At 55.0% G+C, this 68725-nt stretch overlaps 3 protein-coding genes across 3 annotated transcripts in view; 2 read left to right on the top strand and 1 right to left on the bottom strand.

Moving 5' to 3' along the window:
* Window positions 1-1059, top strand: part of PRSS50 (serine protease 50) — a 5261-nt gene extending 4202 nt beyond the window's left edge. The window contains exons 5-6 of the mRNA XM_055135161.1: window positions 338-501; window positions 829-1059. Coding sequence (XP_054991136.1) covers window positions 338-501; window positions 829-1059 — 395 coding nt within the window. The remainder of the gene's footprint in view (window positions 1-337; window positions 502-828) is intronic.
* Window positions 1060-26465: 25406 nt separating this feature from the next.
* TMIE (transmembrane inner ear) lies at window positions 26466-36023 on the bottom strand. Its single transcript, XM_004614590.2, has 4 exons — window positions 35735-36023; window positions 31968-32085; window positions 28719-28868; window positions 26466-28444 (listed from the first exon to the last, which is right to left on the bottom strand). Exons 1-4 carry the CDS (start codon window positions 35825-35827, stop codon window positions 28341-28343), a joined length of 465 nt encoding a protein of 154 aa, XP_004614647.1. The 5' UTR covers window positions 35828-36023; the 3' UTR covers window positions 26466-28340.
* Window positions 36024-41398: 5375 nt separating this feature from the next.
* Window positions 41399-60781, top strand: ALS2CL (ALS2 C-terminal like). Its single transcript, XM_004614515.2, has 26 exons — window positions 41399-41467; window positions 44630-44749; window positions 45581-45779; window positions 46054-46119; window positions 46361-46526; window positions 46942-47073; window positions 48035-48154; window positions 48623-48681; window positions 48789-48855; window positions 49217-49413; window positions 50365-50430; window positions 50535-50633; window positions 50715-50876; window positions 51414-51525; window positions 52363-52440; window positions 53048-53178; window positions 54989-55162; window positions 55356-55452; window positions 55590-55747; window positions 56427-56492; window positions 57290-57463; window positions 58143-58185; window positions 58887-58948; window positions 59028-59177; window positions 60013-60109; window positions 60294-60781. The coding sequence occupies exons 2-26, from the start codon at window positions 44647-44649 to the stop codon at window positions 60372-60374; spliced, it is 2859 nt and encodes a 952-aa protein (XP_004614572.2). The 5' UTR covers window positions 41399-41467; window positions 44630-44646; the 3' UTR covers window positions 60375-60781.
* Window positions 60782-68725: the final 7944 nt, after the last annotated feature.

The following is a 68725-nucleotide window of genomic DNA, read 5'->3' as shown; positions in this document are numbered from 1 at the left end:
ACCTATCTGCAAGGAATATGCAACTGAGTTGCACAAGGGTACAGGGAGTGTGGGGGCCTGATAGGGTCAGGATAAAACTCAGTCTGGAGAGAAATAGGGTGTGGTTGGGGGGAGACTCAGTTTGTAAGTGATTACAAGTCTGTGCTTGGTTCCCAGAGGAAGCGATCCTGAAATAGTGCTCTAGAGGAAAGGGTGAGGGACTTGCCAAATAAGGTCTGCTTGCAGGAGGGTATGAAGTGGGCTACAGGTTTCAGGTCTCAAGAATGGAGGGATGGGGTGAGGGGTGTGAGGAGTTGGTTCTTATCCCCCACCCCTGCTTCCACCCTTTTCTCCACAGCCAACTCCACCCTGTCTCCAGACCTACAGGCGGCTGAGGTGTTTATCATGAACAATAAGAAGTGTGACCAGATTTACCGCAAGGAGCACATCATACCCCAAATTGTCCCTCTTGTTCTGGGGAACATGGTCTGTGCCACCAATTATGGAGAAAACTTGTGCCTTGTGAGTTTCTGGGAGATTCTGGAAATTCTCCTTCTGTCGGGACACTCTGGGGAAAGAGTGCATTTCCTAGGGAAGGGGTTTCCTTGGCCTCCCTCTACCACCATCCCCAAGCAATGCTCTGCTATCATCTTCCTCATCCTATTAGTTTGAGTTTGGCTGATATTCTGGGATGGAAACCTACCCTGGCAACTGTAGGAGGACCCCAGGTAGTAAGATCCTCAGTGAGTGACAGTCATTGAAGCAAAACCCAAAGGGCAGGCATTCTGGATCCCCGGGTCCCCTAGTTGCCAGCTGGGTCCTGAACCTTCATCATTTCTCTTTACCCAGGGAGATTCTGGGGGCCCATTGGCTTGTGAACTTGAGGACAAATGGATCCTGGCTGGTGTGTTGTCCTGGGAAAAGGCCTGCTCCAAAACCCAGAATCCAGATGTGTACACACGTGTCACTGAATACAGCAAATGGATCAAGAGTCAAATAGGCAGTAGAGCTCTCTCAGGCCTCCATCCCTCCACCTGGCTCCTCCTGTGCTGGCTGCTGCATCCTCTGATGGGGTCCTGAGCTTCCCACTCCACTTTCCTGCTTAATGGAACCAGATCAAGGTTTGACCAAGGTCATGAGTCTCATCCAACAAGAGTCAAGGAGCAGAAAGAGTGGTCCCTGGGAGAGTTGGCCCTGCATGGGCTTTCCCACGGGGAATGATGTGAGGGGTACCTCAGTGTTGGGTTGTCAGGAGAGGGGAGGTATGGCCTAGAAGGGTTCTGAAATTAGGGAGCAGGGCAGCAGGGATTAAATTTGTACAAATGTGAACTGGTTCTATTTTTTCCTGCGTGACCCTGAGTATTGGGGTTAATGGGAGGGCACGGTGTCTTGGAGTTATGCCAGGTGGCTCCCCAGAGTAGATACTGATGAGTTTTCTGTATCATTAATGCTAAGGCACAGAGAAAGGGCCTGGGACCTCAATTTCCACATGGGTAGAGGAGGCAGGAGCAGGTAAAGGATCTGGTGAAACCTGCTCTGTGGACTGGCAGTAGGAAGCACCCACATACAGTGATTAGGAAACAGCTCTCTCTCTCTCTCTCTCTCTCTCTCTCTCTTCATGACCTAAAAAAAACCAAAATACTGCTTACAAAAATATTACAAGTTTGGGCTGGAACAATAGTACACCAGGTAGGGTCTTGCACACAGCCGACCTGGGTTCAATCCCCAGCATCCCATGTGGTCCCCCAAGCACTGCCATGAGTAATTCCTGAGTACAGAGCCAGGAGTAACCCTTGAACATTGCTGGGTATGACCCAAAAAGCAAAAACAAAATATTACAAGTTTATGTACTTTATTTTTTAAGTTAAAAAAAAACCCTAAATATATTCTTGTGATCTAAAATAAGTCAGAAATAGATAAAATATATATAAATAGATACATAATATAAGATTATGTATAATATAAGATAAGATAATAAGATAAATTATAAAAGATACAAAGATATAATAATAATGCATATATAAAATGAATATATATAATGAAGATCCATGACAACTGCCACCATCTAAACTCATCAGTCCACCTCCACAGCTTCTCTACTAATCTCTGAAGAGAGCAAGTCCAGCTGCTCAAATTTATGGGGACACTGTTCTTTCTTCCAGTTGAAAACTCTGGGATGCTCTTGGGAGGAGAGTGAAATCTCTGCCCGACTGAACGCCCCCCCCCCCTCACCCCCAGAGTCACACCCACATCCCACAGCTACGTAAACTTAACAGCCCAGTTTTATAGATCCTGGAGTTTCTGGAGCGAGAACAAACAAGGCAGCACGACCCCTCTCATTCCACAATACTCACAGCCCAGTAGCAGCACAGCAAATTAGGTGGGAAAGTAGCATAGAAGCCAACTAAGCTCAATAAACAAAAACAATAGCACAGAAGGTTCAACTAGCAACAAACAGCTTAATAAACCTTCAGATAAGGACCTAATGTCCCCCTGGTGAGATATAACAATTTTCATAAATTTTCTTTTACTGATGTATTTTTTTAATAATTCCACTACCTATTTAATTATAAAAAGCGTTAAAAAACCCAAGCAATAAATTATTTTATGCCTGCGTGGAAATATGGGGACAAAGGACTGTGTGGGAAACGGGACAATGGTGGTGAGAAAGTCACACCGGTGGTAGGATTGGTGTTGGAACACTGAATGCCCATAATAACTGTATTATGAACAAATTTGTAGACCACAGTGTTTTAATCAAGTTAGAAAAAAGAGATCCCCCTCTCACGCCAGTGGTGCCCCCCTCTCTAGAAGTTAATTTCTGCTAATATCCTTAAATGAAATAACTTTATGATTTTTACAAATAAATGACGTCTACATATTCATAACTGACATTTAGAAAAATCACATGCCTGAAAGCCTCTCTTAGTACCTAGAGCTGTTCCGGAGCTTTCATTAGTGCATTGTTCCTGGGGGGATGTGACATGTGTGTAGCATCTGTTTTGAGGCTGTTTCTGACTTGTCAGCACTGGCATGCACAAAGTCCTGCATGCAAGGGCGGATGGGGGAAGACACAGAAGCATTTTGTCAGCTGTCTTTCTGGGAGTGGGCTGAGAAGGAGGGTCCAGTGAAACACAGACAAGCCGTTTTTGATGGGTGCTATTAATTCAGCCCTCCCAAAAGCCGCATCAGTTTATATTCACTCCTACGGTGGACAACAGTGAATGTTTCCTCTTCTGCTGAAATTTATTCATCTTTAAAAAATTTGCCTATCTAATGGTTTAAAAATTATATCATAGTTTTATGTTTTTTTTTCCTTTGGGTGGGCGTCACTTAGGAATTGAACCCAGAGCCTCACAAATGCCAGTATTCTATTGCTGAGCCACATCCTCAGCATTAATTCAGTTTTTTCTTTGCCTTTTGGTTTTTGGGCCACATCCTGCTGTGCTCAGGGTTGACTCCTGGCTCTGTGCTCATGAGTGACACTCAGGTTCAGGGGACCATATGTGGTGCTGGAGAATGAAAAAGGGTTGGTCATGTGTAGCTGGGGTTAGCCACTATACTACCTCTCTGATCCTTACTTTGCTTTTTTTTTTTTTTTTTTTTGCTTTTGGGTCACACCTGGGTTTGAGCCTGCTTATTGCTATTAAAAAGATAAAGAGGGGTATGGTGTGACAGCACGTCAACTGTACCTGTAGGGTGAGTGCATCAGCAGCCTGGTTGTGCCTTCAGACTTCCTGATACCCCAATATTGCCGCTGTGCCTTTGGCCAGACCCAAACAACTTGGGGCCAAGTTTACCAAGAAATTAAACGGCAAAAAGTTAGGTATGTGAGAGCCACACCCACAAACCACCTCCGGCGCAGCTATATAAGCTCATTTATTAGCCTTATTTCAGAGGCCCATAAATCTCAAAGAGATCAAAAGCTGCAATTAGGGCTGGCATACTGCGGCCAGGCAAGCAGATGCACCCTGCAGGGCATATGCCAATGGTATATTTCTCTGGAAAAGATAGAAACAAGGCTGGAGTGATAGCACAGTGGGTAGGGCATTTATCTTGCATGCAGCCAACCCGGGTTCGATTCCCAGCATCCCATATGGTCCCCCAAGCACTGCCAGGAGTAATTCCCTGAGTGCATAAGCCAGGAGTAACCCCTGTGCATTGCTGGGTGTGACCCGAAAAGAAAAAAATATTTAAGTTTATTTTTTAAAATCCTTTGGTGGCTCGCTGCCGAGATGTGATCCCGGGGGCCACACGTGTGCGGCCTCCCCGCAGCTGCATGAGCATGACTCCAGAGGCCAGCTAAACTACTTTTGGTATGGGCAGCTCCTTGCAGAATGTCTCCAGACTGAGAACTAAGCCGAGGCCCCATGCCTGCCCAGGAGGGGAAAGGTATTTCTCTCTCTCGCCTTTTTCCTTGCTGGGGGTGAAGGGCGTGGCAACCGCCATATTATGAGGACCACAGATGAGAGTTACAAGCTTGCAATGATCCAATATCTGGAAGAAATTTCCCTGGACTTAGTTGCTAAAATACAGAAATCCAAAACCACACGTCCGCGATAGACCTCATATCTCTTCACAACAGGTCTGACTCTAGTGGGGAACTCCAAACAATAATAGTGAGGTTTTTGTTGAAATATTGAATGTAACCAAAGTAAAGAAAAAGTGAAATTTATCAGTTGTGGGGGCTGCCAGGATGGGAGATATACTGGGCTTTTGGTGGTTTTTTTTTTTTTTTTTGTGGACTATGGGCACCGGTGAAGGGATGGTTGTTTCAGCATTGTATAACTGAGACTTAAACCTGAATTTTCCATATGGTGATTCAATAAAATAAAAAAAAAATAAAATAAATCCTTTGGTTTAGGAACTGGGAGAGATAGTACAGCAAGGAAAGTTCTTACCTGTACATAGCCCACCTGGATTTGATCCCTGGCATTCCATATGGTTCCCAGAGCACTGCCAGGAGTGATTTCTGAGTTCAGTATATACCATCCTGTGACTCAACAGTATGTTCCAGAGAGTCAGTGAGTTGTAGTGTCACAGAGGTGTGTTGATGCTGTTGCTGGGCTTGATGCCTCCATTCTACCTCTGATGGCTGTGGGCTTGTTTCCAGCCAGGGTTCTGCCCCCAGGTGCTGTCGTCGCCGCTGACCCGCATATGCCCGCATGACCATTCTAGGGCTTGCCATGCTGCAGGTGGCCTCTTCTGAGTTTACTGAACCATCTCGGACTGTTTCCCACAATGGGGGCCCCTGGTAGAGCCTGAGCCACACTTTCCCCATGTCCACGACAACACTGGCATCAGAGTGGAGCAAGATCGAGTTGACCCCGTGGGCCGTGTGAAGACCGTGGTGTCTTTGCTTGAGGGAGCATCAGCAAATGGTAGGAAGCGGAGAGGGGGTGTCCCAGAATTCATTTATTTGCTGCATCTTGATGGCCTAGTCCTGTGTGATGCTTCCTCTCAGGAGACTCCCTGCACAGGCCAAAAATGCCTGGCTGGCCTCTCTCCCCCGCAGCTGTTTTCTTAAAAATACAGACCCTATGGGAAAGAGGAAAAGCTGCAAGTCTGGTTCACTCACTGACCACAGGACCTAACCCGCTGCTCTCCTATTCCCAGAGGGCCTGGGTCCACGTGAGGGGCTTTGCGAAGGAGCTTGGATTGATACCTGGTGCTGTCACGAGTTGGGCTTGGGACAGAGGACACTCTTAAGGCCTAGGCAGCCCAGCCATGGGCCAGATACCAGTGTTCTCACAGGCTCAGGGCTTGGCACAGGAAAGCCAGGCCTGGGAGGTGCCTGGCAGTGATGCCCCATTTGTGACCTAGTGTGGCCTCACTGTGACCACACAACCTCCTTCTCTACATCCTGCTGCTGCCCTAGCTGGACCAATCCTCACTCCTGGGTCTGAGGCCCACCCTTTTCTGAATAAGCAAGTCATGGGTTCTAGAATCCTCACAGAGCAGTGACACCTGGCCCCCACTCTGCCCCCCACATTTTATTATGAGCACCCTTGAGGCTGGACTTCTGTTCGCCATGGCATGTGGGACACAAGATCTTCAAGGCCCATCACTATTTTCATCTGCAAGATTTAGGGATCACCTCGATGTCCACGGTAGGACAGAAACATGGCAGGAGAGGTCACTTTAGCCAGAAGACTTCTGTCAGCTGTCCTCAGCTCCAAGGTCCCCCATCTGCCCATATCCGGATGAACACATCCACTCCAGGTGACCTGGTGCACGAAGCTGGGAGTGCTGTGTCCAGGTCGTTTCAACATGCAGGGCAACCTTGAATGCGAGCAGAGAGTCACGCCAGGTTGGGGAACACTCTTCCCCAGAGGAGATGTTTGTGAGGCCCACACCAGAGAACCAGGATAGTGATGGTGATGGAGGCGCTGCTCAGCCCGTGTGAGGCTCTGCCCGGACTGGAGCTTGGTGCCAGGAGCTGGGCTCTCCCATGGCCTCTCCCTAGCTCTCAGTGGGAGACAGAGGCCAGACCACTTCAGTTTGTGGGATCAAGCTTCAGCGCATTCTTCTGGAAAGTGAAAAAAGAAAAATTGTGGACCCCATGAAACAGGACGTCTCTGGGCTCCCACTCAGACCCATCACATGTTCTCTTGTGCTGGCTGCTGTCTCCATGGGTTGAGTGGCCGAAAATGTGTGGACATGGTGGGTAGTGACATCCTCTGAGTGGAGACTGGTGTCTCCCACAGGTAAGGGTGTGTGCACTCTCCTCCTCTCCTCTGCACTCCCTGCTGGCACGTGTGCTGATTTGGGGCACTGCTGTGCCCAGGAGGATGTGTGGGCAGGGCTTGACCTTAGAGACACAGAGGTCATGAGCTGATACTCATCTTCCGCGCCCACATGTGGCTTTAGAGGAGGGTTTGAGGAGCGGGTGCCCTCTGTCTTTGGAACTCCAAGAGTGTGGGTCAAGGCATGTGCAGGGCAATCCTTTAAGCCAGGTGCTGTGAAATGATGCCCCCGAGTCTACAACACGGTTGGTCTGCAGCACCTCACACACCAAGTCACCCACTTGAGCACCTTCCAAATTTATCTCCTGGACGTGGTGCTGACATCAGCAGGCTGAGTCTGGGAAACTCTGACTTGGGTTTTGCAGAAGGAGGTTGGAGTCCATTGTCCTGGATGTGAGTTCCAGGGAGTGCTGGTCTCTGAGACCCAGGGAACATAGAGGCAAAGTCATACCCGTAACCCCCACCCCTGCACCCCAGAGCTGTCACTCTTCTGGGGGAGTGGGAGTGCCAGGGATTGAATGCAGAGCCTCAGACACAAAGAACTAGAGCTAGCATTTTTTTGTGCATGTGGGGGGGTTCATGGGGGCTCCCAAGTAGTGGTCAGGGAGCCTGGGGGGCTACTCTTGTTTTTGTTTTATTTTGAAAATTTTTATTAATTGAGTCACAGTGAGATACACAGTTACAAACCTGTTCATGACCAGGTTTCAGTCATACAATGATCCATCACCCCTCCTTCCACCAGTGTCTCTTTCCCACTACCAATGACCCCAGTTCCCCTCCCTCTACCCCCACCTCCCCCAGCCTCTGTGGCTCTATGGCAGGTACTCTCCCTTTCTCTCTCTGTTTTCCTCTTTCTCTCTCTCTCTCCCTTCCCCCAACCCTGCTATGGTCTGCAGCACAGATACTGAGAGGTTATCATGTTTGTTCCTTTACCTACTTTCAGCACGCAGCTCCTGTCAAGGGTGATGGGGGCGACTCTTGGTCATGCCTGGCCAATTTGTCCAGGAGTTCAGGGCTAGAGTCTGAGGTTTCAGTGCTGCTCAGGCCCTGAGGTACCATGGACCACCAGGGCCACCCTGGTAGTGCCTAGGAGCCTCCAGGGCTACACAGAGCATGCAGGTCCGAGGATTGAGCATGGGTGGTTTCCCACCTTCCCTAACTCCTGGACCATCTCTTCAGACCCTAGAGCTGTCACTTTTGAAAGTAGTGAAATTAGGGATACTGGGAACATTGGTGGTGGAGAATGGGCACTGGTGGAGGGATGGGTACTCGATCATTGTATGACTGAAATGTAATCATGAAAGTTTGTAAGTCTGTAACTGTATCTCATGGTGATTCATTAAAAAAAATAATAAAGAGGGGGCTGGAGAGATAGCACAGCGGGTAGGGCGTTTGCCTTGCACGCGGCCGACCCGGGTTCAAATCCCAGCATCCCATATGGTCCCCTGAGCACCGCCAGGGGTAATTCCTGAGTACAGAGCCAGGAGTAACCCCTGTGCATCGCCAGGTGTGACCCAAAAAGCAAAAAAAAAAAAAAATAATAATAATAATAATAAAGAAAATGAAAAAGAAAATGAAGTGGTGAAATTCTGAGCCTTGGCTCAGGGCCTCAGTGTTGTGTGAGAAAGAAACGTTTCTGGGTGCCCAAGAATAGTAGAGATAAGTACCAAGAGGAATACTCTGCAGCTTGGAAGCTGACCTCACATGCTAGGTAAAGAAGCAGCTCTGATAGAGAAGGGATCACCAAGCAAAGGGTGCTAGGCGGGCCCACTAGGGATGGGAGATACGGGCTGAAAATAGACTATAGACTGAACATGATGCCTACTTAAAACCTCTGTAGTAAACCACAACACCCAAAAAGAGAGAGCGAGCAAATGGGAATACCCTGCCACAGAGGCAGGGTGCGGTGAAGGGAACAGAGTGGGGGTAGTGGGAGGGATTCTGGGACCATTGGTGTTGGAAAATGGGCACTGGTGGAGAGATGGGCACTCGATCATTGTATGACTGAAATGTAAGCATGAAAACGTGTCAGTCTGTAACTTTGTCTCATGGTGATTCACTAATAATAAAATAAAATAAAATAAAAATTTTCTGGGAACCCTCCTTTCTTCCCAATGTGGGGCAGTCCTGAAGGGGACTGGATGTTGCTGACCAGCCTCTTTTCCAACTCCTCTTCTGGTCAGATGGGCCCCTTGGGGGCCTGCAGAAGGCCATGCACATCACTATCTGTTGTTTTCTGGCCACAACTGAAGGGCCCCTCCCCTCACGTCCCCTGCTTGATTGATAACTCACCCCTCTGATGATTTTCTCTTTGCTTCACTGCTCTAAACCGTTGGCTGTGTGAACAGGGTTAGGGCAGGTTTGTATTCTGTGTGATAGTCTGTAACAAACCTCAGAAAAGTTGGCTTCTGCTCCTCATTATTTGGCAGCTCTTTTGGGAGGGGGGCTCCTCAGCTCAGAAGGTCAGAGGGCACTTCTGGCAATTCTTGGTCAAACAGGCTAAAGGTTCAATGCAACGGCCTGGGGACTCGATGCTGCTCAGACTCTAGGACACCAGTGACGCCCAGGGCCATGCTGGTGGTGCTCAGGTGCCTCTAGGGCTGCACCAGCAATAGTAAGGGGACCAGGTAGGGTGGAGGATTGAGCGGGGTAGTTGCCTGCCTTCCCTAACCCCTGTACCATCTCTTCAGCTCCTAGAGCTGTCACTCATTAAGAGGTGAAATTCTGATGAACCATATAGTACTGGGATACAGCAGTGCTGGGGTCCTCTAGGACACAAGCCATGATGCTCAGGGGACCATGTGGTGCTGGGAGTTGAATTAGGATTGGGTGCTTGCTAGGCATATACCCCAGCCTCCTAGCTCCCTGGTGGGTTTCTTGGTAATGTGGGGCACCTGCTGCCTTGGGGCCTTTGATTGGGTTTGGTGCCAGTGGGGAGGCCACATGTGCCTGATCAATTGTACCTGGTCAGTTGTGATGGCTGGACAATGACTCTCTCTCTGCCTCCATGATTTGCTGTGTGTGGGGTCTGAGAGCTGCTCTTGACTCGAATGGGGTGATGCAGCTGGAGTTAAAGTTTTAACTGGATGGTGACTTTAGGTGCTCCATATGACTCAGCCTGGTGCAGAGTCCAGAGGCATCTCTATAACTTGTTGATTTCTTTTGATATTTATTTATGAGTCTCCGATCATGGCTGGTTACTGATCATGGGCATGACTGCCAGGCTGCTGGAAGTACAAGGAGATGGGGAGAGGTTGCCCATCCCTGACTGAATGAGAGCCTGGACACTTCAGTCACAAAACCCACATACTGGCTGTGAGGATAGCGGGGATTGTGGAGTGTGGAGGTTCTCAACTGCTGGGCTCTATTTGGGTGGGTGAGCCCACCACTGTTATCATCCACACACTGCTATTTTATTTTTCATTACTTTTATTATTATAACACCATGACATAAAGTTGTTCCTAATACATTTGTTTCAGGCCATGTTTTGACACTAATCCCCGCCCTAGTGTGACCTTCCCTCCACAGTGTGCCCAGTTTCCCACCTACCCCTCAAGACTCTACCCTTAGCAGGCACAAAATAATTTATTTTATATTTCTTGTTAAAACAAAATGGTAAATGGAATGATCAAAAGATAGTCCAGGAAAAGAAAATTTGTGAAAATTGTTATATCTGACCATGGAATTAAAAATAATATTAATCACTGTGAGCACTGGTCCCAATAACCAGAATCTGGAAATAGCTCAAGTGTCGGAGAACAGATAACTGGTTAAGAAACTATGGCACAAAATAGAACAATCTTCACACTGTTTTCTATATGAACACTCTTTCGTAAGCATGTTCAGCAGTTCTTCATAACAGACAATACAAAATATATTCTTTCATTTGTGTTTTGGGACAGGGATTGGGGTTTGGGATGGAAACATCCCAAATTTGGTGGTGGGAAGCTGTAATGGTGGTGGGATTGGTGTTTGAATATTAAATTTAATCAAATATTGTGAAAAAATTTTAAAAAAAATTTTAAAAAAGAGAAAAAAAGGAAACTATGGCACATCTACACAATGGAATACTATACATCTGTTAGAAAAAAACGAAGTCATGAAACTCGCTTATAAATGGATGGACATGGAGAATGTCATGCGGAGTGAAATAAGTCAGAAGGAGAAGTTCAGACAGAATGATGGCACTCATTTTAGGGATATAAAAAATCCCAATGGGATTATTAAAGTCTTTGTCTGAGGATTTACTGAGCTGTTTGTTGCTAGTTGAGCCTTCTGTGTTATTGTTTTGCTTATTGAGCCTAGTGGGCTTCTGTGCTACCTTCCATCTTACTTGCTGTGCTCCGACTGGGCTGTAAGTATTGTGGAATTGGGAGGTGTCGTGCGCACTCCAGGAGCTATAGGACTGGGACTCTGGCATTGGGCTTGGAGCCTTGGCTTAGAGCCTCTTGAGATTAGTTGGGAAGCTGTGAAGCTGTGAAGCTGGGCAGTGAATATGCTGGACGCTGTGGAGTATGGAGTGGCTGCTGGGGCTTGGCTTTCCCACCCAGCCCACTCTCCTCCTGAGAAGGCCCCGGAGTTTTCAGCCTGAAGACCAGCGCACCTGGAAGTTTCATCAGCTTAGGATCTCTTCCAAGATTAGTTGGGAAGTTGTACTGTCTTTTGCTAAACAGCAATATTATTTATTTATTTATTTGTTTGTTTATTTATTTATTTATTTATTTATTTATTTATTTATTTATTTATGTGTGTTTTGGGCCACACCAGGGGATGCTCAGGACTTATTCTAGGCTCTGTGGTCAGGGATCACTCACTCTTGGTGGTGCTCAAGACCATAGGAGGTGCCAGGGATCAAACCCAGGTAGGCTATGTGTAAGGCAAGTGCCTTAACCCCTGTGCTATCTCTTCAGCCCCCTGAATTGACAATTTAGGTTTTATTTTGCTAAGCATAGGCCCACATTTTATTTTCTTATTAATTTTTTGTGACTTTTTAATGAAATCCTTCCTTTTTGCTGAGGATTGAGGATTAAGGATACATTCCTATTTTCTTTTATAAAAGTTTGAAAAATATGATTTTTATTTTGTAAAAGTGTGAAATAATAACCTTAAAGTATATTTTTATTTACTTTCCCCTGTGCAGTACCATTAGTACCAATGCCCTTTATAAAAACAACACAAAACAACCCACCAAAAATATTTCTCATACTGATTGTCTCCAGTGCTCCTATAAACCAAAACCCCATATGTATGGGGCTGACTTCCGAGTTAGACAATCATTTTAGTCTTTTTTCTTTTCTAACACAAGTATTTTATAGTCTACGCATTTCCCTCTAGATATTGATTCAAGTTAATGCCACATCTTCTGATTGATAACATTTTTATTGTTATCCGCTTCTAAATATTTTATGTAATTACCATTTTTATTTCCTTTTGAATCATGACTTATTTAGAAGGATTTATTTTTCACATTTCCAAATACATGTTTGTCTCTTTTGGTTATTGATTCCCAGCTCTATTTCCCTATAGTCATAAAATTAGTTCCAGTGTAACACCATTTATGTGCAACTGTTCTGATGCTAAATTGTTTAATGTTTATTTAATTACTTTCTGTTTCCATTACATTTTCTCTTGCTTCTCTTGGACTTGCTTTTCTTTTTCTTTCTTTCTTTTTTTTATGGTGGGGGTACACACACTCAGCAATGTTCACTGGCTACTCCTTGCACAGTTTCGGGGGTCAGTTCTAGAGGTGCTTGGTGGACCATGTGGTGGTGGGGACTGAACCTGGGCCTCCGGCACTCAAAACATGTGCTCAGCCTGTTGAGCTAAATCCCTAGACTCTTGATTTTATTTTCTTTTTCTGCCCTTTTGAGCAAAAGAGTTGTGTTCATTCTAGTTTTGTCTTAAGTTTTAACCCTTTGTAAAAAGCTTTATACTTTTTACCCTTTTGTTCCCTTTAAAAAAATTTATTTTTTAATAAAGTTGTTTAAGATGATTTGTTACATTCAATATTCCAACACCAATCCTACCACTATTACACCTCCCCACCACCTTTACTTCCAATTTTCCCAACCACCCTTCAAGTCTGCCCCTATAGTAGGCCCCTGAAAACTTTATTTTATATTGCTTGTTATAACTAATTTGCTAAAAATGATTAAAACATGTTTTCTTGGAAGAAAGTGTGTGGATTTTTGTTTCTCCCCATGGAGCCATTAAGCCTTTGTAGAAAAATTATTAACATGTTGTTACAGGTTAAACCTTGTGTATTTATATTTTCTTAATTAAGACTGGTCGCCTTCTAGGGGCTGGAGCAATAGCACAGTGGGTAGGGCGTTTGCCTTGCACGCGACCGACCAGGGTTCGATTCCCAGCATCCCATATGGTCCCCTGAGCCTTGGGGTGATTCCAGGAATTGCCAGGGATGATTTCTGAGTGCAGAGCCAGGAGTTACCCCTGTGCATCACCGGGTGTGACCCAGAAAGGAAAAAAAAAAGATTGGTTGCTTTCTACTTTACATTCCATCCAATGTGGTGTGCTACTCCTCATACATCAGTGATGTAGAGTTTGAGATGTTGCACGACCATGAATGCAGTCGTGTGTTTCAGGAATCCAAAAATTTTGAATGGGATGAAAAAAAACTGATCAAAGTTTTAACTGAATGGTGACTTTGGGTGCCCCAGATGACTCAGTCTGGTGAAGGTCTGGAAGCATCTCTGCAACTTCTTGATCTCTTGTGAGATTTATGTATGAGTCTCTGGATCATGGTTGGTTAATGAGCAGATAGTGAGTTTATTTGGCGCCAGAGGCAGTTCATGGGTATGAATGCCAGGCTTCTGGATGAACAGGGAGATGGAGAGGTCCCCATCCCGACTCCACGAAAGCCTGGAGATTTCAGTCACAAAAACTGCATACCTGTGTTTTCCCACAGATTAATTTCTGAATGAGGCTCATCCAAGCAGTGGGATCTGGCCATGTGCAAGGTGGTGACTATGGAATGTGGAGTTTTCAGCTGCTGGGGCTCTTTTGGGCAGGTGCTGGGCTCACCTGCCCCTCTCTGGGGTGCCCCAACAACTCAGAATTGTGTGAGGTCTGTAACCATTTCTCCTCTTTTACCCTTTTACCTTATTTATCATCATTTACTTTTCTTGGTTTGAATTTTTCCCCTATTGAATTTTGTGAAACTTTGATGTGCTCACATTATCATTATTTTTCTTGATCTTCGTAATGTTTGTGTTGGGTCTAAAGGCATCTTCTCCGTACTGTAGATATAGCACAACAGATAGGGTGTTTGCCTTGCACACAGTTAACCCGGGTTTGATTCTCGGCATTCCATATGGTCCCCTGAGCACTTTCAGGAGTAATTTCTGAGTGCAGAGCTAGGAGTAACCCCTGAGTATCACGAGGTATGACCCAAAAGTAAAGAAAAATAATAAAGTATCTTTTTCTCCCTAAAGCTATAAATTGTTTCTTGTTCATGTTCTTAATTATTTACTTTCAATATTTAAATTTTGATTCATCTAGAATTTCATGTTGAGAGAGGGAATCCATTTTATTTTTTCCCAAATGTATCCAGTTATGTAAAATATCTTTATTAAATACTTACGCTCTTTTTGGCAATGGATGAGAAATGCCCTCCTAATTATATTCTACATTCCCATTTTATTTTGGTCTGTCTCTGCTCTTACATTTCATCCCTTGCCACTACCATTGTTTTTAAGACTAGTGTAGCTTTATAATTTATTTTTGTATGTTGTAAAGCAAATTTGTCTCCATTATTCAGTTTCTTTTAAGGGATTTACCTGACTCTTCTTCCATTTTGAGTTTAATTGATCAATCAGTTTTTTGTTTTGTTTTGTTTTAGGCTACACCTGGATGTGCTCATGGCATACTCCTGGCTCTATGCTCAGGGATTACTCGTGGCACGGCTTGGAGAGGGACCATATGAGATGCTGGGGATTGAACCAGGTCAGTGGCCTGCAAGGCAAATGCCTTAACCGCTGTATTATCTTTCTGGTCCTAATTGATTAATATTAATAAAACAGCAAAAGTAAAATTGTGGCAATTTTTATGGATATTAATAGAATTTAGGGAAATAAGCTCTTAGGATTTTCTGTGTTTCAGGAGTATTTAGAATAGATATGTGTGGCTTTCTTCATGTCCATTCGACATTTGACTTCTAAAGTTGATTCCTAAGTGTCTTATTTTGCATCTCTTATAAGTAGTATGTTTTCTTTAATTAGATTTTCTTTTTTCTTTTTGGGGTGGGGGTGGGAAGGGGCAAACATGGTGGTGTTCAGGGATTACTCCTGGCTCTGTGCTCAGGATCAGTCTTGGTAGGGCTTGGGGGCCCATGTGGCGTCCCAGGGATTGATCTTGGTTGTATTTTCAGTTTGTACAATATATTGATTTTTGGTCAATTGGCTTTGTAATGATGAAACTTCCAGGATTTGGTTATTTTCTTCAACTCAGTGAGCCCAGAGACAATATCTGCAAGCCAAGACATTTACCTCCTCTTCAAGGTTATGCCTCATATATATTTTCTTTTTTTTTCCTTTAATTTTTTAAAAATTGAATCACTGTGAAATACACAGTTACAGAGTTGTTCATGATTGGGTTTCAGTCATAAAATGTTCCAACACCCATCCCTCCTTCAGCAGTGCACATTTCCCACCAGCAGTATCTCCACTTTTCCTCCCCCACTCCCTACCCTCACCTGCCTCTATGGCAGACACTTTTCTTCTCTCTCTCTCTCTCTCTCTCTCTCTCTCTCTCTCTCTCTCTCTCACTCTCACTCTCTTCATTTGGGCACTATGGTTTGCAATACAGATGCTGAAAGGTTATCATGTATATCTCTTTATAAACTTTCAACATTAAATTCTTGTCCAGAGTGATCATTTCTAATATTACTGTCATGCTGGTCCCTTCACCCTCCACACACTTGTGGGAAGCTTCGAACCATTGACCAGTCCGCTTGGCCCCTGTTTCCCCTCGCCTTGGATATTAGTCTCATACTATGTTTTTTTAACCCACAAATGAATGCAGTCGTTCTATGTCTCTCCCTCTCCTTATGACTCATTTTACTCAGCATGATACTCTCCATGTCCATCCATTTATAGGCAAAATTTCATGACTTCATGTTTTCCTAAAACTGTGTAGTATTCCAGTGTGTACATGTACCATAGTTTCTGTATCTAGTCGTCTGTTCTCAGGTTCTTGGGTTGTTTCCAGATTCTGGCTAAAGTAGACTGCAATGGACATAGGATGCATATGGTGTTTCTTTTCTTTTTTTGGCCCCCAGGGTATATTCCCAGAAGCGATATTGCTGGGTCAAATGGGAGCTCAATTTATATTTGTTTTTCTTTACCTTTGGCAAGAAAAGGATTCTATCCTCAGCACCTCATATAATCCCCTGAATCCTCTGGAAGTGATCCCTTAGTGCAGAGCCAGGAGTAAGCCCCGAGTACCTCAGGGTGTGGCCCAAAAACAAACAAACATTTTTCTTTTGTTCACCCATTTTATGTGTTGATTTGATTTCTTTCCACTTCATTTCTCCTCTGTGGTAGCTTACAAGTTCTAGTTTGTTTTCGTTCTGCCATTGTTTTTTTCACTCACATGTTAAAACTTGAACGCCTTGAGTAAATCTATCTGCACCTTCCCCCTGAGTGGGAATAGATCCTTCTTCTTCCACTGTTGCTTTTATCATCCCCCTTGCTTATTCTCTCATTGAAAATATCTGGAAGCTTATGAAATGTTACTATTATGTCTAAGAACTTTCAGGGCGTTCTCTGGGGCTCTTTGGGCCCGTATTCAAAGGAGCTGCAATTAGTAACCATTTCACTACTTCACTGTCCCTGATTTTTATTGATTTCATTATTGTAGCTATGCTTCTTTCTCTTTCCTTACCTTCAGGGAAGGACTGCTTCCCTTTCACTCTGAAACGTGGTGCTAATTTGGCATGCCAAGCTGTTTCTGACTATCTCGTGTGGCATTTTATTTCAGGAATGAGTACAGGGCTTCATAAATCGTGCTTCTATAAGCTAATAGGGTGTCTCCATGCTCCAGCCTGACATCCTCCTGATCTTGGTGTATTTTCATTTCATTCATCACTTGACTTCAGATTTGTAATATTATTTTTTTTTCAGAACATGTTTAATTAATTTATTCATCTCACAGACCCCCTGTGCTGGGCCCGGAGCCAGGCATGTGACAATGCTGGTGCATGGCCCAGGCTAAGTGTAAGCCCAGACGTGAGTGGGCCTCTGCGGCGTCATGCATGCAGCCAAGCCCACCCAGCCTTTGGACTTAGTTGTTGAGTTCCTCCAGCGAGGCTGGGCTCCATTGTAAAGTCTCCTGGGGAAAAGAATTTCCTCTGCCAAATAACAGAGCTAAGATTGTGCTTCACTTGAAGTATACTGGTCCATGTTCGGAAACATCTGACAGGACATAGATGATTTGCTCCTCAAACATTTGGTAGAAGTTGCCTATGAAACCAGACCAGTCCGTTTTGCTTAGAGAGGGGTCTTGGGCAATAGTTTGAGTTCTTTTGACCATGATTATTGGATTTACATAGTTTGCATTTTCTTAGAAATGATTAATTTCAGGAGACCAAGAGATAATGCACTGGGTAGGGTTCTTGCTTCACATGCAGCAAACCTGGCTGTGATCCCTGACACTCCATGTAGTCCTTGGAGTCCTCCAGGAGTGATCTCTGAGTGCAGAGACAGGAGAAAGTGTGGCCAGCCCCCTCCCCGCCCCCATCATTCATTTTATCCAGAATATAACTCCATCAAGGAAGTTGAAACGGGCTGGAGCAATAGCACAGCGAGTAGGGCGTTTGCCTTGCACGCGGCTGACCCGGGTTCGATTCCCAGCATATTATATGGTCCCCTGAGCACCACCATGGATGATTCTGGAGCGCAGAGCCAGGAGTAATCCCTGTGCACTGCCAGGTGTGACCCAAAAAGAAAAAAAATTAAAAGGAAGTTGAAACAGTCCATTTTTCTTGCATGTCAGTTTCAGTGACTCTTCTGCTTGTACCACCAACCCTGCACTTTCCCTCTTTCCCTTTTCCTTGGTAGTGCCTAACCCAAACTATTTTTCCCCTTTCTTTGGGGGTCAGTGGGACTCTCAGGATGGCCTTCACACATGCAATGGCACTGGGGCTTGAGCTCTGGGCCTCACATGTGCCTGGCAGGTGCTTTAAGTCACTGATCATCTTCCAGGTCCCTGATATTTTTGAAGAACCAGCCATTGATTTTATTTTCTAGTTCTATGATTTTATACTTTCTAATGCATGAATTATCCATTTTTGTCTTTATTGATTCCTTTTCAAGAGTTTTAAATTTAATGTGCAGTAATGATAGTAACGAATCATTTATTTTCATTGGCTGGAGTAATAGTACAACAGGCAGGGAGCTTGCCTTGCATGCAACCAACCTGGGTTCAATCCCCAGCATCCCATAGGGTCCCCCAAGGACCACAAGTAGTGATTCTTGAGTGCAAAGCCAAGAATACCCCTGAGCATTGCCGGGTGTGGCCCAAAACCCAAAAAACAAACCAAACTAAAAAATTATTCAGACAAGTCCCTTTGGTGTGTAGTTCAGGCCTATATCTTTGCTCGCCTGTAGTGTTTTTATCTTCCTATATTGTATTAATTGTAGATTTATATTTTTGTTTAATATTTTTGCAAGTCAATTTTTCAATGTTTAATGGGGTCATTCACACATTATTATTGGAGTCTGGTTTTGTTTCACTGTGGTAAGAGAATTTCCACATACAAGCTCTCTCATTCAGTGTCTTTCCCCTCTTTTTTTCTGGGTCCCAGAGTCCAGTTAATCTTCTCTGAGGCCAAGGTCGCTTATGTTCTCATAGTGCTAATTTGAGCATCACTGACTTGATCTTCTCTTTCAAATTTACCATTCATTTTCTTTCCCTGCAAAAATGTTATGTACACAAGTATATGCATCTTTAAAAATGTCTTTTTTTGGGCCAGAGTGGGTAGGGCACTTGCCCTGTATGTAACCAACTTGGGTTCAATCTCTGTTATCCCATATGGTCTCCTGAACCCAGAAGTTATTCCTGAGTGCAGAGCCAGGAGTAAGTCCTGAGTACTGCTGGGTGTGGCCCCAACCCGTCTCCTCCCCCAGAAAAAAGTCTGTATCTTTGGAAAATTCAGAGCTTCTGTATGTGCATTTTAATTTATCTAGGAGATATTATGTCATATATACTAACATCCTGTCTTTGTTGAGGAGTTTAAATTTGTCTGCATACCCTATGTCAAGTTCTCCAACCTCTTCCAAACATGATCTGGGGGCAAGTTATGAAATGTTCTATCTCACTCTAACAATCAAGTTGGTCGGTGCTAGCTGGCAGGGGATACCCTCTAAGTGAACACCCCTGGAAACTCTTCAATTCTCTCTCTCTCTTTATCTCTCTCTCTCTTAATATCTCAGGGTTTCGTTGGATGTGTTAGTGACCTTCAGATGCTCTTAGACACAGCAAATGCACTCTTAATTCATCCTCTATCTTCCATGAGATTTAAGGTCCTTCTTTGAACAGATAGTTCCAACTTTAATGTAATAGCCTAACAGACCTATTGCCATTGCAGGTTTGTAGATTTGAAATTTTATCTTAAAACATATACTTCATCTTCATCCCTGCTCCAAGTAGAGCCTTGACAGTTGAAGACCTCCGGAACCCAGCCACAGCCATGTTCAAGGCCACTCTCCACATGTTCGGACGATCCTCACACATGAAGGAACCAGCAGAGGAATCCAGGTGTGCAGGACCTGGAGCCAAGATCTCTAAAGCTGCTTGGATTGGGACTGGGCCTCTTCGACCCAGATCCTCCATTTTCTAGTAGCTAGGTGGTCACACCCAGAAACTGCCCCTGGCACTGTGTAATCCCATCAATGGCCAACATCCAGAGACTATGAAACCAAGCTTGAGAAGCGTGGCTGTGAGACATCTTATAGCCTAGTTCTCCCTCTTGGAGAACCTGACAAGATACAGAGAGTTTACTGCCCACTCGGAAGAGCCTGGCAAGCTCCCTGTGGCATATTCATACCCCAAATATAGTAACAGATACATACATACCTCTTGGAGAGCCTGGCAAACTACCAAGAATATCCCTTCCGCATGGCAGAGCCTGGCAAGCAACCCATGGTATTTTTGGTATGCCAAAAACAGTAGCGATAGGTCTCATTCTCCTGACCCTGAAAGAACCTCCAATTGTTGGGAAAGACTAGTAAGGAGAGGCTGCTGAAATCTCAGGGCTGAGTGTAATAGAGATGTTACCTGTGCCTGCTCGAAAAAATCAACGAACAATGGGATGAGAGTGATACAGTGATACTTCATCTCAAGTCATAAAATTGTAGTTCTACATTTTTTTACTTGCTCCTATTGTCTGTATTTGGTGGGGAAGCAGGGGTTGAGGCTGCACTTGGCAGGGTGCACCAGGCTCGGGGCTTACTCCTGGCTCTGAACTCAGGGATCACTCATGCCAGGGGCAGAACATATGTAAGTGATGGGGAATCAAACCCAGGTTGGCTGTGTGCAAGGCACGCTCCCTATCTTGCTGGACTATCTCTGGCCTCTGCTTCTATCTTTTTTAATTCTTTACATTCAGTTTGAATTCCTGCAGAGATTTGTTATGATAGGAGTTAACTTTATCATGTTTCCATTCTTGCAGACACGACATTTTCTGGAGAAGAGGCCAAGCTTCCTTTCATGCAGGCAAGAGGCTGGTTCTCCACCTTCCCTGTTTCTCTTCCCAGGCCAGTGCTACCATGTCTGTAATTAAAGTTTTGAACTATTCTGCTCTCTGCACAACTCTCTTGTTTGCTCTTTCTGTCATGGACTTTTACCAACCATTCATTGTATTCCAAAAATTCATGGTACTCCAAGAATTCATGGACTATTACCTATCCTTCAGTCTAAATTTTAAAATCAAATCATCAAGGTCCTGAAAAAAACCTAGCCAGCACTTTATTTTGCATAGCCTGAACTTTGGAGATCACTGTAAAGATAGTGGACATTATTACCATTTTTGCTTTTACTCTCTGTTGCATGAACACAAGGGAATCTTTTAAAAATATGTACTGAGAATAAAGAAAAATATAAGCAACACCTTTGTCCTTATCACTGAGTTCACACACTAATTCCTTATTAACAACTTTGAAGCTTCCCTGTGTGAGTTCTTCTATGCTTGGATTCTGTTCTGATATATTTTTGTTGCTGGCTGGCGTTGACTTGTGGGACATCATCTTCCCTTATACTGGGGTGATGTTATAGGAGTAAGGACTTCACAGAATTTTCTTATGTTTTGAGGGAGGATGCATCCAGCAATGCTCAGAAGTTACACCTGGTAGTGCTCAAGAACCTTAGAGGATGCTGGGGAGTGAACCTGGGTCAGCTGCATGCAAGGCACGTGTTCTAACCACTATACTTATCTCTCCAGCCCCTTCTTCACAGCATTTTCTATGAGAAACTTCTGTAGCATGGCTCAAGGGATTAGACAGAATCCACCCTTGCTTCTTTCTGGGGTTTAAGCCTCTGACCACCTCAGGATCCCTTTCAATACCAGTCATGGCGGCCCAGGGGTCTTGGCCCCATGAAGTCCCATAGGATGGGGTTCCCCAGTTCAGATGGGATAAGCTCTTTTGCAGGAGTTTCCCTTTTAGGGTCCCTATCCTGGACAGGTCCTGGTTTTTGTCCTTTGCTTTCTGTTCCCATGAGCGAGACTGGAAATCAAAGCTCAGTTCACTTTGTGGTAAGTGCCATCTGTGGGCTTTGCCAGCTCCCTCTTGAGAAGCCCATTTTCTTGCCATGTCATGTACACTGTCAGAACAATCCTTTAAAAGTCTCACAGAGTGATCATCAGTGAGGTGGAAATGACTTCTTCCCTATTGCAAAGAACCAAATACTGCTGGTGGACACACATTTAAACCTTGCTTTAAATCGCCTCTTTACCAGCAGTGACATTGCTGTTCTACACTCATATGACATATGAACATTAATATGTAATAAGTCTTTACTTATGCTCTTCATATAAATGAACTCCCCCCGCCTTAAATGTCCTACGTCCTCTCCATGAAATGACATTTTCCTCAAAATAAGCAAAAAACAAAAAAAGCCCAAAAGTAGACACAAAAAAATGAGATTGTGTGTGTGAACTGTTTTTCTGACTTAGAACACTTTCCAATAATATGGACACGCTGAGAGAGAATTCTAAAAGATAGAAGAAACCCACCGTCAACAGAAATAAGAGCTCTAGTAGTTTGATGTCTGCGGTTGTAAACATTCTCATACTGCTGCTCTTTGCACAGTACAGAAGAGGGGGGGAGCTTGGTATTTCAAATAGTTCTCTCTGCAAGCAGGGTTGCAGGAAAGGAGGGAAGAGCATCCTCTGGGGACCCACCAGGATTTGGGGAGGGGGTGCAGTCAGGGGAGGGCACAAGGAGTAAGGGAAGAGATGTAGCAGGAGAATGAAGAGAGACAGGTGTGGTGCTGGAGCTGGGCCAGGTTCAGATCCTCTGTGACTCGAAATACTCCAAGTCACCCTCGATGCTGGGGACAGAACCAGACCTAACACAGCTCCTGCTAGGGGGTGGTCCCAGCGAGGTCAGTCTGCCCCTTCCCTCACGCCCCCTTCTCTCCACAGGTTAACCCTGGCAGCCCCCTTGTCTGCCAGATGAATAAGACCTGGGTTAAAATGGGGGTGGTGAGCTGGAGCTTTAGCTGCCCCCAGAGTGCCTTGCCAGGCGTCTACACCAGCACCTCCTACTTCACCCAGTGGATCAGGAAGCTGATCGGTGGCCTGGGGTTCATCGGCTCTTCCTTCCTGTGCTGTCTTCCTGTGCTGTCTTCCTCACGGGCTACATCCTTCTGGTCTCTTTGGGCTTCCTGTGGCTCCTATGAGAGGTGTTTCTAGGGAACACGGCATTTTCCTCTTTCTCGTGTGCCTCAGAGTAGAGTTCAGAGCCATGGGAACATAGTTTTTCTTAGGGGAGGGTCCCAGAACCACTCATTCTTTCCTTTCAGTTCAACAAAAACACCTTTAAACTAAGCTCCACTGAAAGCATCACTTTTTTTTTTTTTTGGTCACACACGGCAATGCACAGGGGTTACTCCTGGCTCTGCACTCAGGAATTACTCCTGGCAGTGCTCAGGGGACCATATGGGATGCTGGGAATCGAACCTGGGTCGACCGCGTGCAAGGCAAATGCCCTCCCCGCTGTGCTATTGCTCCAGCCCCCTGAAAGCATCACTTTTCTTCTTTTGGTTTTGTTTTGGTTTTGGGGGGGGGTCATACCCGCAGGGCTCATGGCTTACTCCTGATTCTGTGCTCAGGGATCACTCGGGCAGGGCTCCAGGACCATATGGGGTGCCGGGGTTGAATTTGGATCAGCCACAGGCAAGGCAAGTGCCCTACTGCTGTACTATTGCTCCAGCCCAAATCATTTCTTCCTTGACTCTGCCCAGAGCCTGTCAGAGGCTCCCTGGCATCTCAAAGCCCAGCTGTTCTCTCAGACGGAGCCTCCTGACAGTCTTCCTGAGCTTGTTGTGTTCCACTCCCCGAACTCCACTGTCCTCCTTTGCCAAATGTCACCCTAGTCCCTGCTTGGGACTGTCCCAGCACTCTGGTTGGTTCAGCCCCTCATGCTGCTCCCTTCAGACCTTCGAGTGAGAGTTGGCCTCTTCCCAAGAAACTCTGTGACCAGGCCCTGTTCCAGGACACGAGGATCTCTGCCAACCTTTCAATCTCCCTAAAGGGGCTTCAGATCCTAGCCAGTTGTTTCCCTCTTCTCCGCTGGAGCTGGGAGGTGTGGGGGGCTGACAGGGAAGAGTGCCAACTAGGAGGGGTTGTGCGAAATAACTGCTCCCCACCCTCTTTGCTCCTGAGGTCCCGGTAGACTCAAGGCTGAGCTGTATCCCTGAGTGGAGCTGATGTGGGCCCTCTCAGGGGCTGGGCCTCAGGCTCAGAGTGGCCGTTACCTGCCCTTTCTCTGGGCAATAGGTGGTAGCAGATGTGATTCACGAGCTTTCTGGAGACTGTGACCCCGAGGGTTTCCCAGGACAGCAAGTTAGTGTCCTGGCTGCGTCACGCGTCCCCTCAACGGTTCTTAGGCTAGAACTTTTCAACAATGTTGAGAAAAAACTTCTCAGGGATTCTCCCCACATGGTTTTTTCAGTGTCCAGAGTCATTCCAGTGTCCCCCGTTTCAACATAGAAGGTAGCCTCTGGCCTTTGGAGAAGCCTGGAGCTTGCCCCAGTCACCGCAAGGCAGGATGGCTCCTCTGCAGCATGGTGGCTGAGGGTGACAGTTCAGAGAGGACTGGGGCGGTGAAGCCACCCTCCCCTGGGAGCCTGCAGTTTCCAGCTCTGCCTGTCAGGTCCTTAGCAACCAGAGTTCCTGTCTCTCCAGGGCCTCAGCCACGGCTGGGAGCACAGGTTACTCTTGAGCCCTCAGGCCTAGAGTAGGGCCTGTGGCGGGATTCTTTTGAGCAGACAAGCTTGGAATGTGACTGTGGGCTCCAGGCCCACCCCGCCACTTCGGGCCTTCCCTGCCTCAGACAAGCTGAGGGGAGCTGGGACTGTGCCTGAAAACGGTCTCAGAAGACCCCACAAGGCAGGCTCAGGGCCATTTGCACACAAGGCCTGGACTCACTTGGGGGCCCTTCATGCCTCCTCCCTGCCCCTTACAGTGCCCGCAGTCCTTGTCATCTCGATTTAACAGCAAACCCCAAGAGCAGGAGGGTTGTCCAAGACCCCTCTCTGGCTCCATGGCCCTGAGTCCCAGGAGCCCCTTCAGGGACACCCCAATCCTTTTCCCACAAGAGAGCTGCCGTTCCCTGTGCCCACATGGAGTCAATTGGCCTAAAAACACCCCCAGGATCTCCAGCTCAAGTGTGAGTGTGAGTGTGCATGTGTATAAGTGTGTATGTGTGTCTAAGAGTGTGTGAGAGCATGAGTGTGTGACTGTGAATGTGTGTGAGTGCTTGTATGTGAGAGTGAGTGAGTGTGTGTATGAGTGTGTATGTGAGTGTAAGTGTGTGTGAGCATGCGTATGTGACTGTATGTGAGTGTGAGTATTGTGCTTGTGTGTGAGAGAATATGTGTGTGAGTATGAGTGTTGTGTGTGTGTGTGAGTGTGCGTGAGCATGCATTTGTGAGCATGGGCATGTGAGTGTGAGTCCCACCGCCCTATGGGAGCACTGTGGTGACCCCTGTGTATTTTGTAGATGTGTCGGGGACCTGGTGGGACGCATGAGCATGAGGGTTCCACGTCTTCCTGTGTCTCTGATCCAGAGTGGGTCTGTATGAGTGTGTGTGTGTGTGAGAGAGAGAGAGAGAGAGAGGGAGAGAGAGATGGAGAGAGAGAGAAAGTGTATGTGACTGTATGTGTGTGGAGGGTGAATTTTGGTTATCTCTGCTGTGACAGTCTCCTGTCCTGACCCCAAAGTTTCAGGCTAGGGCTAGGGACCACAGGTGAAGGGGGGATTTGAGAGTAGGCGGGGAGAAAGGAGAGTCCTGGCCTTGAGAGTCACAGGAAAGGAGGCGTCTGGGAGAGAAGGGGCTGCCGACGCCGTGGTGCTGAGGTGACAAGGCTCTCTGGGAAGAAGGCCTTTGTGGCTGTCAGTGCCCAGGATTCCAGAGTGGGGCTTTTGGGGAGATCAATGGGAGTGGCCAGTGGGCAGGACCTGGACACTCCCCAGGGCTGCCGGGTGGATGACTAGAGAGGAGCAGAGTGAAAACAAAGACCAGGCTGGTGGCAGCAGGCATGGGAGCCTGGACCGTGCTGGGCACAGTGCCCAGTCCCAGCCCAGCGTGAGAAGGTGGGCACCAGCCACAAGAGTGAGAAATGTGACAGCTTCTATCACAGGGCCTTCAAAGTGCCCTCTCAGATACGGACCCCCACACCCCGGGGGATCTGTGGGGGCGGGAGTGAGGTCTGCTGTGTCCACACCTCTTCTCCTTGCTCACTCACCCCAAGGGCACCTGGTCAAAGTGAGGAGAGGGGCCCCCAGGATAGGGATATGATGGCAGGGTTGCAGGAATAGGGAGGGGGAGATGGGGAGGCTGGGGAAAGTGAGAGGGAGCCAGGGAGGAAGGACACAGGGGCTGGGGGAGGCAGGAATGGGGAGGGAGGATTGAGAGGAGGAAGGCGAGGGTCACTGTCCGAGGGGCAGAGGAAGGCCTGGAGGGTCCCTTTCTGTGATGTGACAGGCTGGGCTGTGATGGGGTGGGAGATGTTTGCAGTGTCTGAACTGGGCCGTGTCTCCTCTGGCCTCCCTGTCCCTTCCGCCCCACCCTGCCCCATGGGAGCACTGTAGTGACTGTAGGCTATTCTGTGGATGTGTCGGGAACATGGTGGGATGTGCGAGCAGGGTCTCAACCCTCCAGGGGGGCAGAGTCCTGCGTCTTCCTAAGTCTCTGATCCACTCCGGGTCCAAAACAGCTTCAGTGTTGGGGGTGCTGTTTGCCCTGTCCAGAGCCTGCTCCTGCACCCTCTGCTGCCCCTCTGGTGTGCTTGGACCCTGACCTGTGTACTAGAGTCTCTGGGTGTGCCTGTCCTTGCCAGGACCCCTGGGTGCTCTGGCCGCGGCTCCCACAGCTCCCTCACCCCAGGCGGTACCCAGTGAATCATGCCTCTTTCCCGTACCCTCTCATACCTGGGCCTGTGGAGCGGAAATGAGTCGGTCAGAGGCAGAGCAGGGAACAGGGGTGTTCCAGGAAGTTTATTTTGTAAAGCGCGAACCCCTGGATCTGCCTTTGCAAGGGCCATGGCCCTAGGGGAAGATGGAAGGACCGTGATGGGACAGTTCTGAGGCCAGATGATAGGTCTAGAATGTTCCAGCGAGGCTGACCCTGGACCAGCCAGGATGCGGCGGGAGGTGAAGGTGAGGGGATGGTGCTGTGTCTGGGCTGGGACCCGAGCGCGTCCTTTGGGGGATACTCTAGAGGGCCAGGCTCTCCTTGACTTTGGCCAGTGACCAGAGGGATTTGCCCAAAGTGCTGAAGACATGAGTGTGGGCCCTCTAGCGCTGAGCCAGGCACAGACAGCATTGGCATGGGACAGTGCCCGCACTCGGCAGCCCTCTCTCGGGGGGACAGCTGGCAGGGTGGGGAAGCCTGGACCTGGCAGTGACAAGTGGCTTTAAGTGGCTCCCTCCACCCCGCCAGGGTGTCTCTCCTTTGAATGACAAGCCCAGGGGTTGGGCTCACTGTGCCCATCTTGGGGCCGAGTCCTCAGCTCTGTGCTGAAGGTCGGGGCCTGGTCCCCACTCCTTGGACCAGAACGACCTTCAAGAAGCAGAGGAACGAGAAGCCTAGGATGGGTCTCTGGGACCAGGTGCCCAGCACTGGGCTGAGGCCACTGAAGGCCAATGAAGAGTCTTGGGGGGAGGTGGGGAGGTGGAGTGGCCACTCCTTCCCTGGTCCTCAGCCCTCCCCACCGCTGGCCGCAGCTGCTTGGCCACTGGCTTGCTTTCCAACTCATCCCCACTCCGACTGGGAGGACAAGCCCAAGAGGAACTCAGCCGGGTTGGTGCCACCGGGCACCAATGGCTGTTAGGAAAACCCTGGGGATGCCTCCTGTCTCTGGTGCAGGCCTGAGAGGCCCTCAGCTTTGCTGACATGCCACACCAGGGCAGTGCCACCATGTCAGCAGCCCCTGGATGGGAGCCCCGGGACCCATCCCGGGAGCCCCGAGCATCTCCCCTGCCCCAGGACCCCGCCTCAGGGGTCTGTGTGTGTGCTGCCCCCGACCCTGGCAGAAGACGGTTGCCGGTGCTGGGACCGTCTCCAGAGGAAGGCTGGTTGCTGCCTCTCCTGCTTCGAGCCCCCCTGCTGATCCCCTAGGGTCCAGGTACTCCCCACCACAGCCCCGTGTGCCTCTGGAGGTCCAAGAAGGGGCCCAGGTCCCAATTTCCTTTTTTTCTCCCTCTGGCCTGCTGGCCTCAGCCCTCGGCACCCCGAGCCTCCCTCCCTACCCGACTCTAGCCTCCAGCCCGGAGGCCTCTGCGGAGTCTCCCTGCAGGCCCAGCTCCAAATCCATCTCCCAAACTAATGCTCTGCATTGCCTGGAACTGGTTCTGCTGGGCCGTGGGGCCTCCTGCCTAGGGGGTCTCTTTTGCACACATTGCTGGATCTGTGCCAGGCTCAGTTGGCCACGTCCGAGCAGCCCCTGCTACCCCCTCCACAGTGCCCAGTGCCTCTCTCCCCGTCATGGCCCGCCCCCGTCCCCGCCAGGACGAGCCTCGCCCTGTGCCCCTCTAGAGCTAAGGCTGTTCCTCGAAGAAAGGTGGGGCAGAGGCAGGTCTGGGTGGGCAGGGGTATGCTGGCAGGCCACAGAGGGACAGTGGCCAGGGGCCAGCCTTGCTGGGTGGCCACGAGGACGGGGGGAAAGGAGGGGCATCTAGGCTGGGAGGTAGGACTCGGGATGCAGCAGTCTTGTCTCTGACGTGACCGTGGGCCTCACTCCCCCTCGAGCAGGAAGAGGGTGTAGCACCACCTCTGTTGTGATCCAGGGTCCAGCTTGGAACCAAAGGTGCCTGGACTGTGGTCAGGACGTGTCCAGGGCCTGCCAGCCCGATGCCGCCTCCAGGAAGCTCTCCTCACTTCTCTCCTTTCTTCTTCTTGGCCTCGTTTTTCTCATCCTCCTCCACCTTGATGGCCACTGTGTCCACACTGTCCTTCTTCTTCTTCTTCTTCTTGTCCTCTGCAGGGGAGGGGGAGGGAGAGGAAAGAGGCCATTTGAGGTGCCACCCCACGCCTGAGGCAAACGCTAGGACTTCCCACAGCCAGCCCAGCCTCAGGCTTCCCTGGGTCCTCCTTCCCCACATCCTCCTTCCATGTGCTTCCCCCCCCACCCAACACACTCACAGAGAGAGAGAGAGAGAGAGAGAGAGAGAGAGAGAACAGTGCCTGGTCTTCTGGCCTCACTCGGGCCAATTTCTGGGGCTCTGGTCCCAGGGCCCCTCAGGGCCCCTCACCTCCGGGGATCTCTGTCAGCTCATTGAGGGGCGGCACCGTCTCTAGCTTGTCCGTGTACATCTTGGCTGCCTTTCGCTGCAGGTACCGGGCTTCGATCTCCTTGCGGGTCCGTGGCACGCGGCAGTTGAAGACACAGCACAGAGTGATGACTGTGGGGAGTGCAGAGCAGGCTGGGTCAGGGCTGCCCCTCAGACACGCACCCTGCCTCCCCGGGGAGCCCAACCGCCAGCCTCCCTCCGGCAACCTCAGTGTGTGTGTGAGGGCCAGGAGGCCTGGGTTCGGGGGTTTCCAGAGCGGGGCTGGCTCAGAGGCGTGTAGTGCCCAGCCCTGAGGTGGCGCTGGGTTAAGGGCTGTTGTGAACGCCTTAATCGGTTCTGAACAAGAGCTGTCCTCTGTCCACTTGGCGCTGGCCCTGTTAGTGCTGTGCCTGGCCTGGCCCCGAGGGTGTCCCTGGCTGGGCTGAGAGATCCCAGAGGACAGCGGCCAAGTGCCAAGGGCTGGGCCAGACTCAGTTGCAGCTCTCTGGGGCTGTCCTGTGCTTCGGGCCCTAGTGACTCCTTAGTCGCCACCTCAAGGCTCCCCAAAGGACCCAGACTGGGGAGCACCTGTCTCGGTCCCCCTGAGGACAAGCTGAGCTCTTCCAGGCAGGACGGGGGCTGAGAGGCCCCAGCCTGGCCCAGGGGCATTCACCTCATATGGTTTTAGCAGGAGAGGCTTTCTGGCGGGAGCAGCTGTGTCCACACAAGCCGGGCTGCAGCATGAAGCTGGCCTGTCCAGTGAGGGGCAAGGCTGGGCTGGAATGTCAGGACCTGGCTGGACTGGGTTTTATTTTCCTAAGCCCCCACCCCATCACCCAGTCTGACCACCTGGGCTCCAGCCCGCATGGAGGGGACAGAGCTGCTCCGTATTATGAATCAGATGACCAGACGTGACTTCCTGACTAGCTCCTGGGGCATGAGTGACAGGCAGGACAAGCCAGACTCTTTTTTTTTTTTTTTTGCTCTTTGGGTCACACACAGAGATACTCAAGGGTCTTCCTGGCTCTGCACTCAGGAATTACTCCTCATGGTGCTCAGGAGACCCTATGGGATGCGAAAGATCGAACTGGGTTGGCCGTGTGCAAGGCAAGTACCTTACCCACTGTACCATCATTCCAGCGCAGGTTTGGGTCATTTCCTCCAAGCCCTCTTGGGCTCCCTGGCAAGGCTGGTGCCAGGCCCCTGGGGTAGGGCTGGTGAGCTTCCCAGACTGGTGAGCTCCCCAGTCCTGTCCCCGCCAGCCGAGGCCTGGCTGCTTCTCTCAACAGAGAGAAACGAATTGCTTTTGATTGAACTCCAGAACCAGGTGGAGCTTGGGATAGAGCCCCTGAATTGGAGGGGACCCCTGTCCCCACCCTACCCCATGTCGTTCTTCTTCACAAAGTTTGGAGGTGATGCTTCACGGGAGGCCGGAGTCAGCACCTGCCTGCCCAGGACCTGTGCAGCCCGCTGCTCACAGACCTGGCACGAGCCCTCCCGGGGAGGGGGGCGGGCACAGGAGGTGGTCTGCGTGGGGCAGTCTGGGCGCTGCTGGGTGTGAGCTGCTGTTTCCTGAGTGTCCAGGTACTGCCACCATCCGGGGCTGAGGAGAGCCAGGGAGCGGCTGTTGCGGGTCTGGCACCACCCGATGGCCACACCTGCTCCCCAGGCCTGACCCCTAGACTATTCTGTAGACCCTTTCAGGGGAGATGCCTCCCCCAACCCTGCCTCTCTGTGCTGGGTTGAGGCAGGTTGCTCAACCTGTGCTCCCTGTAATTACTCCCCTGTCTGCACACCTGGGCTGGGCTGAATGTGTGTATGAGTGTATGAGTGTGTGTGTGTGAGTGTGTGTGAATGTGTGTGTATATGTGTGTGTGCTTGTGTGTGCATGTGATGTGAGTGTGTGCATATGTGTGTATATGTTTGTGCATGCATGTGTATGAGTGTGTATGTGGGTATACATGTTTGAGTGTGTGTGTGTGAGTGTATGCGTGTGTGAGTGTGTGCGTGCATATATGTGAGTTTGTGCATGTGTGTGTGAGTGTGTATACACTTGTGTGTGCATGTCTATGAGTGGGTGTGTATGTGTGCATGCCTGTGTGTGTATATGGTTGTGTGTATGCGTGTCTGTGTGAGTGTGTGTGTGTGCGTGCATGTATGTGGGGCCTCGGCCCAGGCTCAGCCTGGCTGACACGCAGCCTCTTGCCCAGCCGTGAGGACATGGTGGCAGTGGTGTGATGTTTTCCTGCGGAAAGGACACTTCTGATGCCAGGAGACACACATGCAAATCAGATGGCCTTGTCCCCAGGGAGCCCCCACATCTGCTTGGCCCCGGGTTCTTGGTCCTCCCCTCTGAGAGCTCATCCTGGAACATCTTGGACCAGGATTGTCACGCTGCTTTAGCCCACTCCCCACCTACAAAAGGGCTACCTGAAACCCCTTCCTGCCCCGCCCCATCCTCCTACTCTCCTCAGCTCCCCTCTGAAGTCCTCGCAGGCAGAATGGGGTTCCTTTCCCTTTACCCACGCCCCCCAGGATACACACAAGCCCCTCTGGACTCAGGAAGCTCCATCAGACTGGTGGGTGCTTAGGCTCTCAGCCAGCCTGTCTCAGCCCCCCTGCCCCACCTCCAGACCCCCACTCTGGAAGCCAGGAGAAAGGGTGCACATTAAGCTCATTTCTATTTCAACTTTGTGTCAAGCAACTCCCAGTCCCAAGAGAGGAGGGGTCGCCTGCTTTTAATTGAGGTGGGTGTGAGTCATTCCGGAAAAAACGGTATTTGACAAGGCCGGGTTGTAGCCACATCTGCTGGGCATCTGGGAGCCTCCCGGCTGAGCGGTGGCCAAGGGTGGCCTTGCTGGGGCCCCAGGGTGTGGGTGCTTTAAGCTGGCCAGACTGCAGGAAAAGCATCGGGAGGCCAGAGATAGGGAGAAATGACACGTCCTCGTCCCGGTTCAGTGGTCCCCTGTAATTACCATAATTGCTGTGTGGCTGCGTCCCTGGTCGGCAGAATACTTCAGGTCACCGCCGGCCCGTCAGCCCTCCACAGGGACTCTGTGTGGATCAGGAGGTGCCAGAAACCACAGTGGGCCTCCTGCAGGCGCCTGGCCTGCTTGCACTGCCCGGAATTTGCCGTTCCGAGCCCCTGGGGGTAGTGCTGGGGGCAGGGGTGGGGAGGGCGAGGGGGGCTCCCACTGCAGCGTGGCAGGGAGGCAGGGAGCAGCTACTCACTGATGGACAACACGAAGAGCGAGAAGATGCCCACCACGTGCCACAGACGCATGTCCCAGAATACCACCGTCTCCTTGGTCAGCGGGGGTGGCTTGGGCTTTGGCGGTGCCGTGCTGGGCTGCAAATCAGGAGAGAGGGAGTGAGCCTGGGCTGGACAGGGCAGAGAGAGGCCCGGGTCCCAGCACAGACTCAGCTCCAGGAGTTGAGAGCTCCGAGAATCAAGACTGCCTAGGATGGTCACGCCCTGCCCTGGACCTGGGGAGGGTCACCATGCAGAACATAAGAGGGCCAGAGCGTTAGTTCAGCCCGGGTTCGATCCCCAGCACCCCATAGGGTCCCCCAAGTCCCGCCAGGAGTGACCCCTGAGTGCAGAGCCAGGAGTAAGCCCTGAGCACGGCTGGGTGTGGCCTCACAAGAGAAACAAAAACAAAAACAAGAAGAACATGAGATGAGAACAGAGCGCCAGCGCCCCAGAGCCAGGGCCATGGAGGGTGACGACGGTGATGCTCGGGAAAGAGCCTGGAAGGGAACCGGCAGTGGAACATCCCGCTGAGGTCCCTGCCCTGGGGCAGCTTCTCCTCCAGCTTCAGACCCCCCTCAGGCACTGCGGTCTCTGCACCAAGGCTGGAGATGCCACCAGGCCTCGGGTGGGGTGGACTGTGAAGCTGGAGTCGGGACTGAAGTCGCCTGGCCCGGATCCCAACCAGGTGGGCTCAACAGTTGCTTGTCCACCGGCACCACCTCCCCTGACCAGCCATTAGCCAGTAGGAAAGATAACTGAGGGTCTGCAGGGCCACAGTGACATCTGGAGGCCAAACTCTGGAAGCGCAGCCGGAGCCCCATCGCCTCCCACTTCCCGGTAGGACCCTAACCTTGGTCTGGAATGGAAGGGACACAAGTTGACCTGGGCAGGGGCCACTGTACAGCCGGAAGGGTGTTTGCCAACTCATATTCGATCTTCAGCATCCCATATCATTCCCTGAGGACTGCCACGAGTGATTCCTGAGCCAGGAGTAACTCCTGAGCATCACTGAGTGGGTGTGGCCCCAAATCCCCCCTCCCCCCTCAATGCTAGTTGGGGGTCTAGGAGCATGGCCCTGCCATGGGGGACTGCAGAGATACAGTCCCTCACCCCCAGGGCTTTGACCTAGTCCTGCCCTAACGTGTGGGGCCCTGAGATATGAGGTCCGCGGGGCATTGAGGTGCAGGGGCAGCTCTTAGTCCTCAGAGGGTCAGAGGCGCACGAGCAGGGAACTGTCCCAACAGTCCTAACCAGCATGCAGAGTCCTGCTGGTTCTCTGGGAAGCAAAGGTGAGCACAGCTCACCCCTCCAGGGCCAGCTACTCGCTCGTGTGTGAGAGCAGGGTGAAGCCTTAGGCACTAGTGCAGGGGTCAGGGCACACATGGGATCAACGTACACACGGGAGTTAGGGCACACACGGGGTCAGAACACACATGGGGTCTGGGCACACATGGGGGTCAGGGCAAACACGGGGGGATTAGAGTATACATGAGGGTTAGGGCACACATGAGGGGTCAGGGCACACATGAGGGTCATTGTACACAAGAGGGTTAGGGCACACATAAGGAGTCATCATATACACGGGTGTCAGGGTACACATGAGGGGTCAGGGCACACATGAGGGGTCAGGGCACACCTGGGGGTCAGGGTACACATGGGGGCAGAGCACACATGAGGAGTCAGGGCACACATGAGGGTCATTGTACACATGGGGGTCAGGGTACACATGGGGGTCATCACACATGAGGGGTTAGGGCACACACGAGGGTTGGGGCACACGTGGGAGTCAGGGCACATATGATGGATCAGAGCACACACAGGGGTTAGGGTACACATGGGGGCAGAGCACACATGAGGAGTCAGGGCACACACGGGGGTCAGGGTACAGGGGTCAGGGCACACATGAGCGGTCAGGGCACACATGAGGGTTGGCGCATTCATGAGGAACAGGGCACACATGGTAAGGGCAGACATAGGGGTCAGGGCATACATGGGAGTCAGGCAGACACGGGTTGGGGCATACATAAGGTAAAGGGCACAGATGGGTCAGGTCAGCTTGATGAGGGAGTGAGCTTGTGGCTGGTGGAGGGGACTGAGGGTGTGCTTGGATGAGCCCCCAGTCGGCAGCTTGGGGGCCAGGACCTGGGCAGTGGTGGGGTTCCCTGACTCTCGGGTTCAGCCTGCTGGCCCAGCCGGGGCCTTACTCCACAGCAGAGAGCCGGGCAATGTGAACTCACACCCCACGTCTGTGTTCCCACCTTCACTGAGGTGACTAGGGGGCTTCAGGGTCTGGAGCAGACAGTGACAGGGAACGACCCAGCTTCTCAGGGTGGGGGCCCTGGAGTCACTAACCTGAGGAGTAGACCCTGCCTGAGGGGCTGTGGGGGTCTGCCCTGGCCTCCAGCTCTGCCCTCTGCGGAGCCCCTGGGCTTGGCCAGGGCCTTGCTCGGCTGCTGGCTACACTCCTCATGCAACCCCCTTGCTGCGCTGTGGAGATGCGCTCCTGGGATTTGGGAGAAGAGTTTCTTGGCTCAGAACTGCCTTGGCGGCTCAGTTTCTGTGCCTGGGGGGTGCAGGGACACCCCAAGGTGCCAGCCTGGCTCCCCTTACAGGGACACTGGAGCTGACATCTGACTCCCGCCCAGTGGCTGGGCCCATGCCCGGGGCAGCAGCAGGCCCTGGCCTAGCACAGGCTCTGGGCCTCGGACCCCACGCGAATGGCTCTGTCCTCCCTCTTCCCTTGCCCGCTGTGCTCCCTGCCTGGAGCACCGGCCCCGTGAGGGTCCTCGCTGCTCTTGTGTCCGTCCCAGCTCCGGCCCCTTGGCCTCCGTCCCCTCAGTGCCATCTTTCCCCTGCTCCCCGTCCGGAGCCCTGTCTGCTTCCTGGGCCTGCTCCCTCTGGCCTCAGGAACTGAAACCTGGGTCCAGGCTGCCTCTGGCCTTTCCTTCCCGGCCAGTAGGAAGAGGGCGGAGGCCGGGGTGGGTGCCCGTGGTCCCCCTCCGCCCCAACCCTTCCACGGCCCAGACCCCCTCCTGACCGTCCCGAGCTCTCTCTACAGCACCCGGCTTCTCCCAACAGTCCCATCTTCTCGCTGTTCTCCTCCAGGCCCCGGACACAGCCCCACGCCCCTGCTCTGAAACCTTGTCTAGTGCCTCTTCGTTGCACCAGGTTGAAGGAAGACCCTGGGAGAAGGGGTGTGTGGGGGTGGGGGGAGGGAGGGTCTTCCTCCCTGCAGCTCTGCAGCTCCTGAGCTGGGGGTTCTGACCTGCCCGAGGCTTCTCTCCCAGGGCCCAGGGCCCCACCCCAGGTGAGCGCCACACCTGTGTGCTGGGGAGTGCCACCAGTGCCACCCTTCTGCCCAAACCTCTCCCTCGCCCCCACTAGACAGGAGGATTCTGTTTCCTCCAACAGCTCCCGAGGGCGGGTACCAGAGGCCCCCCTCATCAGCTGGGAGTCACAAAGATCCAGGACTAACCCCCCTTGTCCCCCTCCCCCAACACACACCTCTTAGGTTAGAGAGGGTCTGAATGACCCCATGGTGGGCAAGGCGGTGTGCCTGGGCTGCAGGCTCTAAAATCAGGGGGGTCCTCCCCACATCAGAGTCTCTCAAGTCAGGGCTACGCCCTCGCCTCCAACCAGGGATCCCCAGACTCGGAGCTGAGCCTCCTCCCCAGCCTGGAAGCACTTCTTGGGGTTCAACAGCTCCTGACAGCCCCCCACAACCCCCGAGGGCCGCCCCTCTCACCTCCACCAGCTGCCCGACGACCCCCGCGAGGCTCGCCCCCAGGGCGGCGGCGCCCAGCGCCCAGAGGGGCCCGGTGCCCCGGGGCCGGCCCATGTCCGCCCTGCCGCCCGCTGGCCGCTGCTCCCGCTCGCCTGCACGCGCGCCCCAGCGATAAGCGCAGGCTGTGAGCCAGCATCATTTATTCATCATCGTCGGTGTCTGGTTCCTGCCGCTGGCGCAGGGCCCGCCCCCCGGGGGGTGGGGAGCTCAGGCTGCAGACCCCCACGCACCCCCACCCCACCCATCTGGCTCTGCTAGCAGAGGTCCTTGAACAACAGGTCCACCGGCCCTCCCCTGGAAAGGCCTCAGTTTCTCCGTCTGGGCTGCCCCAGGAGGGGCTGGAATCTGCTGATGGAGGAGGCCCTTCCCCTTGGATATTCTGAATCTGAAAACCCAGGTGAGGGAGGGGGAAGAGGACCAGCAGGTTGCCATGGAGATGGGCGCTCAGGGATGTCCTGTGCTGGCTGGGCTGGCTTCCTGCCCAGAGGCAGCTCTGGTCACCCTGGACACCAGAGCTGGGGGGAGGGGGAGTAGGGATCAAATGGTCAGAGCTCACAGCTGCTGTGCTGTGGAACGTTCTGGAAGGAGCAGCATCTATGGCCAGCTCGAATCAGGGTGGGCTCCCCTGGAAGGGCCAGAGGCTGGTTAATCCTGGTGCCCCCTCCCCAGCCTGACCCTTATCTTATGCTGAACCTGGCCCCAGGGTGAGCCGCACAGGCCTGGAACAGAAAGAGGGAGGGCGTGAGGGGCTGTGGGGGCCTGGGAGGATGGTAGGAACAGCAGGGAGGCTGGGCTGGGAAACATCTTCTCCTTCCCCGCTCTCCTTTCTCTCCTTTCCTTGTTAGGAACCCTGGCCCCTGGAGACAGAATACCGGGGACCCTGCTTGCCTTGTCAGCCAGGACATCAGAGTGAGGGGCTTTGGGCCTTAGGAACACGAGAACAGGAGACCAGCAGATAGGCTGGGTTCTTGCCTTGTTCTCACCCGATGAGGGTTCAATCCCATCGCCCCATATGGTCTCTGAGTCTGCCAGGAGCGACCTCTAAGAGCAGAGCCAGGAGTAAGACCTGAACACTGCTGGCTGTACCCCCCAAGTCAAACAAACAAACAAAACAGAACGTTGTGGGCCTCCTGTCTGGAGAAGCCCTGGATGGCAAGGCATGAGGTGGCTGCAACAAGGCTGGGGGCAGGGGGGCGGGCAGTCAAGGAAACGGGAGAGCCTCTGGCCCAGGATGGCCAGCCAGGAGGCCCTCAAGTTCAGGGGAGACGGCCTAGCAGGCTGGAGCACAGACTTTGTATGCAGGAGCCCTGGGGTTGATCCCTAGCACAGTGTGGTCCCCTGAGCATTCAGACTGGGAGTAGTAGCTGTGCTCTTGAGCACTGTGAGGGAGGTGTGACCCCTTCAAGAACAAAATCAAAAGGTGGGTGGCAAATTCTGGAGGCTGGATCGCCCCATTTGCTTTAAGTTTAATCATGACCAGACAAATAGGATTTCCCACAAAGCACAAGTTGTGGTTCTCTGTCCCCAACCTTCTTCATGCTATCATGGGCTCGCCTGGGAAAAGCCACACTGACTAATCCGGAAGCTCAGCCCTGGGACATGAAGTCGAGACACCTTGGCTGCATGAGGGTTGAGGTCAGCGGGTGCCCCTCGGCTCATCAACAGAGACAGCAAGTCTCATTCAGGGCTGGTGTGAGGGCTGCAGGAAGGAACAATTGTGGGCTGCGGGGTACAGGCTGGGCCTCCCTGATGGGGAAGCTAGGCCCGGGAGGGGAGCTTGTCATTGTTTCCTGTGAAGTTCATCATCTTTCCATCCACGAAGTAGGGCAAGCCCAGGGAAGCAATCGGAAAGGGATTATAACCACATATGTCCCCAATGTCCCCCGAGAGGGCTCAGTGCCACATGAGCCTCGCTTTTTTGTAGGCTTTTGAGACAGCACAGCTGAGGTCTCATTGGATACTCCTTTCGGTCACCTTCTCCCCAACACCGGCAGCTTAGGGACGTCTCGCCCCAACACACACACTGTCGAATACGACAAGACACACAGTCTTCAAAGTCCAGCTGCCTTGGAATAAGAGAACAGAACTTTAAACATCGGGTGCCCTGGGCCCCCTCGTGCAGTTTCAGGTTTTGATGACTGCAGAAGCCCAAGGCCACCGATGTGAAGGCTCACTACGGGAAAGTTAAATTGTTTAGATTTCTTCCGTGCTTCTGAAGCTGGCAAAGGGGGAATAGAACAACAACAACAACAAAAAAAAAAATTCAAGCTGTTACTCAAAGTTCACAAAACTAAATTAACCTAAAGAAAACTGAAATCAAATTTCAAAGTTCTTATAAAATTATGGCTTTCTACTATATCACTTCTGAAGTTTATAAAGCTTAAAACTAAGACTTCTGTGGGCTGGAGAGATAGTACAGCAGGTAAGGGGCTTACTTTGCATGCCCCCTGTCATGGGTTCAATCCCCGGCACCCCATATGGTCCCCTGAGCTCCGAGTACAGAGCTAGGAGCGAGCCCTGAGAATTGCTGGGTGTGTCCCCAAAACAATACAAAACCAAACCAGATCCAAAAAACCCAAACCAACCCACCCAGAAAACAGAAACCCCAAAACCCAAACTTCTGGAGCACTGCTGTTTTGGCAGGGGTGAGCTCTCTGGCCTTATTTCCCTCATCTGTGAAATGAGTATAGCTACAGTGAACTGTTTTTCACGAGCTCTCAGTCATGCTCATGGCTAGGAAGGTTATTGTCACTTATGTTCGGTATCAGACTGAAGAAGAACCTCACGATACCTTGCTTATTTGCCTCCCTACTATTGGACGTTTACTTTGGTTCCTTTCTCAAGGTGAGAGGAAAATCCACAAGCTGAAACCTTTCCCATCTTCCAGGGCTTACCTTTCCCTCCCACCTAATCAGGTGGCATTGAGACTCAGACTCTGTCTTTAGCCCCAGTCCAGGGCTCTACCCACGGTCCAGTACTGTTCCTACATCTTATGGGGTCTCCTTGTCCTCTGCACTCCAGTTCCAGTTGGCCCAGCAGATTCGGGGGCACAGACCTCTGAAGCGTGTCTCCTCCATGCATGGTGGCATCAGGGCTGGCCTGCAGAACCCCACTTGTCCCTGTGTGCTATTTTTAGCTCTTGTGGGTTTCCTGTAGGGACTCTGTCTAGTCTCCAGGGCCTCTGGGCTGAAAGTCATGGACAGCGTGCTTGGCAGCATTCAGGGACCTTGTATGATTCTCTCCTGAGACGGAAACCCCAGGACTGAAGGCTCAGCTCTTGGTAAGCCAGGGGTAAGGAGCAACCCCCCTCCCCACCCCCTACCTGTCATAGAGCCAGGAAACTGAAGGGGGGGCGCGGGGGGCTGTTGGGGTGCGTGGGGGGCGGATAGGGGGCAGGAGGCAATCTTGGAGTTTTCCTGGGCTGGGGTGCGGCCGGGCAGCCTAGGCCTGTGTGACACAGCGACTGGGGCTGCTGGGAGCTGGCAGAGTTTGACCTTGCTGGCCCTGGCCCAGGCCCGGAATAGCTGTGGGGCTGGGTGAGACCTGTGTGTAAACACACCAGCCCTGTGTCCCAGGGCCCTAGAGCCTGAAGGAGCGCACGGCACTTGGCTTCTGTGTGTCTCGTGTGAGGGCCATGCTGGGTGTGTTTGTTTACACGGTCATGTATATGGTCTGCACACATGGGCCCACCTATGGAGCCGTTCCCAGAGCTCTGTAATACAGAAGTCTCCAAAATAGACTGTGCAGAGGCCGTGGAGGTGACCACAGAGGGCTGGAGCAAGCACATGTTCTGCATGCTAGAGGCCCAGGTTGATCCCCAGTACCACACGTTCTCCAGAGCTGTGTGCTGGCAATAGCCCCTGAGCACTGCAGGTACGACCTCAAAACAAAGGAAAAGTAGGTTGTGTGGCACACATGTGGCCTTGTATTCCCATAGTGTGTGCAACTGCATAAACATGGGGTGAGGTGGTGGAGGGGGCACATAGCGGTAGTGCTGCAGGGGCAAGGGCAGGTGGACGGAATAGAACCCGCCTTTGGGCACTAGTAGGGGCCAGGGGCTCCACCTGGCCCAAGCCAAGGAGGAGCTAGGAAAGGGCTGGGCAGCAGGTCTTGCCCCACTTGGCAGATAACAGAACTGGGCTTGGCAGTGCCCATGAGGTGACTTAGACAGTGGGACGAGGTGAAGGAGGCCTGGCGCCTGCCCAGAGCTCAGCAGGCATTCCAAGTCCCTGGGTGCAGTGAACAGGAAGACCGGGCTCAGGGGAGGAAGAGCAGCCCTCCCCTCCCGGTGTGAGTCCAGGCAGCACTGACTGACCTCGGCCAGAGCTACAGGTGGGAAAACTGAGGCCTGGAGAAGGGAAGGTCACCAGGGACACCAGCACAAGCTCACAGCCCTCCAGCCGGGGGCCCTGCTCCACTGCCCCTGGCTGTTGTTAAGGGTGAGAAGTGACCCTCACCCCCACCCCAGACAGCCCTGCCCTTTCCATGTGGGCAAGGCCACTTGGGTCCAGCCCTGGACCAAAAGCCACATCCTCATTGCCAGCCCACTCCTATGTTCCAAGGGCTCCACAGGTTCCCCCGGATCATTACCTACAAAAAGTCCCTCAACCTGCAAACGCACCCTCTGTCCCACACGAGGGAACACCTTAGTCTGCCAGCAGGGGGCGAGCATGTGCAACCTGCCCTCCCCCCAACCTCCTCTCTTCTTTCAAGCCTTCGGATGGGGGATGGGCTCTCCCCACCGAGGTCTTGGCTGTGAGAGGGCCAGGATGGCCGGATGACTCTTTGGGACCTCGTGCAAGAAGTGATGGGGAACTGAGGGGGTCCAGCCTGCAGGAGGGCGGCCCCTTTGATGCAGGTCCACCCCCTTCCGGGGCCTAGGCGGCTGTCACCTTTTCCAAGGTCACATGCCACGCGCTGGCACAGACAACCGCCAGGTTTCACGCTCCACCGGCTCTGTGAGACTCGGGAGTGGGGGCAGGGGTACTGAATACCTCCCGAAGGTCACACCAAAAGAGTGGCAGTTGGCCAAGGGCACCGGGCAGCCTCGGTTGAACCCACCCCGTACTCGGCTTTTGCTGACCTCTGAGACTTGGTGCAGGTCTAGAAGGTCATGGGGCCGCAGCCCCGGCCTGCACGGCTTCACAATCTCATGTGTGTGAGTGTGTGTGTGTGTGTGTGTGTATGTGGGTGGGTGGGTGCGTGCCTGCGCCTGTGCATGTGCGTGCATCTATCTGCAATGCCCTGCGTGAGTGTGTGAGGGCACGACTGAGGAAGTGGGGCCTCAGTCTTCCCCCTGCCGCCTTCCCTTGATCCCAGGACCCTGAAGACGCCAGAACTTCAGGAAAGCCGTCCAGGCTCTACCGCCAACTGACGCAGCGTCCTGCCGCCTCTCAAGCTCCGCGTCCAAGCAGGGCAGGGCAGGGCTGGAGGGGCGGGGCCTAGGGCTGGCTGGGGCGGGGCCTGGGTCTAGAGGCGGGGCTAGGGGCTGGGCGGGGCGGGGCCTGGAGCTGGAGGCGGGGCGTTGGCGCCCGGGGGGCGTGTCAGCGGGCTATGGGGGCGGGTGATAGGAGCCTAGGGGCGGGGCTGAGCAGCCGGGGGGCGGGGCTGAGGGAGCGGGCGCCGGGACCCGCGCTGGCCCTCCGGGGAACTGCTGCGGCCGCAGAGCCCGCGCGGGCCACCCGCTGGGCGCAGGTAAGGCTGCGTGAACGTCGCGCGTCTGGGCGGGCCGGTCGCTCCCGGTGGGACTTTCACCTCCGCACCCCTCACGCGGCTGTGTGTGCCTCCACGACTCCGAGTCCCCCGAGTTCACGAGTCTGAAGGGGCCCTCTGTCCATCGGGATTCGGCTTCAGGCTCCTTGCTCCCGGTTCAGCTCGTTCGGGTTCAGGGGCAGCGCAGAGACGGTCTGGAGGCCCCTGTCAGGGGCTTGGTGCCAGGCAGAGCTTGGAGGCTGTCAGGAGGCGGTGACGCCGGCACCCCAGGTTTGGGAAACTCCAGTGACGGGTGTGCCCGGGCAGAGAGGAAGGGAAGCTGTGGAATGCGCAAGCAGAGACTGAAAGTGGGGGGCGAGGGGCGTGGTTCTAGGGGAGCCGTGGGAGGGACGGGGGGGGAGGGTGCAGGGGGGAGAGGCCAGGTGTACACTGGAGGGTTCGGCTGTGACAGTGCAGTGTCCCCTTTCTGGGGGCAGCTCCTGGCCCCCCTGCCTGCATCTGGGCATGCTGGTGCATCTGGACGCTTGCAGCAGCCCGGGACAAGCTCCCCTGCAAACAGAACTTCCGTGCCATCCAGACCAGGAAATTCCAGAGTGGGTGCCATAACAGGGTGCGGCCCCCAGGCCTGAGGGGCCCTGGAGAAGGCTGGGGAGGCCTTGGTGACCCTGCCAGAAGGGCCCAGCGTGGACAGGGGCCAGGAATGCAGAGGGGGAAGCAGGTCTGACTGCTCCGTAGATCGCCACGGGGACAGAGTGTTGACTCACCTGGGCACGCCGAGACTGGCCAGTGGTGTCCTCGCCCTGCCCCCTGGTGAGTGTCAAGGCTGCCTGGGAAGGAGGCAGGCTGGGCAGGGCCAGGAGCTGCTGTGTGCCCTCAGGTAAGTCACTCAGCCTCTCTGAATCACCTAGCTCAGGTGAGCCCGGTGGAGCTGGGCCCTGAGCTGTATGCATACTCTGTGGATGTCTACATGCTCTGGGCTGTCCTGCTCCTCCTGGCCTCAGTTTCCCCATATGTCCATCCTATGTGGACTCCTACTGAGGGACTTTGAACCAGGTGGAAGAGAGGTAAAGGGACTGTACCTGTGAGCAGAGCTCTGTGGTTGGAGAGTGGACTCATACCCTGACCCTCCCCACCACCAAGTTCAGGCTCAGCACCTCCTCCTCTGCCCCCTGCATACACATACTCACGCACAGCCTCACCTCTGTCCCACACTCCCGCCCCTAGCAGCCACTGTGACTGTTTGCTAGAATTCCAGATCACTTTGGGGCCCTAGGCTAGGAGTCCTGCAGCGGGTCAGGCTGAGGACCAGGGCCCCTGACCTGGAGCAGCTCCCCTCCACCCACCCCTCCACCAGTTCCTGCTTTTCCGAGGAAACTACTTTCAAAGGTTCTGTCCCCCTTCGTGGACTTGGCCCCCACTTCTTAGAGGAGGTGACCAGGCTCAGAGAGGAGGAGGGTGACGGGTTGTGCCAGGGCTGGACAGCTGAGCAGGAGCCAGATAGGGTGTGGACAGTGTGTCTGGGCTAGGCACACATGGGGGAGAGGGGCTTGAGGTGGAACATTGGCTGCAGGTGGGCTACCTGGCCCCTGAGTGAATGTGGGGGTTGCCGAAGGTTCCCCAGAGTCAGGTGTTCGCTTCTGCAAGTTTCCCCTGGCTCTCCTGTCTGGGTTCTCATCATACCTCCCATCTGGACCCCACCCTCCTCCCTCTGATATCCTTCCTCTCAGCCTGGACCCCCCGCCGACTACCAGCGACTGGGAGAGAGTCACCCTGGAAAGGTCTTTACTGTGCAGTGCTCTCTGGGTACCCTGGTGTGGGCCCAGCTCACACTGGCTGCTGCACCCTGACCACTTCACTGACCTGGACCAGCCTGTCCCCTCAGCCCGGAGCAGGGCCTGGGGGACAGGGGCCAGTGGGTGAGAAGGCCGCTGTCCCCAGCCACTTCCCCTTCCTGCCCCTCCCTCCGCAGGCCTCTCCCTCCTGGAGTCTCAGCAGCAGGAAAGGTGGGGCTGGAATGCCTGGGCCGGCCTTTGGCTAGAGCACCAGGCAGGCCCGTTGTGCCTCTGAGCCGGGCCCTTCCCCCGGAGGAGTCGGGGCTCTGCCTGGGGCCCAGGATGCCGTGTAGCTGCCTCAAGGTGGGATGGAAGGCTGGGCCCCTTCCTCTTTGGCCCCTTAGGCTTACCTGGGTTACTCGGCAATCCTTGGCTGTTTTGGTTTAGTCTCCAACCCAGCCCAGTCAGCTAACTAGAGAGCCCGGGGGTGACACTCAGGAGAGGCAGAGTTCACAGCTCATGGGCTAAAAGACCTTCTGGGCACCTGCGTGGGGTTGGTGCTCCAGGTTGTGTCTGACTGGAGGCTCCGATTGCCCTGCCTGTGCGGCGATGGGTTTGAGCCCAGGCCCCCAGCTTCTATGCTTGGTGGTCAGGAGGCCACACTGCCTGCCTGGCTAGCCCTGGGAGGGTCACTCCAGCAGGGAGCCCACGGCTCTGGCCTGTCTGCCCCCGATGGCATCCACGTGTTGAGTGGGGCCCACAGGCGGGGTCACAGAGGCTGTGCCACGCTGACCGCCCCCTCCCCTCTCCCACCTTTCGCACCCAGGCCTTCTCCCTAGCTCTGATTTCAAGGTCCCCCATTTTTACGTGGTTTCTCCGCTCTTCACTCAGGTGCTTGTGGTGGACGTTCATGGAACCTGGGCCCTCAGGCCCATGAGCCACTGCCCTAAGCCTTGTCCACTTGCCCGCTTCTTTCCTTCCTGTGCCTCCTTCCCGGCTCCAGATCTTTCCTTGCTTACAGCCCTCCAGGGCCATAGGGAGTCCTGAGCTTGTTTCCAGGGCCACGAAGCAGAGGGCCTGGTCAGAGCGCCACTGCACGCTACTCTGAGCCCTCGGGCACTGTGGTGGGTGTTGGGAGCAGGAGGAGCCGTGGACCAGGGCTGGGCTGGGCACCTGCTTTCTGAGTGGACTGCAGTCCTGAGCCTCCGCTAGGCTCCTTTTCACCAGGCGGGCAGTGGCGGGCAGGGCTCCGAGGCCTGCCCAGCATCTCCCTTGCGAGGTGACCTGGGATCACTGTGTGATTCCTATGTCAAGGTGGCTCTTGCTTCTGGGCCTGAGGGGGACACTGACCTATGTCCTCTCACCCCTGCAGGCCCCGAGCCCCACACTATGTGCAGCCCCCAGGAGACAGCCCTGCTGCGCCTGGAGGAGGTCTTCTCAGCCACCCTCTCCCGCATCAACACCCTCGTCCTCCAGCCCCTGCTCACGGCCGGTGAGTGTGGGCTCTGCGAGGGGACGGGAGGGGCCCAGGCAGGCCCCGGGGACAGGTCAGCTCTGTCAGACCGTCTGAGCTGAGCTGCGGCTCTCTCAGCTCCCAGCCTCAAGGAGGGGCAGAGACACAGGGTACCAGCTGCTTCTGATGCGTCAGGGCCTTGCTGCCCGCTGCTCCTCCCCTGTCCAGGGCACCCCCAGGGGCCCAGCCCCGGGCCCTGTTCTAGTGCACATGCAGCGCCTCTCTCCTGGGACACAGGCCTCGGGGTGCTCTGCTCGAATGTGAATCTTGAAAGCCAGGGAGGCGGCCCCGTGCCTTGGGGAGGTGCCAGGCGACAGCCCTGGCAGTGCTCAGGGCTCACTCCTGGCTCGATGCTCAGGAATCACTCTGGAAGGGACTTGGATGGCCACATAGGGTGCCAGGGACTGAACCTGGGTCTGCTGCAGGCAAGGCAAGTGCCCTCCCCACCTTCCTAATTGCTTCCTTTCAACATGGATTTCACCTGTGACTCAAGGGACCGTGGGCAGGTCCCTTCTTCTCAGAGGTCTGTCCAGGCCTGTGTGAATGACAAGGGGCTCTGGGACCCCAAGGACTCCACCTTCCAGTCTGGACGCCCAGAAATGGGGGGATGTAGCGTATAGGACGGGCTAAGGAACCTTGTGTGCCCTAGCCGCTCCAGCCCGCCCCTCTAAGCTCCCGTCCAGCCCCACCCACTGCAGGGATGCAGCACACTATCTGCAGCTCCAGGGCTCAGGGGTCTCACAGGCCCCCGGGAAGCGAGAGCAGCCCGACTGTCCCTCGCTCACCCTCACTGAGTGCTTGCACCCTCAGCCCCAGAGCCCTCGGACCCGGTGGGCAGAGAGTGTCTGCGGCTGCTGCAGCAGCTGCACCAGAGTGCACAGCAGCTCTGGGAGGTGACGGAGGAGAGTCTGCACGCACTGCGCGAGCGGCTGCACTGCCCAGCCGCCAACGCCCTCGAGTCCCTGCCCCTGCTGCGCGGAGCTGACCGGATCCTGCAGGTCCATGTGGAGTAAGACGACTGGGGAGGCCTGGGGTGGGGGAGGGGGTTCTGGGGCTCTGCGGGCACTGGGGGCTCAACCTGCAGAGGGTGGATTCTGCCCCAGGGTGGCCTCAGTGGGCTGGGCCATTGGGGACAGGGAAAGGCCTAGACACCCAGACCTGAGTCCTGGCGAGGTACAGTGGCCCAATGGGGCCCATGGGAGCCCTGTCACCACACAGGGAACAGAAACGGAGGGGCTGGGGTCTTGGCTGGGCCTGGCCTGAGGGTCTGGTGCTCGCTGCAGGTACATCAATGCCTACACAAACTGCGTGGTAGCCCAGGCCTTCCAGAAGACAGGCAAGAAGAGGAGGTGAGCTGGGGCTGCTGCGGGCGCCATAGTCCTCCTCTAGACCACTCCCCACTGATCCGGCCCGGGAGAGAGGCAGAGTAGAAGCCCCACAACCACACCTGGGAGGTGGGGGGGGAGGGAACCTGCTGGGGGAGGGGCTGCAGTCAGCCCCCCAGCGAGCTGCTGTACTAAGCCTCCCTGTGCTGGCTGGGCCTGGGCTGCCAGAAGTCGGGGAATGAGGGGTCTCTGCTCCTCCCCGCAGCCAGCTCTGGCGGGGCCAGCGGAAGATGCTGCGGCAGCTGGCATCGGGCAGCAGCTCGGAGAGCCCCGTAGGCTCGGCCCTGCTGCAGGCCCTGTGCCAGCCCCTCATCCACCACGTGCAGCAGTACGACCTGCTTCTGCTCAGCCTCGGGGACACCATCGAGGAGGTAGGCGGCCATGCAGGAGCCGGGGACTGGGGGTTGGGGGTGTTCCATGTGTTAGTCCAGTGGGGCTGGTCCAACCAGGGGGAGGGAGCAGGGGGCCCAGGAGTGGGAGGAGCAGAGTGGAGTCCTAGATGCGGGCAGGTTCCCAGCTTCTTTCGGGAACCCAGTTTTGAAAAGGATCAGTCCCTGCCGTGGGGGGGTAGGAGGAGCCCTGGGCTTGCCTGGGGCTCAGAGCAGGGACAGAGCAGTGCCCCGGGAGGGGGGGTCTCAGACACACAGCCCTCCTGGTGAAGCCCCGGGGGTGCGAACACAGGCCAGAGACCCAGCTGGGGAATCCCTTCCACAAGGAGAGCGGGGCAGAGGGGCTCAGCCCCCCCCCCACCTCCTGATAAGTGGCCATCCCTGGCCCTCCCCGCAGTGTCACCCGGCCCACGAGTGGGTGGTGCATGCAGCCACCATCTTCAGGAACCTCCAGTCCTTCATGAAACAGGCGCTGGACCAGGCTGTGGCCACACAGACCCTCTGGCCCACCCTGAGCAGCCGGGCAAGGGTGAGTCAGTCCAGCAAGCAAAGGATGCTTGGAGGGCTCGCTGGTAATGGGAGATGCGTGAAAGTAGGCTATGGACCAAACGTGATGGCCGCTTGCTACCTGTATTGCCAACCAAAAGGAGAGAGAGAGTAAGAGGCAATGCGCCTGCCACAGGGGGAGGGGGAGGGGTGGCGGGGGTGGCGGGAGGGATACTGGGAACATCGGTGGTGGAGAATGGGCACTGGTGGAGGGATGAGTACTCAACCATTGTATGACTGAAACGTAAGCACGAAAGTGTGTAAGTCTGTAATTGTATCTCACGGTGTTTCATTTAAAAAAAATAATAAGTAGGCTTTGAACAGGAGAAAAAAAAGGGGGAGTCAGTGACCTGAGGGGCAGTTGGGGAAGGCGTTTCTGTGGGGCTGTGGGGTGGCTGGAACTGCTTGCATTACTGATGCTCTCTGCCTCGGTTTCCCCACCAGAAGAGGTGGAGGGTGTGATCTGGGCCAGGTGGCTGGAGGTCTGTCAGGCCATCCTCCTTCCTTTGCTGAGCACTTTGGCTATGAGCAGTCAGAAGGGATGTCACCTGGAGTCATGTCCCCTCCCCTGCCCCAAGCCTCTTGGCAGGTGCTGCCCCCAGGAGGGATGTCCTTAGTGCCCCAAGAGAATGTGCCAGCTCAGGTCCAGGACAGAATTAGAATAGGTGACAGGGACAAGAGTTGACAGAGAGGCGAGGGTGGCAGTGTCCTGGTGAGAGCCGGGAGCCAGTTCCTGGCTCTGATGGGGTGGGAGGCGGAGGGACACTTCCGGAGGGCTGTCCTGTGGGTGTGGCTGGCAGCGGCCCTCTGGACCCAGCACTGACCAGAGTAGGCTCCTGGAGATGGTCCCGAGTGCAGGGCCGGGTGGGATGAAGGGGACAGGGCTGGGGGCAGCAGGCCGTCAGGGCCAGGACAGGGGCGCTGAGCTCCGCCCTCGCCCCCAGGAAGCGCTGTACAGTCCCACCCGCCGACTCCTGCAGGACAGCCATGACGTGCCGGTGACTGTCAGCCCGCTGCGGGCGGACCGTGTGCTGCTCTTCCGAGATGCCCTCATCCTCCTGCAGGTCTGCGAGGGGCTGACACAGGTCCTGGGGCTGTGGTGGGGGATGGCGAGAGGCTGGAGTCTGGTAGAAGACGGAGGGGAGAGATATAAGCAGATGGGAAGTGGCTTCACAAACTCTTCGAGAAGGAGGGATGTTCCGTGGGTTGGTCCAATGGGGCTGGTTCGGCCACTCCAGGCTGAGGGCGTAGCGGGGCCCAGATGCAGGCAGAGAGGAGCGGGGCCCAAGCCGGGAGGCTCGAGGGTGAGGGCAGTGTGGTTTGGGGGCTTCATGAGCAGGGGTAGGGGGAGGAGGAGCTTCAAAGCATTTATCTTCAGGGCCGACGGGGCCACCGGCATTGCCAGAAGACCCCTCTGGTGGCTCTGATGGGCTGGATGTGGGGAGAAGGGCCCCTCCTGGCTCTCAACCAGCCCCTGGGGAGCAGCTTGGTGAGGGACTGTCTCCGGATGACACCTGCGTCCCCTTCTCTAGGGCCACCATGTCCACTCCTTTGACCTGAAGCTGGTGTGGGTGGATCCTGGGCCAAACCGGTAAGCAAACTCCTGCACTGACCTCCACTCCCAGTCCAGGTCTCCAGCTCGCTCTCCCTGCCCCCAACCTGCCGGGGTGGGACCTCCCCTCATGTTTGTCTGTCTAGGTGCATGCTACACCTCCTCACGCCTGAGGAAGAGTTCTTCTTCCATGCCAAGGACCCACAGGGCCAGGTGCGGACCATGAAGTGGAGTCAGGGGAACTCAGGGAGGGAGCTGTGAGGCTTCCAACCTGGAGGGTGCCGGGGACCAGGGTCTGGGTTGGCCAGAGAGAACCAGGGTTGGCCTAGGGTTAGGCCTCAGCCTGCCACAGTGCTGCAGTAGGGAAGCCAGTATTGGGGACCTGGTGATCCTGTGTGGCCCCTTAGAAATGGCAAACAAAGATCTCAGGCCTGGATGGAGGCCCTACGGAGCAGCTGGCTGTCCCCCTAAGTGACATTGGGGTTGGGGAGAGGAGGGGTGGTCCTTGGAACCACCCCAGAAAGTTTCTTAGAGGGGTTACTTCCAGTGCCAGCAACTTTCTTGTCCCCTCCAGGCAGTCTGGCAGTGGAAGGTGACCCAGGCTGTATGCCAGGCTCTGCGTGGGCAGAAGGACTTCCCGGTGCTGGGGGCAGGCGTGGAGCCCCCTGAGGCACCTGTCTGTCGCTGTGTGCCCTACACCTTCCGCGCGGAGGGCCGACTCTGCCAGGCCACCTACGAGGGAGAGTGGTGCCAGGGCAAGCCCCACGGCAAGTGAGTGGTGGCTGTGTGTGGGTCATGGCAGGCACCTCCGGAGTATGGGGGCTGTGGGTGGGGCGAGGAGGGCACCCCTGGAGTGTGGGGGCTGTGGGTGGGGCGAGGTGGGCACCCCAGGTGTTTTGGGGCCAGCAGCATCTGTGTGGGTGATTGATCACAGTGTGAAGCTAAGGCAGGTCCCTGCTGTGTCCCTTACCCAGTGCTGACTATCCTCAGAGGTTCTTGTGGACCAGTCTGGCCCAGCTGGTATGTGCCCAGTGGCCCTGATGGTGCGACCTGGTGGCCGGGCCAATGCAGCTGCTTCCTGGGGTTCTCAGGAAGGAGGGAGGGGAGCACTTCTGCTGTGTAGGCAGCATTTCCGGCACCGTGGGAATGGCACAAACACTCTCTCTCTGTTTGTCCTCACCTGAGTGTGCGGGCAGTGAGTTGAAGCCCAGAGACCAGCACAGCCCTCCTTAGGCCCCTCCTAAGGACAGGTGACAGGTAGAGGCTGGCCTTGGTGGCTGCTCTTCATGACCCCACCAGGCAGGTCCCTCAGCCTGGCTGTGGGGGAAACCAAGGCCCAGGCAGCTCAGGAGCTGGCCAAGGTTCTGCCCCCAAGCACATTCGTTCACTTCTGGCCTACGCCCAGAATAGGCCTGGGGAGTCTGTGGGTGAGAGCATGCAGCGTGCCCGGGTCCGAGCAGGGCAGCAGCAGCTAGCAGGAGATTGGTTTGAGCCTGAGTTTTCTGCAGACCAGAGATGAAAGGGACCCTGGATGTTTCTAGGGCTCTTCCCATGGTGGGCAGTGTGCACCCCATGAGGCTGCCAGGGCAGTTGTGCCAGGGGTGAGGCTGGGCTGAGAGCCTCCCTGCACCGCCCTGGCATTACGGCTCAGAGGTGAGGAGCTGCATGGAGTCTGAGGTCTGAGTGTTGAGGGGTGAATCCTTCGGGTCGACTGTGTTCCAGGGGAACCCTGAAGTGGCCGGACGGGCGGAACCATGTGGGGGATTTCTGCCAGGGCCTGGAACATGGGTAAGGCTGGGCGATTGCTGGTATGTGTTTTGGGCTCGGAGGAGGGTCCGTGGGGTTGGGGTCTTGGGTCAGAGCAAGGTCCCACCCTGCCCACCCACCCACAGCTTTGGCATCCGCCTGGTGCCCCAGGCCTCCGAGGACAAGTTTGACTGTTACAAGTGCCACTGGCGGGAGGGCTGCATGGACGGCTATGGCATCTGTGAGTAAGTGCACCCTGGCCTGCTCGGGGTTGGGCCGCCCCAGAAAGGAGCTCTGTGAGGCAGTGCCAGTCTCCGTGCCCCCAGGTACAGCACTGAGGAGGTGTACAAAGGCTACTTCCGAGAGGGCTTGAGGCACGGCTTTGGGGTTCTGGAGAGCGCCCCCCAGACCCTCGAGCCCCACAAGTACACAGGCCACTGGGAGAGAGGCCAGAGGAGCGGCTATGGCGTGGAGGAGGACGGGCACAGGTGAGTGCGGGCGCTCAGAGGGAGCCTCTCACACCCGCCAGTCTCAGCCCTGCTGCCTGGGGTAAAGTCCCTTACTTCCTGTCCTTGCAAACCTGGGGCATCTCAGTCGCAGGGACCCCCGCTCCTCCATGGTGGAGCTCTGTGAGCCCCAGGCCCCTCACCGGCACTGAGAGGCAGGTCGGACCCAGACCTGAACCCGCATCAGGGCTCCCCAAGGGTCTCAGTGGCTGACTCCAGGGCCCCGCCTCTGGCCACGCCCACCCCATCCCGCCAGTGCCTGCTCTGCTCTTCTAGACCCCACCGTGTCCCTACAGACCTGCCATTCACCGCCTGCTCTCTGATCTGCACACCTGTGCATGGCACTCCCCTCCTCACCCTTCCCGGTGTGCCCCCACCCCCCACTCCGTTCCTCCCAGGGGTCCGAGTCCAGCAGATTCATGGCATTGCCCCTTCCTCTCCCTCCCATGCCAGCAGAGCGCCCGGGAGGTGTATGGGGGCGATTCTGACTCCGCTTTGGCCACGCTCTTCCTCCCCCAGGGGCGAGCGCTATATTGGCATGTGGCAGGCTGACCAGCGCCATGGCCCCGGCGTCATGGTCACCCAGGCGGGCGTCTGCTACCAGGGCACCTTCCAGGCAGATAAGATGGTGGTGAGTGGGGAGACCCCATGTGTTCTTGACGACCCCTCCCTGTATCACAGCCGACATTCTGGAGCCCCCACAAGCTCAGCAGAAGCAGGGTGGATGGGGCAGGAAGCTGGGGTCCCAGGCGCCGGAAGGAGCCATAACGTGAGCAGGAATCTTGTTCTCTGACTCACCCTCCATGGTCTTGGCCAAGGCCTGCCCTGCTCCTCCCAGCCTCAGTTTCCCCCATCGGCGATCCAGGCTACCGGCTTATTGTAATCAGTGCTGGGAGGTGCTCGGCCACCCAGCATGGTTCCTGGGAACTCCCCAGGAGCCCCCTGGGTCCTGCATCACCCCCAGTGCAGGGGTGACAGGTGGAACTCCCACACTCAGAGAACAGCCTGTGTCTCATGGGACTGGCAGGCAGAGCCGAGACTCACGGGCAAGTGCTCTGAGCATGGGCATGCCCTGGCGCTGAGGAGGGGCAAGCAGCTTAGAACTCAGGGGCCTCAGACAGTATCCTGCTCCGTGGGGAGCCTCCTGGTAGCCGCACAACACGGGAGCCAGATCAGTTCCACTGCCCTGGGCCGCCAGGTCAGCACCTCCTGAGCCCCAGAAGGGGAAGTGGGCTCCCAGGAAGCTTTCTGAGAGAAGCTACTCAGAAAGAGAGGGCACCCCTGGGCCAGTCACCCCACCCCACCCTGGATCAGTGTCTCCACCCAGCACCCAGGGATACCCCTGGATCAGCACTCCCCACAGTCCTGGGGACACCCCTGGGTCTGTGTCCCTTGCTCCCCTGCCCCCCAGCCCTCGTCTCTGGCCCTTCCTAACCCCCACCCGCCTGCTCTCCTGGCCTCCTTCCAGGGCACAGGCATCCTCCTCTCTGAAGACGACTCCCTGTACGAGGGCACCTTCACCAGGGACCTGAGCCTCATGGGGAAGGTGAGGGGTACTGCTGCCCACTGGGACCTCAGCTGCCACCTGTCACGGTGCCTTGGACTTGGGGGTGCGGCCCTGTGTGAAGGGAAGGTGATCCTCTCCCTCTGGGTGTGAGCCAGGAGCGTGCCTGGGGCAGAGCAAACTGTGGCAGTGCCCCCACCTTTCACTGCCACCCCCCGACTCCCTGTCCTGCGTGCATATGCCCTGAGCTGTCCCCACAGAAGGCTGGGCTGTCTGGGCGGGGGACCTCCCCTGTGGCAGTGACACTGGGCATGGGGCATCTTGGGGAGAGCCGGAGACGTGCCCACCCCAGGCCACTGCCAACCTCCAGATGAGCCCCCAGGTCCCACAATGGGGTTCTCCCCCTGGCTCTTGTGGGTCGCCTTCCTCTCTGCCCATCTCCCCCCTCCAGGATGAGGCCCTGGGTGGCGGGAATGGCTGTTGGTGGGGACCCTACAGGGGCAGGGCATTAGGAGCCCCTCAGGTGGGACCAATGGAGGGTCCAGAGCGCTGATCAGTGGCTGGCTCTGGGAGGCGGAGCCACGAGCAGCTGGGAGGACAGCTGGACAGAGGTCATGGCTAGGCTCACCGCTCCATTCCCATCCTCCAGGGCAAGGTGACTTTCCCCAATGGCTTCACCCTGGAGGGCTCCTTCGACAGTGGCTCGGGGAAAGGACTGCATACTCAGGGCGTGCTGGACATGGCCGCCCTCCCGCCCGACCCCAGCGGCACCAGCAAGAGGTAAGGCCGTGTGCTCCCGGGGCTGCCCCTGTCCCTGCCTCAGGCCTCATCAGAGCGCCTCCTCAGTACCTGCTCTGAGCTCTTGGGAGAACGGAGAGAGCAAAGGACACCCGACCCACAGGGCAGAGACGGTCAGACTCTAGGACAGCGGCTCACCTGCCTCAGGGGAGAGAAAAGCTTGGAGGCTTTGCTTAGACCCCACACTTTAAAAAAAATTTTTAAAAATTAATTAAAAAAATTTATTAGTGAATCACCGTGAGGTAGTTACAGACTTACAAACTTTTGTGCTTGGGTTTCAGTCATACAATGCTTGAGTACCCATCCCTCCACAGTGCCCATTCTGCACCACCAATGATCCCAGTATCCCTCCCACCACCCCCACCCCAACCCCCCACCCCGTCTCTGTGGCAGGGCATTCCCTTTTGTTCTCTCTCTCCTGTTGGGTGTTGTGGTTTGCAATAGAGGTAGGTATTGAGTGGCCATCGTGTTCGATCTATAGTTTACTTTCAGCACGCATCTCCCATCCCAAGCAGGTCCTCCAAACACCCTTTACTTGGTGTTCCCTTCTCTATCTGAGCTGCATTTTCCCCCAGCATGTGAGGCTGGCTTCCAAGCCATGGAGCAAACCTCTTGGTACTTATCTCTACTATTCTTGGGTGTTAGTCTCCTACTCTGTTACTTTATATTCCACAGATGAGTGCAATCTTTCTATTAGATCCCACATTTTTCTAGGACATGGAAGAGATCATTTAGAAGCCGGGGAAAATAAATAAGGTTGAAGTAGAAAATAAGAAGCACAGCTTGAGTTTAAAAGAAAGAGAGGCGCTAGGCTAGAGAGAACACAGTGGGTAGCGCATTGGCCTTGCACGTGGCTGACTGGGTTCGATCCTCCGCCATCTGGTTCCCAAGGACTGACTAGAGTGACCCCCGAGTGCAGGGCCAGGAGCAAGTCCTGAGCACCACCAGGTGTGACCCCAAAACCAAAAAGGTAGAAAAGAAAGAAGGAAAAAAAAAGAGAGGTGTCACTGGGCCCTGCCATGGTGACAACTGAGCTTTTGCTTGGCTCTGAGCTCCCCGGCAACCCCAGTGGGGAAGGAACCATGCCACTTGAGGTGTGGGAGAGGGTAGAATTCTGCCCTCTGGGGACAAAGCTCTTCCTCCGGAGACCAGTGCAGTGATGACTTGCCAAGCCCCTGGGGGAAGACCTAATTTTGCACTGATGAGGGAGTGAGGTGGCAGGTGACCGTAATGGTCCTCAGCAGTGTTTCAGACCTGGGGAGGGGGCAGTATTGACGGCCCTGACCCATCATCTCTGCGCCCAACAGCAGAAGCTGGGTGCAGTTGGCAAAGCCCAGGAGCCCAGGGGCTAGCCTGAGTCAGGTGACGGCAGACAGGCTGAGTGTGACCAGGGACCAGCCTGGGCGGGGGCCCAGTGTCAGCAGGAGGACTGCAGGCCTTCCTTGCATCCGGCCAGCACTGGCTACCGCAGGTCCCTGCTCGGCAGGGGTGCAGTGGGAGAGGGGCAGGAGGGGCCTGGCAACAGAATCGTGGGCTGTGCTTACGTGGCTCTCTCTGGCTCTCCAGGGCCTGTCTCCTTTGCAGGCCTCTTCGTGCATCTGTCTCTCTTCCCCTGAGGAGTAGACTCTAGTCCCTCTCTGCCTCTCTTCGCTCAACGCCCCTTTGTCCCTTGATCTCCCATTCCTGGGCCCTCACTCTGGGCCTTGCTGGGTGTGTGTCCCCGCTACCCACCCCTCGCCTCCAATACCACTACCCCATGGATCCACGCTGCCTGCCAACCTCTCCCTCGCAGGCAGCTGGGCCTGGGCGCCTTCCCCGTGGAGAGCCGCTGGCAGGGCGTCTACGGCCCCTTCCGGGACTTTGTGGGCGCCGGCTGCCCCGGGGAGCTGCAGGAGGCCCTGCTGGGCTTCCACATGCCCAGCTCGAGGGAGCTGCGCCAGTCTCAGGAGTACCTGAGCTGCGAGCGGTGAGTCCTGGTCGTCCGAGTGCATGTGTGTGTGCGTGTGTGTGTCTGTGTGTGCGTCTTGTATGTACGCATGAATATGTGCGTGTGCACCCTTGTGTGTGTGCATCCCGGGCTCAGAGGAGGCTGGGAGGAAATCTGGAGGGGACCATCCCGGGCCGGGTGTGGTTAGAGACTGACTGTGCTTTGCCCCCAGAACTTGCCCTGAGGACAGTGCAAGCAGGATGGAAGACTTCCTGGAGGAGCTGCTGCAACACCGTGAGCCTGAGGCCCTGCAGCAGTTGCTCAGGAAGGTGAGGCCTGGGGAGAGCTGCCCCCTGCCTGCAGGGGACTGTGGGCTCCCTACGTGGGAAGCCTGCTCTGAGCTCTGGGAGCCGCCTTGGGAGTCCCTGCTGGGCATGGTGCCGAGGCCCTGGTTGTCTCCGCACAGGCTCTGGGCAACTCGCTGCACCCCCTGGGGAAGCTGCTCCGGACCCTGATGCTGACCTTCCAGGCCACGTACGCAGGCATCGGGGCCAACAAGCACCTGCAGGGGCTGGCCCAGGAGGAGGTGAAGCAGCACGCCCGGGAGCTCTGGGCCGCCTACAGGTGAGCTGGGCATGCTGGGGCCCTGCTCTCAGATGCCCAGGGCGGGAGGGCGCCGCTGCCTCTGCTCGGGAGCAGAGCGCACCCAAGGGGCCGGCGGTGTGCGAGTGCAGAGTGGGCGACACTGATCCAGGGGATGGGATGCTCAGGGGGTCGGCAGTCGCCTCGGGTACAGTTGGGGGGTGCTTTCTGTCTGTTCCCCCCAGCAAGGTAGATTTCCAGGGTGCCACTGAGTGATTTTTGTCCCGAGAAGCAGGCAGTAGGCCCACTAAGTTGGGAAGCTCTAGTCGGCGTGTGTGTGTGTGTGTGTGTGTGTGTGTGTGTGTGTGTGTGTGTGTGTGTGTGTCTATGTGGGGGGTAGATGACAGTAAGACCCAAAAGCAGCCAGAGTTCAAGTCCCAGCCAGGCCCTGGTCTGCCCCCCGGCCCCCTGTCTCCAGTGCTGGCTGAGCTGTGACCCGAAGGCCCTGCAGGTGGCTCGTCCTGCACTTATGGGGTGGAGGGTCTCGGGCTAATTTCCTGTCCCCCCAGCTGACCCCTGAGCTCTAGGCCACATGAGTCTTCGGGAGGAGTCTGTGGGCCCTGGAGGTGGGGGTGTTGATGGTGAGGACAGAGCTCCAGCTGCGACTTATGGGTGGGGTGGGGTTGGGGGGGCCATGCCCACCTCTCTCCTTGACCTGCAGGGGTCTGCTGCAAGTCGCCCTGAGGCGCAAGGGCCAGGCCCTGGAGGAAGAAGATGCAGAGACAAGGTGACTGTCCCGGGGCCCCCAGCACCCACCCAGGTGCAGGGCCACCTCCCAGAGCAGCCACCTCAGACCCCTGGAGGCCGCAATCCTTTGTTCCCGTGGCCCTCCTCGGGGGAAACAAGTGCTTCTGGGGGTTCATGTGAATGACCAGACTTTGTTCATTGACTGGTTGAAGATCAGAATGACCTCTGACCTTCGTCTCTCAAGCAGCCCAGGAGAGGGCTTTGCCTCCCCTGTCAAGCTCATCTTTGCTGTTTTCTCCAGCCTCTGCCTCTTGGGGGCAGTTGCCCCCATACCCTCCTGCTCCCTGGACACTTGGGAAACAGGCCTCTGGGGATGGACCTGAGGTCGCATAGAGCAAGGGCTAAATGGGCTCCCACCAGGCCCCAAAAATCACATTGCAGAGGCCTTTGTGTGGTTGTGTGGCAGGCAGGTGGGAAAGGGGGCTGGACATTGGGGAGCACTTCCCCTGCGGTCCTGGGAGCACAGAGATGAGGCAAGACTCTATGGGCGAGACAGCTGCTGAGCACTTTGCAGTGAGCCATTATGCCCCCATACCCTGGTGTTGACTTGCAATTAAACGGGGGTGCAGATGCAGGCCGACTGGCCATGTGGGCAAGTGCAGACCCACGGCCACGTGGGCAGGGTCAAAGGAGAGAACAAGGAGAGACAGAGCCATGGGTGTGAGAGGGCTTCGAGGGGGTGGAGGCCAGGGGTCCTCTGTGAGGGGTGAAGGGGCTCTCTGGGCTCTGCGGGGCAGGCCCAGGAGTGACCCCGCCTGTTCTGTGGCCCCCACACAGGGACCAGCAGGTGCACAGATGCATGCTGCCCCTCGTGCTGCCCAGCTTCTACTCGGAGCTCTTCACGCTCTACCTGCTCCTACATGAGCGTGAGGACGGGCGCTACAGCCAGGGCATCGCCAGCCTCAGCCTCTTCCCCGACACCAAGCTGCTGGAGTTCCTGGATGTGCAGAAGTACGGCCGCCCCGCCCGCCGGGCCAGAGGGTTCCAGCGCCCCTCAGCCTGCCCTCCACACAGGAAGGGGGGTGGTCCCGGGCCGGGCTCAGCACAGGGCCAAGGGGAGCGGCACTGCACCCTCTGAGCTGTGGCCCAGTGCCCCTATATCTCCCGGCAGGGGTGTGTACAACCCCCCCCCCCCCGCCACACACACACACACACACACACACACGCACACACACACACATACAAGCCTTTTTTCCACTTGCATCTTGGTGACCCCATGCCCGGGGGCGGGCTGGCCGACCACTTCCCCCTTGCCTCCCCACACCACAGTTTCCATGTCACGAGGTGTGGTGCCCTCACATACCCCTGCTCGCCCGCCCGCAATGGCTCCCCAGGCCTCAGGGATGTGTCCTCCCTGCACCCCGTTCAGCCTGACCCCCGGGACTCGTTCATGCAGTGGCCCCCGTGTTCCATCCAGGTCCTGGTGTTTGCAGGCGGGAAGAAGGGCTGCTTTCTGCGCGCCCCTCCTGGTCTCTCCTTGCGGGCTCTCGGGCGGGCGCTCAGAATGCCCGTGTGGCCTTTTCCTATGCTCCGCCCTCCGGGGGCATGCCGTGGCCCTGGAAGTGGCCCTCTGATGGTAGGACCTGCCCTTCCCATGCCCCAGACTCCCGTCTCACTTCTTACATTTCAGGCACCTGTGGCCCCTCAAGGACCTCACTCTGACGACCAATCAGGTGAGAGTTTGGGCCCACTGGGGACCTGACCCCCCCCCCCCAGAATCAGGCCTGAGCGGGGCACCCCAAGGTGGCTCAGCTCTGGCTGAGCACTCTCTGCCTCCTGACTGCTGGTGGGGGAGAGCCGGTGGGCTTTGGTGGGTGAGGAAGAGGATGCCACCTTCTCACACTGCTTCGAGGGACAGACAGTGACCGTTCTTGCACATAGAGCCTGCCCTTTTTCTGGCTGTATGACCATGGGCAAGACATTAGGTCTCTGTGCCTCAGTTTCCCCATCTACCAGAGCTTCCCTGCTGTGCTTCCGGTGTTTCCGGTGGGGTGGGCAGGAGGAGGAGGCCGGCCGGGGAGTGGGGATTTTTTGCTGCGCCTGCAGCAGTATCTAGAAAGGCAGAGCCGTTCTCAGGCAAAGCCTGGAGTGAGTCAGAAACCTGGGGAGGGGGCATTTACCCAGAGTTTGTTTCTCAACAAGCCCTTGGGCCTAAGAGCCTCTGACACGGGTGCGTGGAGGCCGTGGGCGCCCTGATTGCTTCTATCTTCCACTGTCCCAGCTCTCGGGGCCCACTGCCCCGTCACTGTGGGGGCATTGAGGCCCACGGCAGAGCTGCCAGTGATTGGGCAGTTTGGGGGGGTGGGTCCATGGGAAGGAGGCGGCAGGGAGCGGAGGGGCGGCACATCCTCATTTGCCCTGCTGCCCCCCACAGAGACACTCCCTGGTCAGGGACAAGTGCTTCCTGTCAGCCACCGAGTGTCTGCAGAAGATCATGTGAGTGTGCTCCCGGGAGGACCCCCGGCCGGGACTCTGAGCCCCAGGGCCCTGCCTGAAGTGGGTTGCCTCGCTGCAGGACCACCGTGGACCCCCGGGAGAAGCTAGAGGTGCTGGAGAGGACCTACGGGGAAATCGAGGCCACCGTGTCGCGGGTGCTGGGCCAGGAGCACAAACTGCCCATGGACGACCTGCTGCCGCTGCTCATCTACGTGGTGTCGCGCGCCCGGTGAGCTGGGGGTGCTGAGGGACGCTGTGTACCCCGGCTCCCTGAGCCCAGGGCTGGGGTCCCCCCAGTGTACCCCAACCTCCCTCGGCCTCGGGGCTGGGGGACCCCCACCGAACCCCAACCTCCCTGAGCCCAGGACTGGGGTCCTCCCAGTGTACCCCAACCTCCCTCAGCCTCGGGGGGACCCCCACTGAACCCCAACCTCCCTGAGCCCAGGGCTGGGGTCCCCCCAGTGTACCCCAACCTCCCTGAGCCCAGGACTGGGATCCCCCCAGTGTACCCCAACCTCCCTCAGCCTTGGGGCTGGGGGAACCCCACCGAACCCCAACCTCCCTGAGCCCAGGACTGGGGTCCCCCAGCGTACCTCAACCTCCCTCAGCCTCGGGGCTGGGGGACCCCCACTGAACCCTGACCTCCCTGAGCCCAGGACTGGGGTCCCCCAGTGTACCCCAACCTCCCTGAGCTCAGGGCTGGGGGTGTCCCCAGTGTACCCCAGTCTCTCTCAGCCTGAGGCCTGGGGGCGCTGCAGGGATGCCGCTTACCCAGACTCCCTGAGCCCAGGGCTGGGGGAACCCCCGAGTATGCCCCAGTCTTCCTCAGCCTCAGGGCTGGGGGTCCCCCAGTGTACCCCAACCTTCCTAAGCATAGGGCTGCAGGTCCCCCAGCACCCCCCAACCTCCCTGGGCCTCAGGGCTCGGGGCCACAGCTTTTCTGTGCACCAAGGCGGAAGTTGAGGCCCACAGAGGGGAGGGTGCCAGGAGCAGAGATCGGGACACACCCCAGGTGCCCCGGGGCCCAGCTGCTGGGGTGCCCCTTCTTACGGGCTCTTCTGCAGAATCCAGCACCTGGGAGCCGAGATCCATCTGATCCGTGACATGATGGACCCCAGCCACACGGGGGGCCTGTACGACTTCCTGCTCACTGCCCTGGAGGTGAGCGGCTCGGCGGGGCAGACCGCTGCCTCCTACCTCAGGCACCCCTCATGGGGGGCCCCAGGGTCCTGCACGGGATAAGGGGGTGGGGGAGGTGACAGCAGTCCCCCCGGGCGCCGGGGCCCTGAGTGTGTTCACGGTCCCCGCGGCCCCCGCTGGCCTCAGCCCTGCGTCTCTCCCGCAGTCCTGCTACGAGCACATCCAGAAGGAGGACATGCGGCTGCACCACCTGCCAGGCCGCTGGGGCTGCAAGGAGCTCTGGTAGCCCCGGGTTCCCGACAAGCTGCAGGACCGACAGGCTGCCATGGACTGTCCCAGGGCCCCTGCTGGCCTGGCCTCACAGCCCGGGGGCCAAGGGCAGCGTGGACGCCTGGGGCTGCTCTTACTGGAGCTGAGCTGAAGGCTTCTGGCAGCGCACACCGCTGCTTCCCTGCCCTGGGACTAGCGCGAGGGCTGTGGCCCCAGTTGCGGGCCTCTTACTCCGGGGTCACCTCCCTGTGACTTCTTCCTGAAGCATCTCCCAGCCCCTGGGGCTGGTGGGAAGTGCTGAGCCTTGTTCTTAAACTAATGGACCTCAGTGGGCCCAGTGTGGCCACGTGTGACGTGCTGGACGGGTTAGTCTTTATATAGACCTTCTTGGAAGAAGCAGGTTGAAATCTGGCGTTTTCTTGACTTGGCATCTGACTGTGTCTGTTGGGCTGTAACTGAAATCCTCGCGTCACACCGCTGATGACTGCTCTGTTTTGTGGGTGCCCCCGTCTCTCCCAGGGTCTCTTGGGGGACCTGCCTCCTGGCACCCCTCGGCCACAGGGCCTCAGAGCTGCAGGGCAGAAGCGGCTCCTGCCCATCCCGAGCGGCCGGGGTGTGGGGGGCTGACCAGGCGCTCCCCTTGCTACCCTTCCGGGCTGGGTTTGGAGGCCTCTGAAGAGCAGTGTCCAGACAGAAATGGGTGTCGCAGGGGCGGTGATGGAGCAACGGGGAGGGCTGGCCGGAGAGGCTCGCCCCAAGCCCTCCTCAAGGCACTGGTAAGTGGCGCACAGTAACATCTGCGGGCCAGGCTGGAAGAACGGGCCGAGCCTGTCCCTTGCCTACTTTAACCCTCTGGCTGAGCATCCTGGAGGGATGGGCAGAGAGGGGAGAATTTGGGGGGAAGGAAGAACTTTGTTTTTGTGCAAGGGGTGGCCCCGAGCTGATCTCGGGGCTTCTGGGAGCTAGTTGATACTGGAGACGCTCAGTCAGCCCGGCTGCATGGGTCAGTGCTCACTGCCCAGAGCCCCCCAGGCCACACGTAGCAGTGCTTGGGAGGTCATGGGGTGCTGGGGATCGAACATGGGCCTCCTGTGAGCACAGCACGCAGCCCCAGCTGGTTGAGCTCTCCCCTGCCCCTGCATGGCTTCACCGAAAGGGGGGTTCTCCTGTGGGACTGGCCGATGAAGGAGCTGGGTGTGGGGCAAGGCCCACCCTGGCTCGGCCGCTGCTTCCCGCACCGAGAGCTTGAGGCAGGTGACCTGTCAGGGCCGGGAGGGGCCTCCTGCCCTGCCAGACAAGGCTGACGACGGTGCGTGTGACTGTGTTCTAAGAGGCCCCGGCGGAGGCATGGGCGGAGGGGGACTCGGGCAGGGCCCAGGCCCGGAAGACAAGTCAGGCACCAGCTCCTTGTCCTGGACAGTGTGCAGGCGTGGGTGGTGGCCTGGGTGCCGGGTGTGCTTCCACATCGGGTGCTTGACTGCTGCCTGCGGGGGTCATCACCATACATCGCTCATGGCCAGGAGAGACCCTCGAGCCCCACCAGGTGTGGCCCCAAACAAAAAAAAGAAAAATCTCCAGAGCAGACAGGAAGTTGAAGCCCAAGTCTCAGAAGAGTGAAAAATGGACCTTCTCCACCCATTTCCGAGCTGCAGGTGAACCTCCAGCCTACCAGAGGCTCTTCCCACACCTGGCCGGGGTCAGCGCTGGGCCCACAATGGCTACAGAAATGCCACCTTCTGGCCGGAGTCCAGCTGGGGACATCTCCCTCTAGGAGCCGTTGGCTTCCGGGGCACAGCCACAACCACGGCCAAATCTCATGGCTGGCTTCGGTCCCGCCACACACGGCTGAGTCTCCAGTCCTTGTTCCTGGAGAGCAGCGCCTTCGGGCCTCGTGGGTTCTGTTCTGTGGGGCAGTGGGACAGTCTCCCAGTTACACCCCCCGGGGGTTGGGGATACCAGTGAACCCACACAGATGCTGGCGGGCTGTCATCAACACCGAGAGCATCAGGGATGGTGGAGGTGGCGCCCCTCACCCCTGGTGCGTCAGACAATAGAACACTAAGCCAGGGGGGCTGGTGACAGATGCTGTGAAGGTGAGTCACTCGGCCATTGGGGGAGGCTGCGGCCAATGACAGCGCCCAGTGGTGCATGTGTGTGAGTGAGCTGTATGTGAACGTGTGTGTGTGTGTGATGTGTGTGTAGGTGATTGTGTGTATGTGAGTATGTGAATGTGCATATGAGTTTATGTGTATGAGAATGTGCATGTGAATGTGTGTATGTGATTGTGTGTATGTAAAGAGGTGTGTAACTGTGATCGTATATGTGAGAGTGTCTGTATGAGTGACTGTAATTGTGTGTGAGTGTGTTGTGTGAGTGTGTCAGTGTATGTGTCCTGGTGTCCCCCTGCTCAGGTCCCATTGGGGACACAGCCCGAGGACACTGCCAGCCTGTGTGGCATGCAAGAATCGGGCAGCAGCCCCTACAGCAGGTCCAGAGAAGTGATTTGCTGATGCAGGAAAGGGGAGATGAAAGCTTGTCAGCAGGAGGGAGGGCCTGGCATGCCCGGAGTGCAGAGAGGGAAGGAGAGGCCCAGCTTGGAGAAAGACCTTCAAGTCCCCGGAGAGGTTGAGGAGGCGGCTTCAGGGAGGCCTTGGGTTCAATTCCCAGAGCTGCGTGCTCCCCCAGCCCCACTAGGTATGCCCCTAGAGGCCCCTCAGCACTCATCAAAAACAAACCCAAACAAACTACAAATAGAGAACTTTTTTTCTGTTTCTTCTAATTTTGTTTGTTTGTTTCTTTGGGGCCACACCTGGCTATGCTCAGGGCTGAATCCTGGCTCTGTGCTCAGGAATCACTCCTGTCTGTGCTTGGGGGACCATATGGTGTGTCGGGGATCAAGCTTGGGTTGGCTGCATTCGAGGAAAGTGCCCTGCCTGCTGTACTATTACTCCAGCCCCATTTCTCTGATTTTTATCACCGACTTCCCCCTGCTGGAAGGGCAGCTGTGAACCATGCACTCATTCCTTCACATGCTTCCTATCAAGGCCTGAGGGCAGAAGGCTCAGGTGCTCCCTGGCCCCTGGCCTGTGCCGGGCAGTGCTCCCTCTGTGTGCTTCTGTGCACTCTAACCTCCTTCTGAGACATGTGACCCCCCTCTGCCCTCCCAGAGAGAGGGGAGAGAGGAGACAAGGGACATGGGGAGTGAGGAGGTGTGGGAGTGTGGGAGGAAGAGACACAGAGGGACAGGCCAGGAGCTGGAGAGAGGGAGGGAGGCAGACAGGCACAAGCAAATCAATTCATCCAGCTGATCGAATTAAACAGGAACTGGACCCAGTTCGTGTCTCCCTGCCCCGTCAGTCACTGGGCAGCGAAGGAGCTGGGGAGAGGAGCAGCCTCCATGTCCTTTGAACAGGCCAAGGGGCACCCTCAGGGGCCACTGTCTAACTGAGTCCTACCAACCCCAGGTTCATGGGCAAAGTAAATAACCACTTTTGATAAGTCACTGTCTAAAGGTGGCATTTAAACATTTTTTTTTCTATTTTGGGCCACACCCAGCAATGCACAGGGGTTACTCCTGGCTCTGCACTTAGGAATTACTCCTGGCGGTGCTTGGGGGACCATATGGGATGCTGGGGATCAAACCCGATTGGCCGTGTGCAAGGCAAATGCCTTTCCCGATGTACTATCACTTCAGTCCCTAAACAAGTTTTCAAAAAAACGAGAACACCATGATTTACCAAGTTGTTCACAATACAGTTATCTCAGGCATTAAGTGTTCCCACACCGATCCCACCACCAGTGTGACTTTCTCTCTCCCAGAGTCCCCAGTTTCCCACCTACCACCCCAGCCTGCACCCTTGCAGGCACACACAAACTCACTTCCTACTGTGTTACGACACAAAGACGAATGGAACTATCAAAACCTAGATCTAAAAGAGTCAATTCGTGATCATTGTTCTATCTCACAATAATGCTACTAAAGTCATTGTCTGAGGATCTACTGTGCTGGTTAGCGCTAGTTGAGCCCCTGTGTAATTGTTTAGACTCATCGAACCTGGTGGGCTTCTATGCAACCTTCCAATCAGATTTGCTGTGATCCTACTGGACTGATACTACTGATACTAGAAATTTTAAGGTGCTGCACAACCGCATATGTGACTCCATGGTCCAGAAACTATAGATCTGAAACAATTTGGTGGCTCTGTGTTTTATCTCTTTCCTTTTGGGCATTATGGTTGAGGAACACTCTTCTAACACTGATTTCAGCCCAAGGAGAGCCACATGGAATGTCTGACCTACAGAACAGAGAGCACCCACTGATGGTACTTTGAGCTACTAATGTGTGAGCACTTCTACAGCAACAGAAAACAGATGCTCTGGTTGACGTACTAGTTTCTCTGGGGCCGAGAGAGCTCAGTAGGTCTGAGCACATCTTTCGTATGCAGGAGCCCTGGGTATGATCCTGGACTCCTCAAGGTCCCCCCAAACACTACCAGGATAACCATTGAGCACAGAGCAGGGAGTAACCCCCGAGTACTGCCAGGTCTGAACCTTACATCCTTCCACACCAATTCGCTTTATAAATATGACGGGTGTGGTATTATTCACCACCTCTTACCTTCTGCTGAGAGGGTCCTTATAGATGCTAAACCTCTCCAGACTTTCTCCTTGCTAATTCATCCCGGATTAATGCCCAGGGCCCAGAGGAAAGGTTAATACAGAAACTAGAGAAGAAAGGTTTTCTAAGGAAGGTACTGACCACTGGTGGGTTTGGTTCAGCTGGTGAACCCCAGAGCTGGGGGTGGAAGGGGGGCCAGTGGCTGTAGTCAATATTGCAGGTGGCTGTACTCTGAATTCCTGTTCACAAAAGACCTGATCAAATGCTAGTTGAGTCTAACTAAATGCATTTGGCTCCAGTCTATGCCAATCAGAAGAATCAAAGAGGCTTCAGGGACATTCACCAGCAGCCAAGACGGTGCAGAAACAAGGGGTGGACGGTGTTGGGAGTCTCTAGCAGCTCTGCCCGAGCAGGTGCACCGGGCACGTCTGCGCCAGACTGTCTTAGCAGGATGTTTTCGACAATGCAGACTTCACAAGATGGTCTCTCTCTCCAGAGAAGGGGCAGAGCTGCGGCACTTGGACGTTAGCTCAGGGAGAGCCTTGTCTTACTGAATCAAGGCAGAGAGCAGGCAAGCGTACTACCCGTTTCAAAATCTCAGTTATTAAAGATGTGCGGTCCTGATGTCAGGTTTTGACCCTGTCTCTCTTCCTGTCTTCCTGCCCGGAACAGTGTTCAAGGAGCCACCTTGAATGCAGTCACTCACCTGGCTAGTGTTTCCGCTGGGCCGTGCCTTCGACCCAGGGGCTCATGACTCCAGCATCTGACGACTGTGCTGACAGGTTGGGTAAAACCCCAGACTTCCCTTAGTGTATTTGACAAATAAGTTTTGAAAGCAAAGGAGGATGACTTTCCCCAGGACCTACGCTACACCCATAAATAGATTTTCCCAATAAGGGCCCACCAGCAGGATTTTTGCAGCTCAATAGGATCCACTTTCAGGGGTGTGGTACAAGAACCCGTGGAAGAATGCAGTGCCATCACCACCCCACTGAAGGTCAGGCATGCATGGGAGCCGGTCTGGCTCCCTGGTTTCTGGCCTCAGTCCTTAGTGGGGGCTGCCAAGGGGTCAGGACATCTCAGCTCTGTTGGGATTGTTCTCGCTGTGGCAGGCCTGGGTCACTGAACAGGAGGCATTTGAGGGAGGCTAGAGGAGGGGAAGAGGCGACCCAGGACATTTCTTTCTAGCTTTTCCTCTGGTGATGCCTCTCTCGGGAATACCCTCTAAACATGAGCTCCCTGGGGGCTCCCCAGCTCTCAGAAAACCCTTCCGGGTGACCCGGGTTCCTCCAATAGGCAACTCTCTGTCCTTGCAGCATTAGAGGCCAGAGAGCTGTTGCTGAGGATGGTGTGACCCTTCTGGTATCTCAGTCTCTGGGGGACACATTCTCTACCGAGTTTCATCACATCTCCTTCTCCTTTTTTGCCCTTGACAAAAATTGCTATGATCAAGAATTTTTCCAAGCCTTGACCAACAATCTTTCTTGAAAGCTCTTCCCTCTCTCCACCTTCCTTCCTTCCTTCCTTCCTTCCTTCCTTCCTTCCTTCCTTCCTTCCTTCCTTCCTTCCTTCCTTCCTTCCTTCCTTCCTTCCTTCCTTCCTTCCTTCCTTCCTTCCTTCCTTCCTTTCTTCTCACCTCCCTCCCTCCCTCCCTCCCTCCCTCCCTCCCTCCCTCCCTCCCTCCCTCCCTCCCTCCCTCCCTCCCTCCCTCCCTTCCTTCCTTCCTTCCTTCCTTCCTTCCTTCCTTCCTTCCTTCCTTCCTTCCTTCCTTCCTTCCTTCCTTCCTTCCTTCCTTCCTTCCTTCCTTCCTTCCTTCCTTCCTTGCCTTCTTTCTCTTTTTTCCCACTTTAATTTTGTTCTTTCCCTTCTCATCTCCCTTCGTGCTTGTCCCAAGTCCTTGGTGACTTGGGAGCTATTCTCCAGGATGAGCTTCTGGGGATGGGGAGGAGCTGCCTGGGGGCCCCAGTCACAACTGAGGGGCACAGACCACCCATCTTGAGAAAGCCCCTTGGGGTAAAACAGCACAATCCTATTTACTAGGGGGAAACCACAGGGCAGCCGCAGAGCACGCCCCGGAGCTGAGCTCAGACTTGGCGCTGAAAGACAGAACACACTGAGAGAAGCTCCCAGAAGCACCACACCCCTCTCCAACTCTTCATTTTATAGGCCAAGTGGAAACATTCGGACAATTATGAAATACCGAGAGCTTCCTGGTTAGGAAGTGGCCTTGTGAAAAGGAGAGGCCTCTGAAACACAGCCACCGACACGGGCCTGTTTCATGTTGACTAACTCAGACAAGCTGAGCGAGCTCTCTGCTAAACGCGGGGAAATGAGTCCCGAGCACCCTGGGCTTCTCAGCCCTGCCCTGAATGGCGCTATTATTTAGGAGTTTCTTGTGGAGCTATGTGCTTGTGCCATATGCAAACCCTCCATTCATTTGTCCAACAGATATGTTCTGTGTCTTGAAACTTATTATGAGTGGTGTTCCAGACCCCAGGCTGTGCCAGATGCCAGGGCAGCCAAGACCGTGGCCTTCACAGTCAGCCTCCAGCCCCGTCCCTGAAGTGAGCTCTCGGTCTTCCTTTGCGTACCTTTCCCCATACCCAGACCAGCTGGCTAGAATCTCTTTTCCCTGCCTCTCCCACTGTATTTCTCAAATTCTCCCAAAGCTGGCTTCCAGCACAGCACAGGTGCTTTGTTCTGATGCCTTCCCATCAGTTACAGACCAGGAAACTGTATGTGTATTCTGTCTTTGGGGAGTCACATTTTCCAAGGAGCACTAATCAGACCTTTTAGAGGACACGGAGCCCGTGGTGCAGAATGCACTGAGGGTGGAGTTTCAAGGCCCCATTCATCCTCCAGGGACTCTTTGTGGAACCTGAAAAAATGAATCTTATATTATCTACCTGGCACTTTCCAGGAGGTGAGCCAGGTTCTGTAGAAACATGTTCTTCCCAAAAGAGACTCGTGTGTGTTTTAAAAATAATAAGTTAGGGGACAGAAGGATAGTACAGTGGGTAGGGTGCTTGCCTTGCACATGGCTGACCTGGGTTGGATCCCCGGCATCCCCTATGGTCCCCTGAGCCTGCTTGGAGTAATTCCTGAGTGCAGAGTCAGGATTAAAACCTGAGCACCACTGGTATGACCCCAAAACAAAAACAAAAACATGATGAATTAGGGGCCAAATAATAGTGCATTGGGTAGGGCATTTGCCTTGCACACAGCCGACCCAGACTCACTTCTGGCACCCCATATGGTCCTCAGAGACTGCTGGGAGTGATCTCTGAGTGCAGAGACAGGAGTAAACTCTGAGTACCACTGGATGTGGTCCAACACACAAAACAAAACAAAACCAACACAAAACAAAGATGAGCTACAGGCCTGAAAGAAAATTCAATAGATTAGAGCACATGCTTTTCCTGCAGTAGACCTGGGTTCAATCCCTGGTACCACATGATTCCCCGGGCACAGCCAGGAGTAGCTACTGAGCACAGAACCAGGAGTAACACCTGAACAGTTAGGGGGTGGCTAAAAAAATAAGCGATTCATGTAGGTGGACATAAAATGTTGACTTTATGTCATCTCCATCCTAAAAGAGTAGCTTCATTCTGCTTGTGCGCATGTACTTCACACACAGACACAGACACACAGACACAGACACACACACACACACACACACACAAACAACAATCCAGAAGAGTTGTAACATAAGCAAGCCAAACCCGTTCAAACTTCTGGGTGTCTTCAGG

The sequence above is a fragment of the Sorex araneus genome, chromosome 4 (assembly GCF_027595985.1).
Source record: "Sorex araneus isolate mSorAra2 chromosome 4, mSorAra2.pri, whole genome shotgun sequence".
In the NCBI taxonomy this organism is placed as follows: Eukaryota; Metazoa; Chordata; class Mammalia; order Eulipotyphla; family Soricidae; genus Sorex; species Sorex araneus.
This window is presented reverse-complemented; position numbering and strand designations above follow the sequence as displayed.

What these genes read in the sequence shown, in the direction of transcription:
- ALS2CL (XM_004614515.2), top strand. Translation starts at nt 44,647, where the DNA reads ATGTGCAGCCCCCAGGAGACAGCCCTGCTGCGCCTGGAGGAGGTCTTC. An exon ending in ATCCTGCAGGTCCATGTGGA is followed by an intron (nt 45,780 to 46,053) that starts GTAAGACGACTG and finishes TGCTCGCTGCAG; the next exon opens with GTACATCAATGCCTACACAA. An exon ending in GAGCTCTGGGCCGCCTACAG is followed by an intron (nt 55,748 to 56,426) that starts GTGAGCTGGGCA and finishes CTTGACCTGCAG; the next exon opens with GGGTCTGCTGCAAGTCGCCC.
- TMIE (XM_004614590.2), bottom strand. Translation starts at nt 35,827, where the DNA reads ATGGGCCGGCCCCGGGGCACCGGGCCCCTCTGGGCGCTGGGCGCCGCC. An exon ending in TCGTCGGGCAGCTGGTGGAG is followed by an intron (nt 32,086 to 35,734) that starts GTGAGAGGGGCG and finishes CCTGATTTGCAG; the next exon opens with CCCAGCACGGCACCGCCAAA. An exon ending in GCTGACAGAGATCCCCGGAG is followed by an intron (nt 28,445 to 28,718) that starts GTGAGGGGCCCT and finishes CCTCCCCTGCAG; the next exon opens with AGGACAAGAAGAAGAAGAAG.